We start from the raw sequence: 65744 nt of genomic DNA, 5'->3' as shown, positions 1-65744 counted from the left end.
AAAACGGCCTTGCTCACCAAACATCTCCTTCAGACGTAGCATAATGTCTTAAGCTAGTTCTACATCCTGCATTTGATGCTGTAGAACATTTGAGATAGATGCTAGGATGTAGCACTTGGCCATCTCATTAGATTTTTGCCAACGATCATATCGCTGTTTTTCCTCAGGAGGGGCATCTAATGAAGGAAAGCTAGGACAAGGTTTAGTAAGAACATACTTATGCTCTTCAACAGTAAGAACAATGTCCAAATTTCTTTTTCAGTCTACATAGTTGGATCCAGTCAGTTTGTTTTGATTAAGAATAGTAACAAGTGGGCTAAAAGATGCCATGTTCAAATCTGAGAACAATAAACATGAATATAATAAGTAAACTGGACATTATCAATTTAGCATATAAACATATAGTATGGAACCTTAATAAAACCATAATATAATATATGCAACGACAACCCAATCCCATATTCAATATCCCTCGGCATAGAGTGAATATAAAATACTATGATTGATTGAGAACTATTCTCATTATTAGTACTATCATGATAACTCTTATCAAATACTAACAATATGATGTTATACATTTGGCCTCTAAATAATGATAGTAAGAACTCAGCATAGAGAATACTATAATATTTAGTCTAGTGTATACCATTATCTAGAATCATGTGTAGCCACATTTCATCCCCTTAACATGCTTATTTTGTAGTACCATGATACAAAACACCCTCCGCATGGAATGCAAAGCTCGAGGCTAAGACAAGGTGTTTGATCAAACCACTATAATCCAAGAAATTCAATCTTGTAGGACCATGAAATAAATACTCTCCACCCGGAATGCTAAGCTCGAAGCAAAGACAAAGTATATATCTCACACTACTATGAACTGACAATGGAAGCCGTGAGATCCAACCGTTGTATCTCTCTCCCACTAGAAGTTTTAAAGAAAAGGTTTTTAATTATAAAACATGCATAATCTAATTACACATAGTCTTAGTACTTTTACATGTGAAAACACTTAGAAAAATTTCTGATTTTATTTCTTTCGATCGATCGAATATGCCCCTCGATTGATCGAAAAAATTAAAAAATTCGAACTTGACCTCCTGACTTGTTCGATTGATACTCGATTGCCTCTCAATTGATCGAAAAAATAAATTTGATCAATCGACTAATAATCGAAAATCAATCTATTTAAAAAGTCTGATCACTGTTTCACTCTATCAAACGAAAGTGATTTTCGATCGATCGAAAATCACGAAACTCGAATTTCCAAAAAATTTCTAGGGCAGTTTTCTTCATTTTTCATGAAAAAATATTCAACATATGAATATTACAGATAGAGATTGATGTCAAAACTGAATTCTATTGACGCTATAGCCTTAAGACTCAATTTAACATACTTAAATTTAAATTTAAACAACATCATAACATCAATTTCAGTTTTCATCAAATCATAGTTTCAACAACATGCAGAAAATTAAAACATAATCTTCTAACAATATGAAACTATCATCTCTAATTCTAAAACTCACAAAACATGTTAAACAAATTGGAAATCAAAGACCGCTCTGATACCAATTGAAGGAAATAAGTATGTACACAGCAGAAAATTAACGAATCTACTTCATTCTCAATCCATAACATGCACTATGTAAATTTTAGAATTCAAGTATAAGAGAGTGTACCTTAAAGCGATGAATTTCAAAACAAAGATCGAAGCACTTGAGAATACTTTTAATCTTCACTCTAATTCCACTAACGCCCAAGAAGTGTGGACTCTCAATCAGTTACAAAATGAGAATTAAAGAGTGACTTACACTCACATACACATCATTTCACAATGATGTTTTTCTATATAAAAATTTTGTATGTTTTTCCTTTTGTATCTAACCAATTATCTAATTGGGCTGGCCTTTTGGACCTTTCCAATTGGGCTTAAGTGTGTGGCCTGGAGTGGGACCAAAAAAAACCAATAAGACACTAACTCCAATGGACCTTGGGCTTTTCTGTTAACTCTTGACAAATCCAAAGTTACCATTAACTATATTTAATATCACTATATAAATATAGTTGCACTCTAGGCCTTATCTATAAATTATATCCTAAGACTTTATTGTACATGCAAACCCCTTCATAAAATATTTGTAGTAATACAAAGTCATAAATGTAGACTGCCACTTTGTAGATTACTACATCTTAATCCTTGAGTACCCGGTTTAATCCTTTTAAGTTATTCATCATATATTTATGAAATCCAATTTCATAAATATATACTTTAGTAATTTCTTACCAAAGTGGTTAGGCCTAACTCTCTAAATAATAAACCCATTAAACTTATCTCAAGGGAATATTTTATATCTCCGTTAAGAGACTATGAATTCTATCTTGAGAATATATGTTCTATCAACACTAAATGTAACTGCCCAACATACTAAGGTTTTGACCGTTACTTTAGATCTCACTCCTGATATATCAAAGCAACCTACACTTCATGATCAAGTCTATTATTCTCTCAAGATTAAGAGTTCATGCAAATATAAGTCGTGAGATTTATTATTCATTTGACAGTCCTTAGGAGAATAATAAATCTCACAGCGGTCCAGTTCAATATGTCTTAACTCTTAAAACATATCAACACATCAACTAGAAGTCTCTACTTCAATGATCAAGACAAATCATCTTAGTTGATATGTTATAGTCTTTGCAGATAAAATGCCAAATTTCATCACCGACTACGAACTATAATTCTGAGTTTACAAAGAACTTGTGACTTATATCTTCTATGACCAAATCACATAAATCACATACTATGCATTTCATGGACTATGTGATAATGTCCGAATATTCATGTTACCACTATTTCAAATAATAATAAAACAACTTTATTAAACACAATATTAAGTCATACATAATGTCATACACAATGTCACACTTAATATCATACATAGCATCATACAATAGGATTTAAGGGCACTAATCCTAACAATATGTTTATATGAGAGAGAGAGAGAGAGAGAGAGAGAGAGAGAGAATACCTGAAAGAAGCCATAATTTAGGCAGGCAAGGCCTATCTCTTTGGTTATATCTGAGCGCTTAGGACCACTGAGGTCTTGAAGATCAATGAGAGGAATTGCACCATCAAATGACACAACCTCATGAAAATTTGGACAATCATTGGCAGATCAGATGTAGTTAGAGGGAACAGAGCTCATGCCAGAGACAATGTCAGATAATAGTGGTTTTGGCTGTGGCTGTTTCAGTTTGGAAGCCATATTGCAACAGGCAACAGCTAGCACGATTCTTGCGGCTTGATTTCTAAGTATTCCTTACTAGTTTTGCTATGCCCCTATGATAGGGCCATAGGGGTAAACTTACGAGTCGCATTTGTTGGGAATTCTAGCCTTTTGCCCTTAATTTTTTTTTTTTTTACCAATTTGCCCATATTTTGAAACTATATAGGGATATGCCCCTATTTTGATACTCAATTACCTTAAAATCGAGTTTCAATGAAATACTTAATTTGTAGAAAATTGAGTTATGCCTGATCAAACTTAAAAAAAATAATAAATAAATATTAATAAATAAATAAATAAATAAATTTGCATGGAACTCGAGTTCACAAAAATCGAGTTCCAAAACGCCACTATAGGATTTAAAAACATCACCATAGGGCTTAAACACGCCACTATAGGGCTCCCTAAACCTAGTATGGGGCAATGACACTTATAAAAAATAATTTTGCAGGAAAACACCGCTATAGGGCTTAAAAACGTCACTATAGGGCTCTCTAAACCTGATATGGGACAATGACACTTATGAAAAAAAAAATTACAGGAAAACGCCGTTATAGGGCTTAAAAACGTCACTATAAGGCTTAAAAAACCACTATAGGACTCCCTGAACTTGGTTTCGGCAATCACACTTATGAAAAAATTTTACATGGAACTCGATTTCCTAAAGCTCAAGTTCCATGCAATTTTATTTTTTTTTAAGGTTTAATCTAGCATAACTCATTTTTCTACGAATCGAGTATTTACTTAAAACTCGATTTTAAGGTAATCGAGTATCAAAACAGGGGCACGCCCCTATGTAGTCTGCTAACAGAGGCATATTGCCAAAAATTTTAAAAATTAAGGGTAAAATGCCAGAATTTCCCGCATTTGTTGTCAAAAATATCAATTTATTTTTTATTTTTCCATTAAACATTTTTAAAAATAATTTTTAAACTAATGTTAACTTCAACCATAAATAAAAATGCGTTGGCCCTATGTTTTTGTACTTTGTAGGTCCAGTCCAACTAAGTTACAATAAGATTCCCATAAAAAAAATAAAAAATAAATAAATAAAGTTCCAATAGGATTCTTAGAGAGGAAAAATAAAAAATAAATAAATGAAAGATAAGAGTAATTTTTTTTTTTTGGGGTAAAATAAGATAAGAGTAATTATTACCTTAAAAACATGGGCATTAATAATTTAAGATACATAAATAACTTGCTAGTTATGTGGAATATTTTGTTCCCCCAATTAAATAAATCCCGCTTTTGCGAGGCACAGGAAATTTAATGTTTTATTAAAAGAAAAAATTTTAAAAACAGTCAATCTGTTTTTATTTTTACAAGAAGGAAATTCTATCTTAATTTCTCTTATTTTTATTTAGTTGGAAGGATGGAAAAATAGAGGAATGGAAAACTTTTTTGTCTGGTTAAAAAGAAAAATGAGAGGATAGAAAATATGGTTTGTACAAATTTACTCTTATGCCCTTATATAAAACATTATAATTTTTTTATATAATATTACTCAAACACTATAAGTTATAATATAAACATGTTAATGAGTAATATTAGGGGTTAGGGGTGTTGAAGCCAATCAAGAAAATGGTTTGTGGAAGGGCATTTGGTCACTGAAAGTTTTGAATAAGGTTAAGAATATGGTATGGAAGGCTTGCCGGAATTCTTTGCCTACAGAGATGAATTTGGTTCGGTATATGATCATAGATTCTCCCATTTGTGATCGCTACCAAGATAGCCCTGAATCTGTGCTTCACGGTTTGTGGTCATGTCGAGAGGTTGATATAGTTGGTCAAATGCAGAGCTATGGAGTTTTCGATCAAGTATGCACTTCGATGATTTTAAAAATCTTGTAGCTTGGATATTGTAGAAAAACAAGAGCAAAGAAATTTTCACAATGACCATATGGTCAATTTGGAACCAGTAAAATCAGGTCCGACTCACCTTCTAGCTCCAGGGGTGGCTCTACGTTGTAGTCAGGGGGTTCAAATGAACCCCCTGACCCAAATTTTATATATATATATATATATAAAATATTTTTATTAAAATTTTTTGAAACCCTGACAATACAAATTTGCACACCCTGGAAATAAAAAATAAAAAAAAAATAAAAACCTTCAAACCTAACCTTTTATTAAAGCCCAGCTTAAACTCTAGAAAAAAAAAATCAGTCTTTAGTTTCAGAAATACAAAGCCCATGAATAAAATTTTGAAAAATCATAAAAATAAGGCCAAATAAAATCTAGTAGTTGCCGCTGCGTAGCCTCAAAAACTCTCACTATCCTTTTTCACTCTCCAAACCTAAAGGAAAAAGGCTGCCTATGCTTCACACACAAAATCTACCACTACTTAGCCCCACGATTTGCCACTGCTACCACTTAATTGCCACTTGATATGCCACCTGGATCTGGTTTTGACAATCTATGTTCTTAGGCTGCGTTTGAATTGGGAGTAAATCATTTCCGGAAATGATTTTCGACATTTTCGCGTGTTTGGGTGTTTCGAAAAATTCTATTTTCCAGAAAATCACTTCCAAATTTTCCGTTACCCAACGGAAATCAATTTCAGTTCCTATTTTCACTTCAAAGTGTTTCCAGAAAAAATTGAGAGAGAGAGAGAGAGAGAGAGAGAGGAAGGAAGAAAGGAGCGACCCACGTCGACCCACGAAGACCCACGACCCACCGCCACTCGCCGTCGACCCACGAAGACCCACGACCCACCGATCTTCGACCCAGACCCAGACCAGACCGACAACCCATCGCCTTCGACCTTCGACCGACGAACCATCGCGTTCGACCTTCGACTTCGAACCACGCCTTCGACCTCGACTTCGAACCATCGCCCTCGATCTCATCAACCTTCGGCGCTCTTCGCACCGGCAAGTCGCACCGCGCCACGCCGCGCCGCGCCGTCAATCGTCATCTTCCTCGATCTCTCCGTTTTTTTTTTTTTAAGTTTGATTGTTGTTTTTGTTTTTTTTTTTTGAAGAACTGATTGTTGTTGTTGTGGTTGTTGTGCTGTGGTTGTTGTGTTGTTGTTGCCGGAATTTGGTGTTGTTGTTGTTGTTGTTGTGTTGTTGCCGGAATTTATTGTTGTCGTTGTTGTTGTTGTTATGTTGTGTTTTTATTGCCGGAATTTGTTGTTGAATTGGTTGTGATGTTGAAATTTTTGTAATAAAATTTGTTTGGATGCTGAGAAAATGTGAAAAATTTTCCGGAAAATAGCATTTTTAGAATACATCCAAACACATGAAAATATTTTCCACAACAATTTTCATAATTCAACCAAACACTTAAAAATATTTTCCTTTTCCAGAAAATAACATTTCCGGAAAATATGTATTTTCCGGAAAACGTTTTACACGAAACAAATACAGCCTTAATCGCCGCCTCCATATCTCTCTCTCATTGTGAGTGTGTTTTTGCTTTGTCTTTATCTCTGTTCATGTGTCTTCTATGAAGCTCCACCTCTTACTCACATGTTTGATGTCTTGCCATATGGTGTATATGGGTTATAGTGATTTGTATTTTTTTAATTGATTTTTGAGCCATATACGTGTTTGATTGTGTAGTCATAATTGAGTTTGTCTTTTGCACTTTGACTATTTGACTAACTTGTGAGTAGTTGTTGGCAATGTGGGTGGGTTAATACTTTAACACTTTCAATAAAATTATAAAATATTTAAAGAATTGTAAACTTTTAAATTAAAAAATTGCAAAAAAATCAATTAACAACAATAATTAATATGTTTATTACATTAGGAAAAAAAAATGCCAAATGATCTTATAGTTTTTTTTTTATTCTTTTGCTAGAACTATGGACAAATTTGTAATAAATAAACTCCATAGGCCACAAGATTCATCTCTTATTCAAGATTTATCTTCTACTCAAGTTTCTTATTGACCCCCCGAACATAAATCCTAGAGTTGCCCTTGTCTAGCTCAAGCTTCAAATAACCGCCTTGCTAGCTTATTGCAATGCAACCTCCCCGAAGATCACACTGATTCTTCCTCAAGTGTGTTGGCGACCTCCTCCACATGGTTTTGTCAAAGTAAATGTTGATGGTGCTGTGCTTTCCAAGGAGAATAGGTCCAGTGTTGGTGTTGTTATTCAAAACAGAGAAGGATTAGTGCTGGCATCCCAATCTCAACAACTACATCATGCATACAACCCGGGTGAGATCGAAGCCTTAGCTACCCATAGAGGTCACTAGTTTGCAACAGAGTTAGGATTTGAGAATGTCGTGCTCGAAGGAGACTCTCAGGTCCTTATGTCTACTTTGCAACAAGAGAAGGCAATTCTGACTTTGGATGGTTTGTTAATCAAAGATGTTCATCTCTATTCTAGGTTTTTAAATCAATTTACATTACTCTTATGTTAAGAGAGAAGGTAATAAGGTTGCTCATGGTCTTGCGCAATATGCTTTGCATATTTCAGACTTTGTTGTATGGATAGAGGATGTTCCAGCACCTTTTTTTTTTTTTTTTTTGTATTTCAGGCTAATTTAGCCAACTTCTTTTAATTAATAGTTTATGTGGTATCTTCCTAAAAATAAAAAAAAAAAACTTATTTTTTTTTACTTATTCAAAATTTATTAAAATCCCACATAGCAATACCTGGCGTTGGTGCTTATATTTAGGTGGGTCTAATACTAAACCTTTATAAGGGAAAAAAAAGCGTTGATTTTGGCAAGTTTTTTTTCATTAAAATTAATTCTGGTAAGTTGGTAGTTGTAAGACTTAAGACAAAAAAAGAAAAAGAAAAAAGATGTTAAAAGAGTCAAGCATTACTTTTACTATGAGAGTGAACTAAAGGGAAAAAAATACTTTTTGAAGTGTGAACAAGAAAGCACAATTTTCTTCTTTGTTTTCTCCTTGATTTAGGGAGATTTATTTTTGGTGGCCTGGGTGGAAAACACTTGGGCCCTACCATTTTTCTCTACTTCCTCCACTTCCAACCAAATACTAAGTGTATATATGTGTGAAACTTCCTTCTGAAAGCTTGAATCCTAGCCCTTGTCTCCCTCACCCCTCAAGAACTCGGTACTTGTAGAGTAATCATCATACCAAGGGTGCACGATTGTAAATTTTTTTTCTTAATGAAATAAAATTTTATCCTATAATGTTCATTTCACAATGATTAGTCTTTTTCTATTTAAAAAATTATTACTATTTATCATTAGACTAACACATCAATTGATTTTATATATAGGTTGTAAATATAAAGAAAATGACAAAGTTTGGCTACAAAATTAGTTGTAGAGTAAGGCTATAACCTTACTCAATAAAATAAATATTACAACATATTTTGAAAATCTAACCGTTAAATTGCATGTTCTTTACACTCTTAATACACATATCAAATTTTGTGTCAATCGGATATTATTTATTATATCATTTATAAGCTTATAATTTATACATAATTTTAAATTAACAAACTTGCAATTTAAACAATTTATTGATGATGTAGCTATAAGAAGAAGATATAATCCAATTGTGTATTTGTCAAAGTTCACCTCTAATAAAAAAAAAAATATCAAGTAAGGTGGTAGCTTAAGATTACAACTAATTTTGTAACTAAACTTTATTCGGATATCACATATTTATATATACTAGTATTTATATATAAGAGGGGAGGGGGGATTCAAATCCTAAATATCTTGAAAATACCAACAGGTGCCAACCAATCGATGTATAAGACTCTTGACATCTTTATATTATTTTGACTTTCAAGCAGCATTCGCTACTATTCATAATTGAACTTTCTATCTTCCTTATTCCACTCCATTAAAGAATCTGTCAAAACCCAACACATATAGGCCTTTGCTAAAGAATACATTAACTATAGTTATTAAAGTGCTTCTTTTTTTTTTTTTTAGAGAGAGAGAGAGAGAGAGAGAGTTTAACTTATGGTGTCTGCTCTTGATAATAACTCTTAAAGTGCATTTGAAACTTTATTATTAAGTAATATTCATACACCATTTTCAAACAATAAAGTCAAATTGCACACACAACTAGAATAAATTTGGAATAATCCAATGAATTATTAACAACTATATTTTATTCTTTAAAATTTGTGTATTATAACTTATAATTAAACATTTACTAATCTTTAATATATGTTTTTTTTAAGAAAACTTTAATATATGTTCTTAAGGTAGTTAACAAGTCCTATAAATATAATTGTTGACAGCCCATTTTGCAACTCGTATTTAACCTCACATGAACGGTAAAAGGGTAATTTTACCTTAAAAATATGCATCTTGATTCTAGCCATTAGATCCTTAATCTCATTTCACATAAATGATCTTGATATTGTAACGATCAAATCGACCGGTCATAAGCCTTAATCGGACCACCAAATTGAAAGTTATCATCAAATCAAGTTTTAATAGTTGAAATGCACTATCATAAATTTAGTCCGACTATATGTGATTATGAACAATTGATTTCAATTGGTTATAAGTGTAATCAATTTAAGATCAATAACGTGTCATAATTTGATTGGGTAGGACTACATTTTATGGTGAAATTGCATATACCTAATTAATTAGATAGTTAAACATTAATTATTCAATGAGTAATTTGTGTAATTAACTTTTAATTAGAGTAAATTTGGAACTAATTAATTCTGAAATAAGGGTGATTAGAGCCATTTAATGTTAATTGGGAGCTAATTTGAGACCTATTAATGTTAATTGTGCTGAAACCATTTTCTAACAAATGACCTCTGCTCACCATTTCATCTATATCTCTCAGAATATTTTGAATTTGTGAATGAAGTTAATTTTTCTAGAAACTAGACATCCAGGGCTTCAATTTGAGCACAAGAACGAGACAATTTCGATCAAAATTGAGTCATATATGATTTTTCAAAGTTAGCTCTACAAGCTGTTACAGCAACTACGGGAAAACCGAATTTTGGCTTGCTCCTCACTCCCACCAATCTTTCCATTTAATGCACCAGATTTTTCCCAAGGTTAAAATGAGGTCTAGGTTCATGATTCTTTGTCAACCCTCATTAAATGGTCTTCCATTCATATTCCCTCCACCACTACTATATAAACCCTCCCTCTCCTTCATTCCAGAGCAGACAAAAACTCCCTCTCTTTCCCTCTCTTGAGTTCTAGTGAAGTTGAGTAGTTTTGTCATATCTTAGTATTCCTAAAACTCAAGGTATTGAGTGAGACTCACTCTTCCTCTCCTAACTCTTCTCTTCCTCCACCTTAGGACCTCCCTCAAGAGTCTCCTCCTCCATCATATGGATCTTGTATAAAGGTATAATTTCTTTCCCTAATTGTTTTTCATGTTGCCATGATGAAGGTTTAAGATTAAAGAATGATAATGATCATTTAGATTCCTTTGAATATATTTGAATGTTCTTAGTTGTTCTTATATGTTCTTCACATGTTCTTAATTGTTCATCACATGTTCATGCATAACATTAGTTTCGATCTTAAATCAACATCAAAAACATGAAAAATATGTTCATTTAATAATTCTTGCAAATTCTTGAACCTAGGATATCACCATCCACACACATTCACTTGAATTTATTTTTCAATCTAAATGAAATGCTTAATAAATTGAATTAGAGTTTCTCACAGCACACACATTAAATTCAACATGTAAATTGATTGACTGATATGAATGTTGGCCACCATAGTCTAGAAGACCAGTTTCACCAGGCAAGATGGGTGCCTAACACCTTTCTACTTTATAACATAGCCTTCGACCTTAGATCAAGAATTAATAGATCAAGTACTTATCTATGTAATTTTCAATTTTTAGATTGTAACTAAGAAACAAAGCCATATACTTTATCTTAGATTGTATCTAGGATCAAAGCCATGTAACTTTCCTATGATCAATGTAAATTCAATTTCAAATTAATAAAATGAGGAATTTTTCAATTTGGGTTTTCTTATTTATCCCAATAATTAAATAAGTGGCGACTCCATTGTAAAACCCTTAATCTAAAAGGGAAAATATAACTAGTCGAACCTCCATTTTGAGAGACAATAACACGATTCCATCCATTTACATGGGTTTGGCCCAACACCATAAAAAATTGGGCCAGGAGCGCAGTCTCTCACAATAATATCACATATACAAAAAAAAAAAAAAAAAATTCTCTATAGTCGTGATTGTATGATATATCTTGTGATTTATTTAATGGTGAGTTGTAGTTAGCTTAACTAGTAAAGTCTCGTGATGGTTGAATAAAATATCTGAAATTCAATTCCTACCTACACCAAAAACTTACTAGTGTATTAATCTAATAATAAAGAGCTATCATCAAAAGTGGACACCATAAGTTGAAACTCTCTAAAAAAATGATTTATTTAATGTTATGAATTAAACGATAGTATATTAAAATTATTAATGTAGTTTTTCTAAGTGAAAATCTATTGCCAATATTTTAAAAGGTTTAAAAAAACTCTTTAATTAAATAGTAAATAACATCCGATCGACATAAAATTTGACATATGTTTTAAAAAACATAAAGAACATACAATTTAACAGTTAGATTTTTCAAGAAAAATTTTATTTAACTAAAATTTTGAAAAAAAAAATATAGCTTGCAGCATTGATAAATGAGATTATTATGCAACAAATTTCAAAATAAAAATATTCGTAGAAGGAAATTGTAAGACTTTTTGTATTTGGGGGTTTTTTTTTTTTTTTTTGCTTTTATTTTTGGTTGTTGTCAAGATATGAATTTATCTTTTCATTAGATTTTTTTTTTTTTTTTTTTTAATTTAAGTTTTTTCAAGACCACCCTAGGAAAAATTCCTAGAGCCGCCATTAAGTATATCATTATTATTTGGCTATCACAATATTAATTAAACCCCAACTTTAGAGCATTAGAATTGGGGGTGTAAAAACCCTCGGTTGTTATTTTAGCAACCAAGACACTAAAAAAGGGTTATACTTTAGTATAGGTACCTAAAAGTTTTTGCTAACTATGAATAGTAAGGTTGTATACCATACTGTTCATGGGTTGTAAAAATAAAAACACATATTTTAATGTAGTGAGAAAGGAAGAAAGGAAAAAAGGGAAGAGAGAGATGGGATAGTAGAGAGAGAATTGATTTGTTTATATTATTTGTTGGTATAGTTTATATTATTTTAATGAGTAGTATGTAAAAATAGAAACAGAGATGTTGTGTGAGTTATAAAATGAAATGGTAAAATAGATAAAGGATAATTACAGATTACCCACATGTGTTTTAGCTCGAATTTAACTTACCCACCTGTGGTTTCATTTTTGACACTTTACCAACCTAAGGTTACTTCCGTTTAGTCTCTGTTACCCACCTCTGTTAAAAAAGAGAGGTAAATAAGTCTTTTTACTCTCATTTTATGTCTTTCTCTTTCCAAAACAAGAAAAACCAAAAAAAAAAAAAAAAGCAAAAGAAAACAAGATCAAAATGGGCTATTTTAAACCTAAGAATATGCATCTCTTAAAACATGGCTCAAATTAAAAAAATTTCAAACCCATAACACAAGAAAACCACCATAATCACCTTCATCGTGAAAGCCAACCCCCTATAAAGACCACCATAACCAGATCCCATCACTATCGATCTCCAGGACCACCATACCGATCCACCACCAATCTCTATGGTAGAAGCTTCCCCAGGTTCCCTCTCTCTCTCTCTCTCTCTCTCTCTCTCCAAAACAGGAGCCAGGTCGAAAGTGTGTTTCTCCTCTGCATGCTCATCGCCACTACCACCAACGACAATTGCTTCCCCTTCCTTCTGATCTCTCCCCTTCCTTCCAATCGCTCCCCTTCCTTCTGATATCCTTTTATTTTTGGGAACTAGTACTTATCCAAGTTGCTGGTGTGAGGAACAATTGCTAGGGCAGTAATTGAAGCAAAGAGTGAAAAGCCTACAAACCCAAACTTTTTGTCTTTAGCCGATTGATTGTATTTGTGTTTTGTTCCCTGGTGATTGTTATTCTCCAAAACTTAGTATAAATAAACCCAGATTTCCTCAAACTAAGAAACCCACCATACAAACAAAACCATTAAATCGACTTGCCCCTTGAGCCAAAAAGCCATTTCAATCAAACCAGCCCCCTGAAATAGAAATATTCAAAGGAAACCCAACCATTCATACCAACAAATAACAAAACCCAATAAAAACCATTCAAAAAACATGAGCACCTAAGAAAAGTCTCAGCAACCCATCCTTTCCTTCATATTCAAGACTCATCAGAACACAACAACAAGCCCACCCAACAAACTCCAAACGGCAAATCTACCCAACAAAATCCCAGCATACCCATTCATTGTCGTGACTCATCAAAACGCTAAACCCAAATCCAAAGACAACCCAACCTCCCTTTCAAGTTGAAGCAAGTGGCAGAGAAGAGTGGATTTGCTTATTTTTCTTTCTCTGATATCTGAAATGGGTTTTTGGTTTCTTCAATGGGGTTTGTCTCAAAATCTGCCATTTCAGAGTGACAAATTCCCATACCCATGGTGGAACTTATTTTTTGTGTTGTGATCTGTGTCTTTCTCACTAAGATCTTTTGTTGTGTTATGTGTTTGTTGTAATATGTGGACTCTCTCACTCCTCATATCATATCAAGTTTGGATATACTTCGTTCAGTTCAGATGTTCTTGACTTTATCATAATTATTGATATGCTAAAATGTTCATATTGTATGTACTCATGATTTTCAAGCAAATTAGTAGATCTACCTCATGTGGATGGGAGTGTGTTTTAGGAGAGAGGAGTGTTTGATTTGTTTTAGGTTTTGTTTTTGATTAAAAAAAAAAAAAATGTGTTAGAGTACTGTCTAAAAGGGAAGAGGGTTACGGAACAATAACGAAGTGAAGCACAGGTGGATAAAGTGTCAAAAATAAAATCACGAGTGGGTAAGTTAAATTCGGGCTAAACCACAGGTGGGTAATCTGTAATTATCCCAATAAATAAAATAGATTTTGAAAATGTAAAACAGCCACTTTTTTATATCTCCAAATACTAATACTCTAAGAAATTACTGCATTTTATAAGTGTAGAATTAAAAGGAAAATATCATTACTATTTGGCTATCACAATATCACTTGAACCCCATGAACCCCAGATGGGAATTACTACATTGTATCTATGCTTATTATAAATTCTATACTGATGGTGGTGGTTGAATTGTGTGCATGGCAGATAGAGAATTTTTCTCATTTCATTTCATCACGGCGGAACCATATAGACTAATTAGAAAGTCATTGACTAACGCATAAATTTGCAATAGCAGCCATAAAAGGTGTGACAAAGGCTGTTTCTAGCATCAAACTTTCGGTGTCATGATTTAAACTTCACAGACCTTAGATTTAGCAATTAGCAGCATGACTTATGCAGATTTTGCATAGGACATACTGACCTCAAGAACCATGACAACGTTATGCAGATTTAGCAATTAGCAGCATGACCGCATTATATGTGATTTATGTGATTTAGACACAGAAGATGTAAATCACAAGTTCCTTGTAAACTCAAAATATAGTTCGTAGTCAGTGATGAAATTAGGCGTTTCATCTACGAAGATACATCAACTAAGATGATTTGTCTTGGTCATGGAAGTGGAGACTTCTAGTTGATGTGTTGATGTGTCTTAAGAGTTAAGACATATTGAACTGGACCGCTGTGAGATTAATTATTCAATCAACAACTGTCACCTAAATAATTAATCTCACTACTTCTAATTTCATATACTCTCAATCCTGAGAGGGTAGTGAAGCCGATCATAAAATGTAGGTTACTTTGATATATCAGGAGTAATATTCACGGTCAAAACCTCAGAATGTTGGATAACCACACGTCGTGTTGAGGGAACACATATTCTCAAGATGGAATCCACAATCTCTTTTTATAAAGACACGAAATATCCGCTTGAGATAAGTTTAATGGAAATTGGTTATTCAAGGTGCCCACTTTAGTAAGGAGTTAATAACGCTTATACTTATTGAAATTGGATTTCAATAAATGTGAATAACTAAAAGATTAAATCAAGTACTCAATGATAAAATAGTTGTTTATAAAGTGACAGTTTATTATGACTTTGTTCACTATGGATATTTCATGGAAGGTTCAAATGATATTATTAGAGTCTTGGTATATAATTTATTAATAAGGCCTAGAGTGCAATTATATTTATATAGTGGTATTAAATATAATTAATGGTAACTTTGGACTTGTCAAGAGTTGACAGTTAAGCCCAAGACCCATTAGAGCTAAAGTCTTATTTGTTCCTTTTGGTCCTATCTCAAGCCACAAACTAAAGCCCAATTGAGTAGGCCCAAAAGGCTAACCCAATTAGATAATTATTTTTTATTTAATAAGATTTATTAAATAAAGTAACTACCAAGGTAGTTAAAATATACAAATGATGAAAAGAAAGAAAACGGTTTTTCTCTACAATGAGAAGAAGAAAAATTTTTCTTTTGAGAATCAACGTACATAAAGACTGATTAAGAGATCACACTTCTTGGGCACCATGTGCAATTGAGATGAAGATTAAAGGTATTCTTAAGTCTTGGTTTTGATTTTCACTGCATCAAAGTATGCTTTCTATTCTTTGTTATAGAATTCAAGATTAAATGTTATCTTTTATGAATGAAGTAGATCCGTGATTGTTGCTTCTGCTGTGTGTTTTGTATGAGATGCAAAACCAGATTTTCCAATAGTGAGGTCATATTGGCAACTTTGGCAATAGCGACGGTAGCTCTGAGGTCATACCAGTGACAATCCCGACGAGTTTTTCGTTGGGTTTGCGCATGATAAAAATAAAATTCTTCTTTTTTTATTTTTGATGAACAAAAATGGATAGGGGGTGGCCTAAGTAGGCATCTTCCACCTGACCATAACCAAAGTGCCACCCTACTTGTTGGGACCGCTATATATGGATATAGGAGGTGTTAATATTTGTGAAGCTTCTACCTTATAGCAGGTGGCTGAGTTTGTTGTATCTTGAGACAATTTGCCAAATAACTTCTTTGCACCAGTAATACTACCAAGAGGGTACGAATTGTCTCAAAAAAGTGACATGGTCCACGCCTCAATCCTTGTCACCTACCTTTTGTAATTTTCACCATGAAAATGAAAGGGAAGGTTGAGGTCACCACTTTAAGTGCTAGATGAGGATGTCTAGAACAAGTATCAATATTCTCCACAATTGATTCTTCTCAAATTGTTGGAGAATAGGATAAGCTATACCACAAAAATGGTATATAATAAGTTGCAAAAAGATTTGGGTGATAGAGATTGAGGTGCAAACTAAGTCGCTCCCTTAAGACAATTCGTGTCCTATTAGTAGTATTATTAGTGCATAAAGGTTATTTGGCATGTCGTCCCCAAGATATAATAAGCTCAGCCAACCATTGTACACCTTACAAATTTGCACAAATTTATAAGGTAGAAGCTCCACAAATGTTAACGGCCTCCTATTACCCATAAATAAAAAGGATTTTATTTTTATTGATTTGATGAATGGAAGGAAGTAGGAGAGTGGGTGGCTATGGAAGGAGCTTAGGAAGAAGCTTATTTTTTTGAGTGGTGAAAAGAGATCATGTAATTGTGCTATTTATAAGCTTAGTTTATAAAGAAATCTAAAGTTGTACATAAATGAACATAAGCTTGATAGGGTCATACTTTTATGTAATTGGCATATCCTATAACAAGATGCACTTTACTTATAATTGGATAGTTCTAAGTGGTTTCAAGAATATCATGAAGTACTTTGAAGAAGTATAACAAGTGGTATTATTGAAGATGTAAATATTACTCAAGAAAAAGTACAAGAAAATATCCTATAACAAGACACATTTTACTTGTAATTGAATAGTTCTAAGCGGTTTCAAGAATATCTTGAAGTACTTTGAAGAAGTATAACAAGTGGTATTATTGAAGACATAAATATTACTCAAGAACAAATACAAGAAAAGTTGAAATAGGTTGTCTTGATACCTAGCTCAACATCTTCGTTCTATCGAGCTTTAATGAATCATGATACCTACCTCGATAACTCTTGAGTTATCAAGGTATGTATATTTTGATTTTTCAGATCTGTTTTCGGCCCATGATGACAAGGCTTTTCTAGGGTTTCGTGATCTAGGTTTCCAGACTATATAAAAGCAATATTTTATAGTTGTCATCATACACCCACAGAAAAAAAAAATATATTGAGATACACACTTTTATAAAGTTGCTGCGACTTCTTGTGCGGCGTAGGGTTATGTACCAAGCCACTTTCAGATCTACAAGCGTGGATTGAAGAACTTTGCATCAACAATAACAATCAAGTTGATGTGTAATTAGCCACTGATTGGGATTTGTGTGTAAGAAAAAATTGTCTCATTTGATAACATATCAATTTCATAACTTCATATATGTTATGGTTTAATAAGATGTTACATGTCCTTAAAACATTGGTTCATAGAGAAGTAAGTTCCTAAGTAACTCCAACTTTGATGGGTAAGTGGAAGTTATAGGTACAAGGAATTTGGTCCTTTCTCTACCTATAAAAGAGTCATTCAGCCACCTCATCACATACACTAAATAGTTAAAGAGAAAAAAGGGTCAAGAAAGAGAAACCAATTATATAAGAATTAAGTGTCTTTTATACTAAGACTTGATCTTAAGAAAAGTTCAACAATGGATCAAGGCAAGTTTTATAATTAATTTTTATAGTTGTAAAATCATAATAATTCAAGATTCTAGAATTTATATTATGGTTGTTTAGAATCTAACAACATAAAGAAAACATTTACATGGGGTATCAGAGCTTGTATTTTAGAATTATCATGTTTTCCCATTAAAAGATTTATAAACAATTATAGTTTCTGTTAGGGACATATTTATGTAATTGGTTAATCTTTTGACAAAACGCACTTTATTTGTAATTTGGTAGATCTATGATGGGTTTAGTACTTCAAGAAACAAGTGTTCAAGTTAAGTACTGAAGCCATGCAACTCTGATCAAGAAACAAGTGAAGAATGTGCTGCCCATTAAAACTTGACAGAAGTCTCAACAAAATATTTTCTATTGAGAATTACTACTAAAGCTCAACACAAGCTCAACACAAGTTGTATCTATCAAAAATTACAAAATTAGGTTTTCCAGATCTAATTACACGCATATCCTTGAGTATTTGTGTAGGGTTTCTTCTCTCACAACCCTAAACATATATAAGGATTATTTAAGAGCCGTCACAGTGGATGCAAGGTGTTGTAAAAGAATAATCCATGCATATTGTGACCAGAGGTAGAAATTGCTCTAGTCCATCATATTTTATGTAGAAGCTACTGCGTCTTTATGCCAAGGGTTTTGTAACCAAGTAGCTTCCTGATCTTCACTGTTGATGAATTGAATAACTTTGCAGCCAACATCGTCCTCAAGTTAGTGTGTTAGTCACTTATTGGGATCCGTGCATCATTGGTTAATCACGTACTGGGATTTGTAAATTGAACAGAGAGATTACCGCTACAATACAAGTCCAATTGGGTATTGGAGTAAGGGTTCAACTGTAAGTTGGTATTGGGTACTAGGGTTCCTTTTACTTGTAACCGCTTGTGATTGATAATAGTGAATTCTCAAAAATGGTGACCTTAAATTCACCCAGTAAGGTTTTGCCTCGATGGTTTTTCCCATTGGTAAACAGATCACCTGTATTAAATTTAATTTCCATTGCATTTAGTTATTTAGTGATTTGTTTGTGCTACCACGCTATTGCATGTAATTTGACTAATTAATTAACTTGGGTAATTAATTAATTTGCTAAGGGGTCAATTCATTTTAACCCAATAGTTTCCATTATAATTATTGTGATTTTGGATTTGTGAAAGCAATTAACATCTTCTATATGATCATGTTCAAGTTTGGATAATATGAAATTTGTTTTTCCATTAGTTAATAACTTTGGGGCATTACAAATTTCTAAGATATTTGGTTCTAGTCTATTTAATTGTTTGTTTAAAGATTAACAACTTTAATGTTTAATGTTAAAAACTCAAATCTTAAATTGAGAATATAATATCATCTGACATTCATGAATAGTTATGGTATAAACTCTTTTATACTTTGAGATTATCAGTTATTGTTCTTTATTAATTTTTCCGCCTTATGTTCACTCTTTTAAATGCAATGAATGTTAAATTGCTGAATTTAGTCTATTTAATGTTGTAATAAACTACTAATATTATCAAGACTATAACTTACTATTCTATCAAGTATTTCATTGATGTCTTTTATGAAAGAAGTGACTTATTTGTTTCGATGTAAACATGTATAGCACAAACGTTTACATCTATATTGCTATAATGTATACCATTAATTTGATATTTATATATGCAAAGCCATTAATTTTGATTTGGAGTCTATATTTTGATATGTATTGGTAGTCACCAAGGGGGCCCAATCAAAAAGATGCATAGATAACAAGTCAAAATAACTAAAATTTAACACATATTCCCTAGTGTTAAAAATTAGTGACTTCGCAAATCACAATTTTTTAATCACAAGAATATTAGGTTGGCCCAAAGGTGCACCACTTTCAAGTGATTAATAAATTGGAATAGGATAGTTGATGGATATTCATGGTTGATATTGGAACGAATACCCAAAGGTAACGGACCAACTTAATTATGAATATTTGATTAATTAATCCTATTAGGTGAAAGGGAATCGCAATAATTATTTAATAGTTTACCATAAGAATAGCCCAAAGGTGATCACGGAAATACTATTTACCATTGTTTAAATATGTGTTTCATTTTGGTTTATTGTTCCTTAATTGATAACTCTTAGCACTAATGTAGTAAGCATATATTATTACTTTGTTTGCAGTATTAGTCCCTATTTCACTACATTCGCATACTTCATCTATTCCCATGCTAAATGGAATAAACTTCTCTAATTGGAAAGAATAGGTTGAGTTTCACCTCGATGTACTGGATCTTGATATAGCACTTGGATATGAGAAACTGTATACTCTTACTAATACAAGCAGTGGGGAAGAAAAGGCTTTGTACAAAGCATAGACTAAGTATTATATTTATGCGAATGGCCATAGCAAATTATATCAAGACAACACTTTCTAAAACTGACAGTGCAAAAGAATTCCTTTCAAATGTGGAAGACCGTTTCAAAACAGTTGACAAATCCCTTACAGGGACATTAATGGCTAAACTTATCACCATGAAATTTGATGGTAAGCGTGTGATACAGGAGCATGCCATTGAAATGACTAATTTGGCTGCTCAATTACAGACTCTAGGGATGAATGTGGATGAGTTTTTTCTCGTTCAATTTATATTGAATTCCTTACCTCCTCAATATGGGCCATTTCAAATTAATTACAACACTATGAAAGATAAGTGGAATGTAAATCAATTGGCCATTATGCTTAATCAAGAAGAGGCAAGACTCAATCAACTTGAGTAACATTCAATTCATCTCATAAATCAAGAAGCTAAAAGAAAATGGAGGAAGCATAAAAAAGGCTTAAATCATGGATCATGCAAAGCAAGTGATCCTAATCCAGCTGGTCAGCCTCAAAAGAAGGAAAATGGCAATTATAAATGTCACTTCTGTAAAAAGTTTGGACATTTTAAGAAAGATTGCCCAAAAAGTAGGCAATGGTTCAAAAGAAAAGGTAAATCTTTAATTAAAGGTTATATTTATGTATGTTTCGAATCAAACCTAACTAAAGTTCCCTCTCATACTTGGTGGCTTGATTCTGGGGCTACTACTCATATTTCAAAACGATGCAAGGATTTCTTTCAATCCAGACCATAAATCCAAATGAAATTGTTGTTCCAACAATTGTTGAACAGCCAAACAATGTTGAACAACAAATTAATGAACCACTACTCCATAATAAGATGCTCACCAATGAACATGTGGTAGAAGAACCACAAGAACTAGTATTAAGAAGATCTCAAGAAGAAAGAAAGTCTGCTATTTCTGATGATTATATGGTTTATCTACATAAATCTAATTTTGATATAGGAACAAGTAAGGATCCGATTTCATTTTCACAAGCCATAAAAAGTGTTGATTCTATTAAATGGATGGATGCCATGAAAGATGAAATGAAATTAATGAACTAAAATAAAGTCTAGGATCTCGTCAAATTTCCTAAAGGATACAAGAAAGTTGGAAGTAAATGGGTCTTTAAGACCAAGCGTGACTCTAAGGGCAATATCAAACGATTAAAAGCTAGACTTGTGGCCAAATGTTTCACTAAAAAAGAAGGCATTGATTACTAAGAGACCTTTTCCCCTGTATCCAAGAAGGACTCACTTAGAATCATTTTGGCATTGGTAGCTCATTATGATTTGGAGTTGCACCAAATGGATGTAAAAACTGCTTTCCTAAATGGGAGTTTAGAAGAGGATGTATATATAGGTCGACCTGAAGGTTTCTCCATTAAGGGTAAGGAACACTTAGCTTGCAAACTTAAGAAATCAATATATGGACTTAAACAAGCTTCCCGACAATGGTATCTTAAGTTTAATGATACCATTACATCTTTTGGATTTAAGGAAAATACTATTGATTGGTGTATTTATTTGAAGGTTAGTGGGAGTAAGTTTATATTTTTAATTTTGTATGTTGATGATATTTTGCATGCTAGTAATGATCTTGACTTATCGCATGAAACCAAGAAGTTTCACTCTAAGAACTTTGAAATGAAAGATATGGGTAAGGCAACTTATGTGATAGGAATATAAATATTCTGGAATAAATCACGTGGACTGTTAGGGTTGTCTCAGAAAGCATATATTGTAAAAGTTCTAAAAAGATTCAATATGAAGAAATGTTCTACTAGGGTTGTCCCAATTCAAAAGGGGGGACGAATTCAGCCTTATGCACTGCCCACAAAATGAATGGGAATGGAAACAAATGAGAGGAATTCCTTATGCTTCTACAGTAGGAAGTTTAATGTATGCCCAAACATACACAAAGCTCGACATCAGCTTTGTAGCTGGTATGCTAGGAAGATACCAAAGCAATCTAGGATTGGATCATTGGAAAGCTGCAAAGAAAGTGATGAGGTACTTACAAGGCACAAAGGATTACATGCTCACATTTAAGAGATATGATAATCTTGAGGTCATTGGTTACTCAAATTCAGATTTTGCTGGATGTGTTGATAGTAGAAAGTCCACTTTTGGTTATTTGTTCATGTTAGCTGTGTTAGGTCACAATCTGAATGAGCCCTTGTGATTAACCCTAATTAATTAATTAATTAGCCAAGTTATTAATTAATCAATTTAACATGCAAATATGTGGAAGCACAAACAAATCACCAAATACTAAATATGCAGCGGAAAAAAATAAATGACACGGTGATTTGTTTACAAATAGGGAAAACCCTAACGGCAAAAACCCCACCGAGTGATTTTCAGGTCACCACTCCCGAAACTCCACTATTATCAAATCAAGCGGTTACAAGAAAGGAATCCCAAGTACCTTACCAACCTACAGTTGAACCCTTACTTAGCACAGAAGACTCTGAACAAGTGTCTGAGACCCAATCCTCCACAAATACATCATTCTCATCAACTTGGGCTGAAGACACCTCCACAACATCTGGACACTTCAAGGGGACCAAGGCCAATTGGGTTTGCTCTTCCAATACCTCTGTGACTTCACCTGGGGGCAGAGAAATCTGAATCGGAACCGCCACTCTTCTTCCATCTCGAAGTTCAAGCACCCACTGTTCTGAATTCCCCCACTTCTTGCTAACGTTGCCAGTATTCTCCTGAAGTATCAAACGGATGTCTTGGTGCAATTTCTCTTCACCATCGGAGGTTTTTGCTGACTCATCGGACTCATCTGGTTCATCGGAGCTGCGGACCGCTGTATCGGACTCATCGGAGCTGAGAATCTCATTATCGGGCTCATCGGCGCCGAGAAGGTCACTACCGGCACCGTCGGAGACTTTCATCGACTGGGCTAGCCTCAACAAGCTTTGGGAATCAGCTGGATGTAGCTCAGAGTTAGGATCCACATCGCCTCTGCGAGGGTCGCTGACTGAGCTCGTCGAAGCAGAAATCAAGTGATATGGCTGGGTCTTGCCATTTTGAAGTATTTGCTTTGGTTTGGGTCGCCAGACTGTGATGGGCTTGGGGTTAAATTTGGGCTTTGCATTGAAGGGAGCTGTGGGTTTAAACTGGCTTATATCTTCGGGCTTAACGTTTTGGTCCTTTCTCTACCTATAAAAGAGTCATTCAGCCACCTCATCACATACACTAAATAGTTAAAGAGAAAAAAGGGTCAAGAAAGAGAAACCAATTATATAAGAATTAAGTGTCTTTTATACTAAGACTTGATCTTAAGAAAAGTTCAACAATGGATCAAGGCAAGTTTTATAATTAATTTTTATAGTTGTAAAATCATAATAATTCAAGATCCTAGAATTTATATTATGGTTGTTTAGAATCTAACAACATAAAGAAAACATTTACATGGGGTATCAGAGCTTGTATTTTAGAATTATCATGTTTTCCCATTAAAAGATTTATAAACAATTATAGTTTCTGTTAGGGACATATTTATGTAATTGGTTAATCTTTTGACAAAACGCACTTTATTTGTAATTTGGTAGATCTATGATGGGTTTAGTACTTCAAGAAACAAGTGTTCAAGTTAAGTACTGAAGCCATGCAACTCTGATCAAGAAACAAGTGAAGAATGTGCTGCCCATTAAAACTTGACAGAAGTCTCAACAAAATATTTTCTATTGAGAATTACTACTAAAGCTCAACACAAGCTCAACACAAGTTGTATCTATCAAAAATTACAAAATTAGGTTTTCCAGATCTAATTACACGCATATCCTTGAGTATTTGTGTAGGGTTTCTTCTCTCACAACCCTAAACATATATAAGGATTATTTAAGAGCCGTCACAGTGGATGCAAGGTGTTGTAAAAGAATAATCCATGCATATTGTGACCAGAGGTAGAAATTGCTCTAGTCCATCATATTTTATGTAGAAGCTACTGCGTCTTTATGCCAAGGGTTTTGTAACCAAGTAGCTTCCTGATCTTCACTGTTGATGAATTGAATAACTTTGCAGCCAACATCGTCCTCAAGTTAGTGTGTTAGTCACTTATTGGGATCCGTGCATCATTGGTTAATCACGTACTGGGATTTGTAAATTGAACAGAGAGATTACCGCTACAATACAAGTCCAATTGGGTATTGGAGTAAGGGTTCAACTGTAAGTTGGTATTGGGTACTAGGGTTCCTTTTACTTGTAACCGCTTGTGATTGATAATAGTGAATTCTCAAAAATGGTGACCTTAAATTCACCCAGTAAGGTTTTGCCTCGATGGTTTTTCCCATTGGTAAACAGATCACCTGTATTAAATTTAATTTCCATTGCATTTAGTTATTTAGTGATTTGTTTGTGCTACCACGCTATTGCATGTAATTTGACTAATTAATTAACTTGGGTAATTAATTAATTTGCTAAGGGGTCAATTCATTTTAACCCAATAGTTTCCATTATAATTATTGTGATTTTGGATTTGTGAAAGCAATTAACATCTTCTATATGATCATGTTCAAGTTTGGATAATATGAAATTTGTTTTTCCATTAGTTAATAACTTTGGGGCATTACAAATTTCTAAGATATTTGGTTCTAGTCTATTTAATTGTTTGTTTAAAGATTAACAACTTTAATGTTTAATGTTAAAAACTCAAATCTTAAATTGAGAATATAATATCATCTGACATTCATGAATAGTTATGGTATAAACTCTTTTATACTTTGAGATTATCAGTTATTGTTCTTTATTAATTTTTCCGCCTTATGTTCACTCTTTTAAATGCAATGAATGTTAAATTGCTGAATTTAGTCTATTTAGTGTTGTAATAAACTACTAAAATTATCAAGACTATAACTTACTATTCTATCAAGTATTTCATTGATGTCTTTTATGAAAGAAGTGACTTATTTGTTTCGATGTAAACATGTATAGCACAAACGTTTACATCTATATTGCTATAATGTATACCATTAATTTGATATTTATATATGCAAAGCCATTAATTTTGATTTGGAGTCTATATTTTGATATGTATTGGTAGTCACCAAGGGGGCCCAATCAAAAAGATGCATAGATAACAAGTCAAAATAACTAAAATTTAACACATATTCCCTAGTGTTAAAAATTAGTGACTTCGCAAATCACAATTTTTTAATCACAAGAATATTAGGTTGGCCCAAAGGTGCACCACTTTCAAGTGATTAATAAATTGGAATAGGATAGTTGATGGATATTCATGGTTGATATTGGAACGAATACCCAAAGGTAACGGACCAACTTAATTATGAATATTTGATTAATTAATCCTATTAGGTGAAAGGGAATCGCAATAATTATTTAATAGTTTACCATAAGAATAGCCCAAAGGTGATCACGGAAATACTATTTACCATTGTTTAAATATGTGTTTCATTTTGGTTTATTGTTCCTTAATTGATAACTCTTAGCACTAATGTAGTAAGCATATATTATTACTTTGTTTGCAGTATTAGTCCCTATTTCACTACATTCGCATACTTCATCTATTCCCATGCTAAATGGAATAAACTTCTCTAATTGGAAAGAATAGGTTGAGTTTCACCTCGATGTACTGGATCTTGATATAGCACTTGGATATGAGAAACTGTATACTCTTACTAATACAAGCAGTGGGGAAGAAAAGGCTTTGTACAAAGCATAGACTAAGTATTATATTTATGCGAATGGCCATAGCAAATTATATCAAGACAACACTTTCTAAAACTGACAGTGCAAAAGAATTCCTTTCAAATGTGGAAGAACGTTTCAAAACAGTTGACAAATCCCTTACAGGGACATTAATGGCTAAACTTATCACCATGAAATTTGATGGTAAGCGTGTGATACAGGAGCATGCCATTGAAATGACTAATTTGGCTGCTCAATTACAGACTCTAGGGATGAATGTGGATGAGTTTTTTCTCGTTCAATTTATATTGAATTCCTTACCTCCTCAATATGGGCCATTTCAAATTAATTACAACACTATGAAAGATAAGTGGAATGTAAATCAATTGGCCATTATGCTTAATCAAGAAGAGGCAAGACTCAATCAACTTGAGTAACATTCAATTCATCTCATAAATCAAGAAGCTAAAAGAAAATGGAGGAAGCATAAAAAAGGCTTAAATCATGGATCATGCAAAGCAAGTGATCCTAATCCAGCTGGTCAGCCTCAAAAGAAGGAAAATGGCAATTATAAATGTCACTTTTGTAAAAAGTTTGGACATTTTAAGAAAGATTGCCCAAAAAGTAGGCAATGGTTCAAAAGAAAAGGTAAATCTTTAATTAAAGGTTATATTTATGTATGTTTCGAATCAAACCTAACTAAAGTTCCCTCTCATACTTGGTGGCTTGATTCTGGGGCTACTACTCATATTTCAAAACGATGCAAGGATTTCTTTCAATCCAGACCATAAATCCAAATGAAATTGTTGTTCCAACAATTGTTGAACAGCCAAACAATGTTGAACAACAAATTAATGAACCACTACTCCATAATAAGATGCTCACCAATGAACATGTGGTAGAAGAACCACAAGAACTAGTATTAAGAAGATCTCAAGAAGAAAGAAAGTCTGCTATTTCTGATGATTATATGGTTTATCTACATAAATCTAATTTTGATATAGGAACAAGTAAGGATCCGATTTCATTTTCACAAGCCATAAAAAGTGTTGATTCTATTAAATGGATGGATGCCATGAAAGATGAAATGAAATCAATGAACTAAAATAAAGTCTAGGATCTCGTCAAATTTCCTAAAGGATACAAGAAAGTTGGAAGTAAATGGGTCTTTAAGACCAAGCGTGACTCTAAGGGCAATATCAAACGATTAAAAGCTAGACTTGTGGCCAAATGTTTCACTAAAAAAGAAGGCATTGATTACTAAGAGACCTTTTCCCCTGTATCCAAGAAGGACTCACTTAGAATCATTTTGGCATTGGTAGCTCATTATGATTTGGAGTTGCACCAAATGGATGTAAAAACTGCTTTCCTAAATGGGAGTTTAGAAGAGGATGTATATATAGGTCGACCTGAAGGTTTCTCCATTAAGGGTAAGGAACACTTAGCTTGCAAACTTAAGAAATCAATATATGGACTTAAACAAGCTTCCCGACAATGGTATCTTAAGTTTAATGATACCATTACATCTTTTGGATTTAAGGAAAATACTATTGATTGGTGTATTTATTTGAAGGTTAGTGGGAGTAAGTTTATATTTTTAATTTTGTATGTTGATGATATTTTGCATGCTAGTAATGATCTTGACTTATCGCATGAAACCAAGAAGTTTCACTCTAAGAACTTTGAAATGAAAGATATGGGTAAGGCAACTTATGTGATAGGAATATAAATATTCTGGAATAAATCACGTGGACTGTTAGGGTTGTCTCAGAAAGCATATATTGTAAAAGTTCTAAAAAGATTCAATATGAAGAAATGTTCTACTAGGGTTGTCCCAATTCAAAAGGGGGGACGAATTCAGCCTTATGCACTGCCCACAAAATGAATGGGAATGGAAACAAATGAGAGGAATTCCTTATGCTTCTACAGTAGGAAGTTTAATGTATGCCCAAACATACACAAAGCTCGACATCAGCTTTGTAGCTGGTATGCTAGGAAGATACCAAAGCAATCTAGGATTGGATCATTGGAAAGCTGCAAAGAAAGTGATGAGGTACTTACAAGGCACAAAGGATTACATGCTCACATTTAAGAGATATGATAATCTTGAGGTCATTGGTTACTCAAATTCAGATTTTGCTGGATGTGTTGATAGTAGAAAGTCCACTTTTGGTTATTTGTTCATGTTAGCTGTGTTAGGTCACAATCTGAATGAGCCCTTGTGATTAACCCTAATTAATTAATTAATTAGCCAAGTTATTAATTAATCAATTTAACATGCAAATATGTGGAAGCACAAACAAATCACCAAATACTAAATATGCAGCGGAAAAAAATAAATGACACGGTGATTTGTTTACAAATAGGGAAAACCCTAACGGCAAAAACCCCACCGAGTGATTTTCAGGTCACCACTCCCGAAACTCCACTATTATCAAATCAAGCGGTTACAAGAAAGGAATCCCAAGTACCTTACCAACCTACAGTTGAACCCTTACTCCAATACCCAATTGGACTTGATCTGTAGTGACAGTCTCCACCTTTGATGCACGGCTCCCAAATACGTGACTAACCAATGCGCGGATCCAAGTACGCGAGTTCAGAACACCAACTTGAGGAAGAATGGTTGGCTGCAAAGTTCTTCAGTTCATCCACATGATGAATAGCAGGAAGATGCTTGGTTACAAAACCCTATGGTGCAAATACACAGCAACTTCTTGATGGAAGATGAACTAGGTCAAGAACCTTGTCTGTTGAGCACAATTTGCATAAACAGAGATTGCTCAATGATAATACAACTTGTGTCGCCCAAAACGGCTCTTAAAATAATCATTTTATATGTTTAGGGTTAGAAGAAAAGAAAGCCTAAAAACATATTCACGAATCCCAAGAAAATCAAAATTGGAATTCTGACTTTTTAATTCTCGACAGATAGCAGGTGTCGAGGTAGCTATCGAGAGGTGTCGAGCTTTAAAAATTCTGCACTTCAACTTGCTTTCTCTTGGACAGACTTGATGACTTCAACACTTGACCTTGAAACATTGTTTCTTGAAGTATTAAAAACACCTAGAACTACCCAATTACAAGCAGAGTGCGTTTTGTCAAAGGATTAGCCAATTTACATAACTAAGTGACATATGTTCTTAATCAAGTTAAAACATATATGTCCTAACAAGCTGGAGGAGCAATATCATGGAAAAGTTCAAAAAAAACTATCACTGCTACATTCAATATAGAAGCTAAATTTGTGGCATGCTTTAAGGCAACAGTTCATGAATTGTGGTTGTGGAATTTTATCTCAGGACTTGGAATTTTTAACTCTATTTCCAAGCCACTGAGAATTTATTGTGATAATTCTGTAACTTTGTTTTTTTTTTTTTTAAACAATAAGTATTTTAATGGTGCAAAACACATGGAATTGAAATAACTTACTGTTAAGGAAGAAGTTCATAAACAACAAGTGTCAATAGAGCACATAAGCACATAGATAATGATTGCAAATCCATTGACAAAAGGGTTACCTCTTAAGACATTTAAGGAACATGTTGATCGAATGGGTCTTGAACGTTAAACATGATGGTTGTTATTTTAATGTTACTTTATGCTTTTGACACTTAGAGATCTCATTAAATGTGTTTCTAATTATTCCTATTTTATTTTATGTACGTACATATATGATGATGAATGAATAATAATATGAATAGTCTCTAACAAAAGAGACATTATTGTTGGACCTTTTAAGTCACTTCTCATTGATAGGCTATATTAAGCAAGTTGCTAGTGTTGTAGTGCATGGAAGGAACTATGTCGTATAATTGATATGGAACTGCCATGGCTCGCATTAGTAGGTTGTTTAATTATAGTGTTATGATAACCAATTTAAAGTAAGAGGATGTGTACCATTGTGCACCTAATAGTTAATCTTATTAAGCCTTGACGTAAGTTATCATATGGGCCAAGTGAGAGAATGTAAGAATAAATTGCCCCATTTGATAATGTATCCATTTGATAACTTCATATATGTTATGGTTTAATAAGATGTTACATGTCCTTGAAACATTGGTTAATGGAGAAGTAAGTTTCCTAAGTAACTCTAACTTTGATGGGCAAGTGGAGGTTATGGGTACAAGGAATTTGGTCCTCTCTCTACCTATAAAAGAGATATTCTGCTACCTCATCACATACATTGAATAGTTAAAGAGAAAAAATGGGTCAAGAGACAGAAAAAGAAAAGTTCAGCAATGGATCAAGGTAAGCTTTATAATTAATTTGTGTAGTTGTGAAATTATGATAATTCAAGATCCTAGAATTTATATTATGATTATTTATAACCTAACAACATAAAGAAAACATTTACATTGTGCAAAAAAGAAGCCTCAGCAAGATCAAATCTAATTGGAGATTAGCATAAAAGTTCAACTTTAGGTTGTTATTTTGGGAAAAGACGGGTATGAGTAAGATTCCTTATACTTGTAACCACTTGTTCTTGATTAGCAAATTATTTGAAAGTGATGACCTAAAATTTACCCAATGAGGTTTTCGCCTATGAAAGTTTTCCTCATTTGTCAAGAAATCATTGTGTCAATTTAGTTTCCGTTGCACACTAGTTTAGATTAGTGATTTGTTTGTAGCTTCATGATATTGTATGTAATTTGAAATTTTAATTAATTTGAGAAATTGAATTAATTAATCAAGGTAAATCTATAACCCAACAAAGCTTAACTCACACCCCATAACTTCATATTAAACAAAAACAAATAATGATGCAAAGTGAGTTATCATTCTTATATTTTTTCTTTTAAGACGAAAGGTAAAAGAGAAGAGAGTTGCTACTCTCTTGGTTTATGGCATCAAGTTCAAAGGCTTTTTTTATATATAAATTAAAATACTAACAATGTTCAATACTTGGAGTTCAAAATTTACCAACATAGCTATTCAAGTGCACAACAAGCTTGTTTTTCATGTTAATATTTAAAAAACATGCGTGACATCATAAATACAAAATGTACTAATAGAGAGTTTAGATCCTTAAAAAAGATAGAGAAGAAGGGAAGAGAGTGAGGTGTTAACGCATTAGACTAGCAAATGTATCTCATGAGACATTTTTCATAATATGAAAAATTCGCACATATAAACTCATACATATTGTGAGAAAAATGTCTTATAAAACTATCTCATAAGATTATTTTTTATTAAACTGAAGGTAGAATTCAATGAGAGGGAATATATCATTTTTTTTTTTTTTTTTGTGAGTATGCGTAAAACATGCATTGAGAGTAGTATCCTATTAAATCTAAGCGGATCTAAATTTCACCAATACATGCATCTCTCACACTACACCGAAAGTTACGAAATGCCAAGTTGCCAACATCTAAAGCTGTTACCGAGGCAAGTCTTCAATTTTGAAAGGTCAAAGTCAAACAACATACAAATTATTTGTTTATTCCTCTTGAATTTTTACTTTATTTTTAATAAAACCTTAGACTTTCTCTCGATGTTACTTTGTTTGTCTTGATTTGCTAAGAAACTTTATAAATTAAAATTTTCTTGTATTTGCTGCATATGTTTATAAGTTCGAATTTTGTAAAGATATTGTGTAAAACATGAGTTTTACACTATTTAATAAGAAATTGTCATATCGACTTTTTGCTTAAAACTCAATATATTCTACCACACCTAATAACACTGCATTTGACCTTTATTTAAAACCTAAAATATAAAATTTATTGAGATGTTATTATGTGAGATGTATTTATGTTTTAGTAATTTAATGATGTGAAATGTCTTTATTAGAGGGTGTAAACTAAAGGTTTTACACCAATTCTTTATAGAATTTATTCCTTGTGTATATATGGATTTACATCGTTTTTGGACATGGAATTCTCTCTCTCAAAGGCTGGATAAAAAGAACTAGAATTTTCAAAGAGATTAAATTGTAGGAAGATCTTATTTGAGAATTACCAATAAGATATGGATATTTTGACAATTATTCTTCTTGCTAATCAATCAATTTATATGTATGGGCATTTTTCTTTGGGTCAAGCTGCTTTTACGGATCTCTTTCAATTTGGAGCCTCTTTTTGTTTATTTTTCCTGTGGATCAGAGACTCAGGGTGGTCTATTGTTAAAGTAATTGACCCGAAATATTTTTTTCTGGCCTATCAAGTTGGATTTGGCCCATTCAAGTGGCTTATTTCTCTTGCCCAAGCCCACTTAACTTAAAGTTGGCAGTCAGCACTATCTAGCATGGCAATTTCCTGGCCTCTCATTAGTTAGGCGGCCGAAACAAAAAGCTCTAATCAAATTGTAACGAATCATGTGCACCGTTCCCATGTATGTACTGGGCTTAACAAACAAATAGGACGTAATGAAAGCACAAGACCTTCTCCACTAATCTTTTTTAATTTGAAAAAAAAAAAAAAAAAACCTATCTTTTATAGATAGGGGCAGGGAAGGAATGAAGTGGGTTTTTGTTTTAGGGGTGTCTTAAATTGAAAGTTTAAGAAGCTTTTTGTGAGTTTATAAAGTAACCAAACACTACGTAACCAAATAATTCAAAGAAGTTATGAACATATGGCTCTAGAACATTCACACAAATACATATGGTGGGTGGTACTCTAGCACACTTAACACTTGTGTGTGCAAAACGTGAGAAGATCAAACAATTCATTCTTATTTTATTAAAATAAGATGAGATGAATTAGATCATAACTCGTGGAAGTTATTTTTGGATACAGAAATAGCGGAACTTAAAAAGATAATTGGTTTTTTTGAAAGGTTACGAATTATTCTAAAAAGCTATATTATTCAGAAAATGTGTCATTAAATGAAGAGTCATAACTTTTCATTGTTTTATGAATTAAGAACTTGAATCATAATCAAATATCAAAGATGAAAGATGAAATTTTAGTAAGCAATTCTCTTGGAAGAAAATTTACATTTGTTGTCTACAATTGGTTACTTTTTTATATCCTAGAAGTAAATTACTCTTAATCCGATCACTAACTTTTTATAATGAGGGTAATTATAATTTTGAAGAAAGCGTTTACAATACGTCTCAAAGTCACATTATATTTTGATCATTTTCAATATTTTCAACACTAAAATTGTCCATTGAGCATGCACACAAGCTATCAACCCAAAACAAAGGCATTAGCCATGGAGAGAGAGAGAGAGAGAGAGAGAGAGAGAGAGAGAGTTCTTCTTTATGCAAAATGATGAGAAGATAGAATCCCAAGGGTCAATTGGAAGAATCTTATGTCCTTGAAACCCCCACATAGACAAATCCAAATCAAGCCTATATGTCTAATTATTCATGCCTAAACTCACAGTTCCATGGTTTAAAGATGAGCTAGACAGAGAAACTAAGGAGAAGATGAGGGGAGGCCAATCATAACTAAGCTCAAATAGCTTTGACCATGTTTAAGTTAGACAGAAAAACATGAAATGGGAGGGGCTTTAATTGTAACTCAATGGAGAGAAAAAAGAGATGTTTCAATTGTGAGAGAGAAAGAAAGAGAGAGGGGGGGGGGGGGGGGGAGTTTAGGCTTTAGTGCTATGGTAAGTGTCTTCCACCAAAAATAATAGTTCAAAAGTTCAAGCATGCAAAGTAACTTCTCCAAAATAAATTGAATGTAAGATTAATTACCAATCACCTCACTTAAATCCTGCAAAAGTGAGAGATTTGCACATGTGGTACAAAATTTTTATGAAGATGAGGGTGAGAGTTAAGAGACAGACAAGATGAGAAAGAGAGTAAACTGAGGGGAGAGAGATGAAAAAGAAATCATTTTACTAAACAATAGTGCTAATCAAATTTAGGATCAAGTAATAGTCTAATGATAGTGAAATATATATATATATATATATATTTCATATATACTACTATTAGAATTTTTTTTTTTTTAAATGCTTTACCCTCTTTGATGTAGAAAATAAACACAAATTAGGAAAAAAAGCTTCCTAATCCTGCTAAAATAAAGGAAAAATGGCAAGCTTACCTAATGCCCAATAAATTAATAATAATAATAATAATAATCACACACTTTAATGTCTTCCTCATGACATTTAAATTGATAGTCTTTATATTTTACACAAATTTTAATAACTTTCAAAAATGAATAGAAAGTTGAATTTTACCTATAGTTTCAAAAACAATCAAGAAAAGACAATGAATCGTGCATATAACTTTGTACGTAAATTGCCACATTTTTAATATTTTCAAATTAATTTATTTTAACTTGTATGACACTTATAATAATTATTGTTTATTTTTTTTGTTAATATAGATTTTTTTTTTTCAGTTTTTTTTTAAATTTTTTATATTAGCTTATAATCTTGTCCTATTTGAATTGAAATCCGCCACTTCTTCTACTGCCTCCACTATCTTCCTATTCAAAAGATAAAAATAAATTTTAACTACAAACTTATTTAAAACTTAAAACTTTAGATCTCAACTTATGCAAGTTAACGTCTGCAGCCAAAATTTTGAAAAATAAAAATAAATTTGTTACTCGAAGTTTACTAAACACTCGCTGAATACTAAACACTATAGTTAGTAAAGTTTCAAAAAAAAAAAACACTATAGTTAGTAATAAATTTGACCATCCGCAAAATATAGCTCAATACCGAGTACCGACGCTACTTTTGGTTGAATTTTTTTTTTTTAAAGAATATTTTGGGTTGATCTTTTTCTTTTTTTTTCTTTTTTTTTGAGAAGTGAATTTTTACTGCTATTAATCAAGGAGGGGGAAAATCCTCTAATACAAAAGACAAAACATCCGTTGGAACACACTCCAACCAAATTTGAGACGAAAAAGATTGTCTCGCTCGCTGGGCTAAGGCATGAGCCACTGCATTGCCTTGCCGACCTACGTGAGCGAAAGAAATACTCGTAAATGAGTTTGAATGGGACTTAATGTCCATAATTATATGCCCTCCCCGGGAGTTTTCCATGCCAGGACACCTTAGCGAGTTAACCACCGATTCAGAGTCGCCCTCACAAACCATCCGAGTAAAGCCCGATTCTGCAGCAAAGGAGACAGCACGCCGAGCAGTAAGAAGTTCCAAGATCTCCACAGTTGGGGGTTTTGCAATCTGCTCGGATAGAGCAGCCAACACTTGGCCCACGTCGTTTCGGATAACCACCCCACATCCCGCCATGTCTGACTCTCTGTACCAAGCACCATCATAATTTACCTTTACCACACCAGCAGCAGGAGGAACCCATCTACGAGAAACAGCATGACGTTTGTGTGGATGGGGGCAAACCAAACTCCTGAATTCATGGAGATAGTTTTTTGCAAAACCCGCAATATTCTGAAGGGGCAGAGGATTGTCAAGGTGTCGAGATTTATTTCTTTGATACCAGACAGACCAGGCCGTAGTAGCAAACAGAGGTAACAAGGCATGTTTTGTAAGGATCCTTTGCAAAACATCCGAAAAAGACTCAATAGACGATGAACTCCGATCCACCCAGTCAAAATCCGTCTGCCACACTACTTCAATACAGGTACAGCTCCATAAAGCATGCACAACAGATTCTGAAACACCAGAGCATCGAGGACAGCTAAACTCAAGGAGGATTTTCCGCTTCAGTAGATTTTCTTTAGAGGGCAGCGAATTTGTGCAGGCCTTCTAGAGGAAATGCTTTATCTTACTCGGAACATTCAATTGCCATATGCTTTTCCAGAGACCCCTTTTAGAATCCACGACAGGTGGACGGTTTGTGTCAGGAAGTAACGGCTCACACAGGAGCTTATAACCTAACTTCACAGAGTAGCAACCCGAGCGTTCGGACCTCCAAACCAAAGTGTCGGGTTGCGGACTAGAACACAGAGGCAAAGACTTAATCAGCAAAGCATCAGGTGGGTAAAAGCACAAATCAATGAGATTAGTGTCCCATTCTACGATCGATCCTACAATCCTTTTGCCAAATAGCCACAAAGCGGTTCCCATAGTCGTTCGTTTTATTTCACTTTTAGGCAAGTAAGTTCCAGAACGCCACGTATGTGAAAAAAACACGGAATTGTGAAGCATGAACATGACCGGCAACCGTACAAAGCAGTTTCCTTCAAATGACACGTAGACAGGGGGTCCCACGCGCACAGCTGGAGGCGCTTTTACGGACTTAACCTCCAGCCCAGACAAACAAGTTTGTGGACGAGATTTGAAGATCCACTCGTCACCAATAATAAAATATATTAAAATTTTTTTGTAACAAAAAGTGCAAGGAAGGTGGGCGTTAACTGAATCGCCCACTACATTTTCGCCACGTGTCGTCATCTTGTGACTCGCTTGTCTCTGTTTGCCCCTTTCGCTCCTTCGCAGCCTCAAATAAAAATTGAAATCCGAAAAATATTTTCTAGTAAAAATTAAAATACACAAGAAATTGTAGTGGCTGAGATTGCTCGCCTCTCTCCAACTGTGAAAGCAGCTTCTGGTTGTGTTTATAGTCCTCACCTCAAGCTCTCACTTCTTCTTCCTTCTTCTTCTTTATTCGCTCTTAACTCACTCTTGTCTTTTCTTTTTANATTGTAGTGGCTGAGATTGCTCGCCTCTCTCCAACTGTGAAAGCAGCTTCTGGTTGTGTTTATAGTCTCCTCACCTCAAGCTCTCACTTCTTCTTCCTTCTTCTTCTGATATTCGCTCTTAACTCACTCTTTCTTTCTTTCTTTTTTCTCTCTCTCTGGAAATTTTTTATTGTTGTTGTTTGTTGTGATTTCTGAGATTCCGATCCACCATTGCCGGAAACCATGGGTTCTTCGGTGAGTCCCTCGTGACTCCACTCTCTCCATGCATGATCCGAGTCACCGTCGTTGCCTCCAGATTTCCCTCCTCTACCATGGCTTTCTCGGAAGGTACTTCTCATTTCCAATCTTTAGGTCTTTTTAACTCTTGATTTCCGTTTGGTTACCGAGAAAATATTACAGCAAAGCAAGTGAAAAAGCAGAAACGATTTTTTTTTTTTTTTTGAAAATATTTTAAGTGGTTTTGGATCGGAATAGCTCGCCTCAGCTGAGTTAAGCAGAATCTGAGATTAGGAGCTGTATTTTCTTCGCTTTTTTTTTTCTTACACTTTCTCGGTAGCCAAACAGAGGAAATAGTATAATTGTTACTGTAGTGTATGCGTATTGAAGTTGAAGCATGTGTAGAGATTGATGCGTACTGATTAAAGTTTCTCTCTTCTGTTTTCTCTACATTTTTTCTTGTTTCCTAAAGGATTTGGCGTCTTCAAGTTCGTTTTGGTGAGGATTCTGAATAAGGAAATTTATTTTAGTTCATTCGGAGAAGCGTCTCTCTCTGTTGGGTGGATTCTCTAAAAAAAAAAACTTTATTTTGAATGGATTTGAATTTCAATATTTTTGTAGTATAATAGTACAAAAGAAAAGAAAGAAAAACTTGCGTGTGAATTTGGAATGTGCTAAAAAAACGTGCCGTTAAATACAGAGACGGATCTCTACCGATTTGTTGTCCCCTTTGGTTTTTTTTTTTTTTTTTTTTTTTGCAGTAGTATCGGCATTTCAGCTTTTGTTATTGACAACGGTGGCTTTAGTATTTATAGTGTTTGATTTGCTCGCAAGAAAAGAAGGCGTGTTTTCACATCAATTTTTGCGCGGTAGAGAGGATTTGAAGCAGCCCTGCTGGCTGCTCCGCGTCCGGTAATGGACACATACTCCTCTGGGGAAGAACTGGTTATTAAGGTGATAATAGTAGATGAATAGAGAGGGGCGATTACGGTTTAAATTTTGTTATTTTGAGCTTTGATTGCTTGCTTGTTGAAAGTTAAATGTCATACTGAAGAAGCTAAATATGTGAATTATGAATTTCTGTTAATGGTAGGCAAGAAAACCATATACAATAACTAAGCAACGGGAGAGATGGACGGAGGACGAGCATAATAGGTTTCTAGAAGCCTTGAAGCTTTATGGACGAGCATGGCAGCGGATAGAAGGTTACTCTCTTGTACCTTTAATATATATTTGTTTTCCCTGTTAATTTCTTTACATGTAGTTAATTGGTTAGTCAGGTAGGGGCGCAAATTGAACTTTGTGCAATCTATTATACAAATATAGGATGATTGGATTTTAAGAGATATCTTAAGCTGAATCCCTTGGATATATATATATATGCTATGTCCTGTTAGGAAATGATATGAAATTCTATTTTTATGTACTTTTCTCTTAATTGGAGATTCTTTGCTTTTTTCTCCTTTTTGTGTTTTACTTGGTGATGCGCAGAACATATAGGAACAAAGACTGCTGTGCAGATCAGAAGTCATGCACAGAAATTCTTTTCAAAGGTCAATTGCTACCCTCTCACCTTATGCTTGTATGAGATGTATTTTTTCAATTGCAAACAATATCTTTACTCTTGTTTGCAGTTATGGTTCATTAGTTCTCTCTTGAAACACTGTTGATAATTTTTATTCTCTTATTATATTCCATTTAATAATGATTCATTGTGTATAGATAAGGCCCAAGTTCACACTAGGCCCCATATGTTAAGATATCCAAGGAGATTCACAATGAAGGTCAAATTGTTTGGAAGTTGGAACACACCCATACCAACAAGAATTTCACCAAATTAAGCAGACATTTTGATCATTTGCAGTTTAGTTCACATGCTTCTGAAATATCTTACAGCTTGATCAATTGCAACATATAATAGTTAAAATCTCTCTCTCTCTCTCTCATAATAGAGTATTTCCCCATTTTAGTAAAGAAGGTATGATATAATATTTTCCCATTGTAGTGTAAGGGGGGCTGGTTTGGCCAAGACTGCTTGGCCAAACCAGCCCCCCTTTTTTTTATTTAACAGTATAGTTACTCCACTAGAGTAGGAGTAATTTGATTTTTCTAAAGGTCCTATCCAATGCACAAATCTCCCTATAGAGTCAGAGTAATTTGAATTTTCTAACAAACTTAATTTACATATGTAAATCATGAATGTTGAATAAAGAGCCCATGAATATGATACATAGATAAACAGAATAAAAATTGAAGGAAATAAAATTAGATCATTAGAGAACTCAACCATGACTGGTTTATAATCTAAAATATGATAATAAATCTGCACAAATAAAGAAGGTATCTTAACAAGTATTTGTAAGTTTACGAGTCCACTTTGTTTTGCCAAAAAATGGGGAAATGAGTCAAATGACTATCCGTTAAATAGATGACTCAATAGTAGCTAATCTAACCACGTGTCAGCTTTCTCAGTGATTTTTCTTTGGGTTTTAATTTCATGAAAACTTACTTAAAGGATAGTCATTTAAAGGATAGTCACTGAGTTATCCATTTAAATCTTCTGGGATGTGAAGGTGCCCCACCATGGCATACTAAGACATAGCTTGCCTTACATGCTCTAAACTATGGAAAATTTGAAGAATCATAAGCACTGCTGTCAGTGCTGGACAATCTAGTTCTATGCTATTACTGTATGCTCTCTAGTATACCTTGCATAATAGCCAATCTTTACATATGTAGAAGTGTTTATGGTTAGTATGGCTTCTATGTAGAGTAAGTTTGCTTGAAAATTTGAGTGGAATAGATTAAGTGAACTATCAACAGAAAGACTATGTTACTTTTCTAATAAGAAATTTGGAATGTACTTCTAGTACTAATAAAAATGGCTTTTTTCATTTTTTTTTATACAGCAGCAACAACACAACAAAGCCTTAATCCCAAAATTTTGGGTTCAGCTATGGATCCTCAACAAATTAGTTAGGATTGGCACACATATTCTTTTCCCCCATTCCATTCTATCTAAATTCATACTCTCTTTTACTTCCTTATTTGACATGTCATTTTTTATTACTTCTACTAATGCTTTTTTTGATCTTCTTCTACATTTTTTTGTTCCCTTAAGTTGGATCAACTCGCTTCTTTCTTCTTCTTTTTTTTTTTTTTTTTTTTTTAATAAAAATTGTATGGAAAAAGGCTACTTCATGCAAAAAGGACACAAAGCAGCCAAAAAAAGTACAGATAAAACTAAAAACCAAGTACAAGAAAGAAGAGAGTTCATAAAAGTCAGAAGGGAATCACTAGATGTGAGTCCCCAAGCCCAATACCAATCAAATAAAGTGCCTACGAACGAGTCTAGGAGCTAAAAAGTTGGGTTGTGGTTATAGATCCACCTGGAGAGGTGCGGAGCCTTAACCAGATGTGTAGGTAATAGGTAAGGCTAAAGGCTGTCTTGTCCCTGTCAGGGGAGATGCCAACCATCTCTCCTTTCTATGAACACTCTTTCTCACAGGTGCATCACTCTCCTCTAAACATGACCAAACTATCTCATGCGACTCTCCCTCGTCTTTTCATCATTAGGGGTTACCCCTGTCTTCAAGTTGATTTCCTCATTTCAAATCTTATCTTTTCGTGTATTTCTACTTATTCATCTTAACATTCTCATTTGAGCTACCCTGAATTTTACATTTTTTTCATAAAGTGCAAAATTCTAAGTGTTAATAATTTTGTCAACAAACAAATAGAGCGTTTATTTCATAATTGTTTTACCATCTTATGCACACGCATGCGCGCCGCGCACACATGTTTAGTATTATAATCCTAGAAACAGATCTTGTTGTGCTGTCTGCAACCACAAATCATAGATTGAATGAAATGGTCAATGCAAGGTCTCTCTGGTTAGCCATGTCTGGTTGCTCAGAATGCATGGTGGAAGCAATGGAGTAAAAAGATAGTGACAGAGTATGAGAAATGTATTGATAGGAGAATGGAGAGACTTAGAGCATTCACAATGGGCTTGGGATATGGCAAATGTAAGGAAAATTTAGCATGTGAGGCCCAAATAGCTCAACAGCTGGACATGGAAGCATGTAAAAATGCAAATTTTTTTGCCATAGTGCTATAATACCGTCCTAAAGGTAGGACAGCATTGTAGCACAATGTTATAAACAAAATATTGTTTTTTAATCGGTTTGGTTCTTCTCTCTCCTCTCTCATTATCTTTCTCTCTCTTTCTTTCTGCTCTCTCTTCTTCCTGCCCCTTCTCTCTCTCTCTCTCTCTCTCTCAACAGAAACTCTTCACTTCTCTCTTTGGTAGATAATGGTGGATCGGTGGCCAGAACTATCTTGGTAGAAACTCTTTCTTCTCTCTCTCATTCTATTGGATTTTTTAATGGGGTTTTGGGGTTTGTTATGGGTTGTGTGGGTCATGTGTGGGTCAGATGGTGGGTTTGGATGCCGTGGGTCAGGTGGTGGCTACGTGGTGGGTCAGGGGGTGGAGGTTATGGGCTACGTGGGTCGTGTGGCGGCGGGTTGTGGAGGTTATAGGCTGTGTGGGTTGTGTGGTGGAGGTTATGGGTTGTGTTGCGGTGTGGGTTGATTTCAACAGGTATGATTTTGGTGGGCAGCAGCATGGTCAGTGGGTGTAGTGGTGTGAGTCTGGTGGTGCAGTGGTGGGGTCTGGGGGTGCAACGGCTTGGGCAGGTAGTTGCACGGCTTGGGTCTCATGGGTTGGTGGATCTCATTTTCTGTCTCTCTCACCTTTTTTTCTATCTTTCTTTCTCCCCTTGAATCAAGACTTCATGAGTCTCATGGGTTGCTAGAGCTCATGGGTTTGATGTGGTAGATCAGGGTGGTGGTTGTGTTGTTGATGGTGGATTGGGGTGGTGCCGTGGTGGTGGATTAGTGGGTAGTGATGGGAAAGTTTTGGGTGTGTTGTAAAATTAGAGAGAAAAAAAAAAATTTATTGTGAAGATATATTATTTTAATGTATTTTATAAGAAAATAAAAGTTGGGATGTTGGGTGTATTGTAAAATGGTATTGTATAATTGATAAAATAGGTTTTTGAGATTGTAAAATAGAATAAAATAGGATTTGCGGTTGTGAATGCTCTTATACCATGAGATTTTTCAACTCACCTTTTTTTTAAATGGTTCCACTAGTGAAATGAAATTGCTAAATGGTGTATGGAAGAAGAAGCATAAGCATAAATTTATACACTATAAAAGGTGTAAAACTGGTCAATGAGTTATACCTCAAATCATGCTTCCTCTTTTTGCAAAAATAAGGAGGAATAAGGTGGAGGATGAGATTGTGAATTCAAAATTTACTAGTTGCATGTATGACTTACCAATAAAAAAAAGTTAGAAAACTGATTTTAGAAATTTAAAAAGTCACATACACCCATTTTATGGGATATAAGTAATAGTTTTAATAATCTCTTTAACCTTCTTCTTTTTTTCTTTTCTTTTTTTCTTTTTTTGAATACTTTTAATGTTTTTTTTTTTTTAATAGATACTTTTAATTTTAAGATGTTGTAGTTGTGTATTGAAAGAACTATTTGACCATGATTGCAGTTAAGGCTGTGTTTGTTTCAGGTGAAATGGAAATTAGGAAAATATTTTACACCCTTGAGTGTATTTGGGTGCGCATGAAAATACAGTCAAACTGAAAATCCATTTCAGTTTACTGTAAATTAAACCCTTTAGACTTGGAAATTGGTTTACATAGTGATTTTACCTTCAATCAATTTCCACTCTCCTCACTGATACACACCAAGCCGAAGGAACGAGAGAGAGACCCAGCTCCTGCCACCGCTGATCTTCCTCCGCCGCTGCCTTCACTCACCAACCCATCACTGCCTCCTCTTGCCAAACAGCCTCTGCCGCTGCCTCCTCTCACCGATCCACCTCTGCCACTGCCTCCACTCGCCGATCCGCCGCTTCCTCCTCTCTTCTCTCTTCCATCTCTTCCTCTTCTCGTCTTCTCTTTTTCTCTCTTTCCCTACGACCCACCAAGGCCAAATTTTGAACTGCATGTCATCGATCTACAACCCACCGCCCACCCATGCCATTGATACCTCAACAATCTCGCTGCCCTCTTTGGATTTTTTTTTAGCCTTTTTTTTTTATTGCAAATAATATTTGTTCTTGGGGGTGGTGGATTGGTGGTTGGGATGGGTTTTTTCAGGTTATGTGATAAGTTTGTTGTGGTTTCAAAGATGGCTGAGGCGGGTTTTTTCAGGTTGTATGATGGGTTTGTTGTGGGTTTCAAAGGTGGATTGGTGGTGGCTGGCTTTGAACCCCACAACCTCACCCTCCACCTAGAACTTATAAGGGAAGGAAGTGTCAGTTGAGCTAGAGTAGATTGGTGCATGAGCTATAAGATAATCTAAAATAAAAGGTGTGCATTAGTAACACTTCTTTGCTGTTTAATCTTGTATTTTTAGCATTATTGCTACAAATAATTTCTTAGCTAGTTCTGCATTAGGACCAGCACTGGGCCTCTTGCGCGTATGTCCTTATGCACACGTTTGACATCTGTGCATGCTCTTGTGCATTCACATATAATGGATGTGGACCCTTGTTTCCACATGAAAATGCAAATTAGCAAGGGTAGGAGGCTTATTGAAGAATTGCATCTATCATTCTTTTTTCTATGTAAATGGAAGCGTACTTTCTTTAACTCGGTCTTTTGTCCGATGATAATTGAATGAAAGAGTTTAAAACTTGAATGCCCCATTTACTCTCTATTATCTTTCTCTTATTCTGTTCAGTTTCTAGTTCTAGGGTCTTGATGATTATTAAATGAAAAAGATAGTCTCAAATCAACTTTAATCAAAATACATCTAGGGAACGTAACTCTATAGTTTTTGAATATAATCATAGACATTGCATGTTAAGGAAAACGAGACCAAATTTAATCTTCTACAAGTTAGTGGTTGAATATTGGTGTCCTTTTCTTATTCCAGTAGGGCTGGAGCATTTGGGATGCTCAACCAAATGGTTCTACTGCTTATTGTAACGGAACATACTTTGACTTATATTTTCTCTTTTCTTTTTTTTTCTTTTTTTTCTTTTTTTTTTTTCAAGTAAATTTATTGAGAAAGAAAAGGGAGAGTCATGTTAACTCGAAGTAAACGTGATACCTTTGTGCATTCACATATAATAGAAGTTGGTCCTTGTTCCCCCATGAAAATGCAAATTAGCGAGGGCAGGAAGCGTAGTTAGGGAGACTGCTGTTTGTTTTGAAATCATATAATAGACAAAAGTATATGTTTCTTGAGGAGACCATCCATTTAGATGATCTAGGATAATTTTATTCACTCTGGATGCTTCATGTTAACTATACCACCTGAGCACAAGTAATTAATTGAATATTTGATTGGGTTTAAGATTGAATGAAATAGAAAGTGTAATGCAAGGAAATTTAACAAAATATACATAAGTTGTTTCACATAAAAGTTTTTTAATGGGTTTTCAATTCAAAGCTCAATTCTAAGGAATCCATGATTCAGTTCATAAACTTCAATTTCATCTTATTCAGCCCAAAAAAAAAAAAAAAAAACTTTATTTCATCTTGAGAGCAGTCAAAAAATCAGAGGGCAGAACTGATATGGTAATATGTCTTATTGAATTAAGGGGAGATATGTGTTACCTTCCTTAAAATCATTGAAGCTGTCACATGTTATAATTTCTATCTCATTCATGAGTGAAGTTTATACATTATGATTATTCTGTGATAGGATCTAGAATAGAGTAGTTCAAATTATAAGTTCTTGCAACCAAGCATATATAAGAATATCTGATCTGAACATCTCTCACAATAAATAATGTGGGCCACCATACTTCCCCCATCCCCACCCCCCTCTACCCTTCTCTCTCTCTTTTCTAGAGTTCTACCGTTAGGCACCCTTCCTCTCCATTTCAACAGTTCTAGACCATGCCACAAGGTGAATGTTTTATTGTATTCCCTTGATTACAAAAGGTCTCTTAACACTGTTATTCTTGCATTGCTGTTAGGTAGTTCTTTCCAAAGCTAAAGAATGTGCATTTTCATTGTTTGGGTACTTTGGCTTTCAGGCAATGTATATTTTTTTAATACACAGTATTTGAGCTATTCAAAAAGCAATTGAGTTATTCCATAAATTACCTTTAAAGTTACACTGCTGCTTTTAGTGTATTTGAATGCTATTTATACTGAAATGTTGTCTCTTGCAGAGAATACAAGTATACAACTCTTGGTTTTGCTAACAGAATTTTCACTTTCAGTTGGAGAAGGAGGCTCTTGTTAAAGGTGTTCCAATAGGCCAAGCTCTAGACATAGATATTCCACCTCCACGCCCTAAAAGGAAACCAAGCAATCCTTATCCTCGAAAGACAAGCATTGGCGCTCCCACATCACAGGTGGGAACGAAGGATGGAAAACTTTTCACATCAGTTTCTTCTTTGGATTGCAAACAAGCACTGGACTTGGAGAAAGAACCACTTCCTGAGGTTGATATCTCATTTTTGTGAACTAAAATTCATTTGCTGTTCTTGTTTCCTCGCCTTTTTTTTTTTTCCAAGTAAGAATGTCACTCATGCCTTCTAATTCTTTATCAGAAACCTAATGGAGATGAGAAACCAGAAAATGCAAAAGATAATCAGGATGACAATTGCTCAGAAGTCTTTACCCTTCACCAAGAAGTTCATTGTTCTTCTGTTTCTTCAGCAAACAGGAGTTCTGTACCGACTCCCGTTGCACTCAGAAATTCAAGCACATTAAGGGAGTTTGTCCCTTCAATGAAAAGGTCAATAACCCAAGATGAAACAAATGAATCTTATGTCACTATTGAACTTAAAGGAAATCAGAAGTTGGAGAAAGCTGATGCCAAACAGACAATTCAAGATACTGGCACAAGTAATGGCTCAAAGTTGGGGAATCATAATGTTCCACATGAGAAGCCAATTCAAGGTGACAAGACACAGGATTTAAATTGTGCTTTGCCAATGGATGAGATGCAAGCCACTCAGAACTACCCAAGGCATGTACCTGTGCAAGTTGTAGATGGAAGCTTAGGAACATGTGCTCAAACTCCTTCCTCAGATATGTCATTCCAGGACTCCATATTTCACCCAATGGGAGAGGTTCACGGACACCATAATCCCTTTACAAATCCAGCAGCATCTGCTACCACTGAACATCAAAATAATGTTCCCAGATCTTCTGTTAATCAATCATTTCCGGCTTTCCATCCTCCCTTTACCCCGATTCACCATAACCAGGACAACTACCAATCATTTCTCCACATGTCCTCCACATTTTCAAGCCTTATTGTCTCTACTTTGATGCAAAATCCTGCAGCCCATGCTGCAGCGAGTTTTGCAGCTACAGTTTGGCCCTATGCAAAAGTGGAGGCTTCTGCAGATTCTCCTGCAAGCACGCAAGGGGTTTTTCCACTGAGGCAAATGGGCTCTACTCCAAGTATGGCAGCTATTGCTGCTGCTACTGTAGCTGCTGCAACTGCATGGTGGGCAGCCCACGGACTGGTTCCCTTATGTGCTCCTCTTCCTACTGCTTTTACCTGCAATCCTGCATCTACAGCTGCAGTTCCACCAACAGATTCTGGCCAAGCCCCTGCAGCCAAGACAGAGGGAGAAGTGAATACTCTTCAAAATCCTCCCTTGCAACAACTCGACCCAGAATATTCAGAAGCTGTTCAAGCTCAGCATTCAGCCTCAAAATTGCTAATTCCGTCATCATCAGACTCTGAGGAGAGTGGAGGTGCAAAGCTAAACTCTGGGCCAAAAGCTACTGATCATGAGAATGCTGTAGCGGCTACTGAGCTCCATGATTCAAACAAAACAAAAGGCAGAAAACTGGTTGACCGTTCCTCATGTGGTTCCAACTCAACTTCTAGCAGTGACAGAGAGACAGATGCATTAGAGAAGCAGGAGAAAGGGAAGGAAGAGCCGAAAGAACCTGATGCAAACCAGTCAGCTGCTGATACTAGTAATCGGTGTTGTTGTAGTAGTAGTAGTAGAAGTGTAAGCTACATGAATGATTCCTGGAAGTCAGTCTCTGAAGAGGTAATAGGACAATCTTGTCAATCAATGGATTTTTTACTGCATTAATACCTAAAAGATTTTGAATTCTCTTTTTTGTATACCTTCTGCATTCATTGCTGCTCTGCGTGATGTTTCTTTTTCAGGGCCGGCTGGCATTTCAAGCACTGTTCTCTAGAGAGGTACTGCCTCAAAGTTTTTCACCTCCACATGATCTGAAGAACAAGGGGAATCAAAAGGACAATACCACAGACGATAAGCAAAACGCAAATGAGAATGATGGAAATGCATCACAGTTAGACCTCAACAGTCAAACATCTGGGTCTTGTTCTGGCCAACCAGGAATCTTAAACTTTGAATGCAACAACAATGGGGAGGGGCTGCTGTCAATAGGGCTTGGATATGGAAAGCTTAAGGCTCGTCGAACGGGATTTAAGCCATACAAAAGGTGTTCAGTAGAGGCCAAGGAAAATAGGGTGGCAAATGCTAGTAGCCAAGGTGAAGAGAAAGGTCCAAAGAGGATACGCTTGGAAGGGGAGGCTTCAATTTGAGATTTGATATTGCATTCAATCAAAGGAAACCTTTGTTGTTGCATATCTTATTTTCCTCTTTAACTATGTTCTAATCTCTTTCATTTCAAGTCCATCTCACGAAACTTGTCGTGCATGTGTGTGTACTATATTATGTCTACATTTGCTCGTATATTATGTTGAACCCCATGCAACTGCACTAGAAGACTTTCCTAAATAGACTTAGATAAGAATCGTTCAATTATCGAATAAGCCTTGATCTGGCTACCTTCCTCTAAAGGTATGTCTTAAACAATTATTTTTTCCATTGTCTCATCAAGTGAACCAAAGACTGTTGGTTCTGGTAAATGTTTTGAATGAGTGGTGCTTGTGTCTCATGGCCTCAAGAATTTCGCTGATGTGAAGAGTATCACGAGAAGCTTTGGCATCAATTGGCCTAACTTCATCTTTCCTTTGTATGATGTCTTGAGATGCACGTGCACCATTGGTGTAAGCAATACACCACTTATGGTAAGATGAGGATGGCGAATGGTGATGACAAACAACAAGCTTTTTCTTGCTGCCAAGTCAAAATTAGATAAAAACTATTACTTGAATGATTGCAAGTACTGCGGAGAATTTGAGAGACGGAGAGATCAGCTCAACGTATCTGGGCTTCACATAAATGTGCGAGAATAATTGCAAGCATTTAATATTGTTTCCACAAGGCACCTGAATGGAAGATTGATAAATTCAATAGATGTAGTCCTAGAATAAAAACACAGCAGCAGATATTTAAAGGTTGAGAGGCATGTTTATAACAATGTCAACCGCTATCTACAACCAAACATTTGCATTCTTATGCTACGCAAGCTTGCGTAAATTTGCAATCAGACTGGGAAAATATTGTTAATGTAGCGTAAGTGAAATAAGATCATTGACCTTCTCGTAGCCAAAACCAACCAGCAGCCCATTTGTGACCTCTGATGTCTTAAAAAATCCAAACTGTACAGGTTTCTTTTACCATTAATATTTACAAAGTTGTCTGGACAAAGAATAAACAATTTATTTACACAAGTTCAGGAAATGAAGGCCATTTTCTCATTCTAGATGGCCAGCAATCAGTTATATACTTCCATGTATATTAGACACCTGTCAGATATTTTCATAATCAAGTCATCACTAGAGAATAGTTAACGTATATCCGTGTCATCACCAAAGTTTAAAAATTTGTTCATTGCATCTGATAACGATTTCAGACACATACTTCAGTAATCAGCAACCCATTAAAGCTGGTGTTCTAATGAGTGCTGTTCACTACAGTGGTATATACTTGGCTAGAGAGTCCAGTAGGTTTGCTTAGGAGGAAGGCCGTGACATCAGGAAGTGAGTCTGACGGGACTGCAAGTTGACAATGTATTGCTGGATCCGCTTCTCATCATCAGCAGTTAATGAAAAAGGTGGGTTCAATGGCAGGGATGTTGCTTCTTTCACAATAAACGAAAGCAGAAGCATTGCTTTGGAGTACGATGCAGCTGCACTACCCTCGTTCTGTAAATATTCATCTACCTGGAACCAGGGCAAAGACTTAGAAGGTTTAAGATGACAGGATACAGAAACAGAAGGAAGTATACTTACAGCACCACTTTTCCCAACAGTAAGTGCTTTTTGGAATATGATTTCCATCGCATCTGGCATCTCAGCAGCACCTGCAATATGTATTTGATGCACTTGAATAAATTGCAAAGCCAGTCTTGTAATTGTCAAACAGAAGGCATTAGCATTAAAAGGCAGCCTAACCATCCATATCTCTGATATGATAGGACAACTTTTCTGCACGATCACAGGCAACAATAAACCCTTGTTCTGCCCACATGGAAACAGATGAAGGCCTGCTAAAATCTATATGTTCCTCCGCACCTATTCTAGAAGTTATGGATTCATTGGTGGAACTACTTTCAGGTAATTCACCTTCTGAAGCGGAAGCCAGCCAAGAGCTGCAGATTTGAATAGCTTTCTTCCATATAGCCAAAACAATTAGCTCGACTGAAAATGATTCTAGAAAATGTCCTGCATTATACTGCACACAGTAGCAATTACCAGTCAGTAATAAAAGATCAGAAAGCATTTAAAAGCTCAAAAAGAAAGACAAACCCTATGCAATCACACTCTCAAAGCTTAACAAAGCTGCTGGAATTTTATCAAACTTAATCTATCTATAAATTTGATTCACTTACATAAGGCCTATAAATAGGGCTATTTGGCAATCCTTGTGTTAGAAAGACTAGCACCTTTAAGAAACAAAAGAAAAGTAATTAACACTATGTTTGGCTCAGAGGAGAGGAGAGTAGCATTATCCTTAATGTTTCTCTGAAGGGGCGAGTAAAGGATTTGAGGGGGTTTGAAGGGTTACCTTACAAATCCAAACCCCTTATTTTTAATTCCACCAAATTGGGGAATTTGGAGGCAAAGGGATTCTAGTTTAGTGATTTTTTTTTATGTACTTCCAATTTTGCCCGTAATAAATATGAAGCATAGAGTACAATAAAAGAAGGGTATACTTGTCCATTTTTTTATATATTATCTTTTCTTCTCCTTTCCACCATACAACCAAACAAGGGAAGGGGTTTCTACTCCTCTCCTCCCTTTTAATTTTTAAAACAACCAAAGTATAGGTTGTTACCAAAGTATCTACTCTACTATCCACTCCTTTCCACCTCTTATCCTCTCCTCTCCAAAGTATAGGTTGTTACTAAATAACATCCCATTGACATGAAATTTAGTGTACATATTATGCATATATATAACACATAATCCTACTTATCAAAAGTATATATATATATATATAATGCATTATCCAATTGTGGGATTGTCAAAATATGAATTTAATAAAAGATACTATTAGTTTAACCCTTTATAGTGTTACACCACTATAAATTGTCACTGAATTGATATTTTGCCAACCCCAATGCTGAATCAGCCACACACTTGTCTTGGATATCAAATTTCACATCAATCAAATGTCATTTGCTATCAAATCTATATCTCATATATCTAGTATATTTTCCGAATAGAAGAAAACTATACTCTATAAATATCCGAGATGAGATATCAATATTGATCAAATGAAAGATTATTGAATGGTGTATATTGTAAAGAATTTACACCATGACTACATATATGTGTGTAAGTATGTATGTATCAGATTCAATTATGAGCACAATTTCCAATCATCCACTAAAGCCAAGAGCATTAAATAACCTTTTCTTGTGATAGTTCTGTAAGAGCCTGACCATACTGACGTAACAAGAGAAGTCTAGTCAAAGGATGCAATATGGTTAGTCCTTGAACTCCCCTTAACATAGATGATGCACTTGATGTCACTAAGAGATCTGATCCATGGCTGTGTGCTGCACCAACAGAACTACCAGTCAGTTCCATTGTTTGCATTGCATCAGCTATATCCTTGTCACTCTTCCTTGAAGGGCAAAGAGAATCTCTGGTCGTGGATTTATCTTGCAGGGAAGACTCAAGATAATAAGAGAAATCCTCCACTGAAGTAGAATGAGCATTGACAATGACATAATCTTTCTCAATAGGCTCCATTGAATCAGAAACTGGATAGACAAGACCAAAAAAGAAAAAAGCAATTTCAAATATAGCATGATCATATATGGAAACATACTAAACAGAGAAACAGCTGATCAGACAAACATGCATCACCATCAACACTCTTAGTTACAGATGTAGTTAATGCTTGATTTCTGCTAGATGAATTCAAAGGATGCCCAGAATGTAATTGCAATCTCTCATCAGAAGCAATATAACTGCACTGCCCAACCACTGGTTTCATCATTGGAAGTACAGAAGAGTGCTCAGCCTCCACTATTGGCCTACATATTACAAGATAAGATTATAACTACCTTAACCCCAAAAGAATCAAAATATAATGGATATCCAGCCAATATGAAAAAGAAATTGCCCCACGTAATGCATTATAATTTATAAATATTGGAAACTTGGATGCAAACCTGGGCTCCCCTAGGAAATTATGATTGAAGAACTCTGTGAAGGTTAATCGCTGAACTGCAAATTGAAGTTCAAATAAACATGGAGGTTTTTAGACAAGCTAAACTAACAAACTCTAGAGATTTATAAATAACTAGTAGTGGAATTTTTTTTTTTAAATGGTGGAACATATGATTAATTTCTTATTGTTGAGCACTAATTGTAAATTGAAATAAAAGTGCAAACCAACACCCCCTCCCCCCCCCCCCCCAAAAAAAAAAGAAAAAAAAAAAGAACGAAGAAGATAAGATATACTGAAGTGAATACCACAGCACAGTACCTGGGTCTTGACGTAGAAGGCTTCTGCAAAGATCCACACAATCTGGATGCAGTTCCTCTAAAGCACCTTGCGGAAACTGCAGCTCAGTAGATGTTAAGATGTTCTGAAAAAGCTGTATACAGCGACTAATCAGGAAAGATACAAAACAGTTCTGAAAGAAAAAATAATAAATAATAATAATAATAATGATAATAATAATATATATATATATATATTGGTAGCCCTCTTAGAAAATCTTACATTCTTCAATATTAATTAATATTTTATAATCTTTAATATATAGATTATCAATTATTTCTCAAAAAACCTGCAATTGACTATTGCCATCAAATGGTGGCTTCCCAGTCACCAGCTGGAACAATATCGCCCCAACACTCCATAAGTCAGCCTGCAGGCAGATAACAATAAGAAAAGATAACATTAGAATGGCACACATATTTACAAGAACAATCAACATGACTTCAGTTTTATGTTGGATCACTCACCTTTGCATCATACTTCTGGTTTCGAATAATCTCTGGAGCCATGTACAATGGTGAACCACATAGGGTGTCAGCCAAGCCTTGGGGTGTCAGGGACCTGGCAAACAAGTCAAGGAAAAAAATCAAGTGTAAACGATAATTTGAAATGTTTGACACTTTTTTTTGTTCTAATTTTAGTTCGATAAAATTGACAAAGTTTTCAATGTTTTCCTGTCTAGTTCCAACTCAATCTGCTTGAGTAATGTCTCTATCAACTGGAGTTGTCTACAGACTGGGGGTGTCTAAAATTGAAAAGCTTAGTTCATGCAAAATAGATTGTTTGTTACTCAGTAGTATTTAACAATTCACAATTTACAAAAACTCCATGTTACAGAGGAAAAAGTTTATGAAAATTTTGCGAATGCAAATTCTGATTACAAACAGAATAATCTTTCATACAGTATGATCATGTTTAATGCTCAAAAATGACCCAAGGGTGTTGCCAAAAACTTAAGATTTTAACAAAATATATGACCTTAGATAGGGGTAAGTGTTTGTTGAGCATGTTCATGTAATGATGTCCTTTCCATTCCAAGAAATTGCAAAGACATAAGGACTTCCTAAATTGCAGCCGTAAATGTCACAACGAAGCCAAAATTCTTGGAGTTAATAGACTCAGAACAGTTTACCTTGCAAAACCAAAATCTCCAATCTTCAAAAGTGGAGTCACTTCCCCCCTTGTTAAGAGCAAATTCTACAAATTTAAGAAGGAAGAATCAGGAAGACTTGAGCCAAACACAAAATATGTCCAATCTTTTATCAAAATCTAGTTATAGAAGTTATACCTAAAACATCTGATTACGGGCGCCACATTGATTTACGAATTTGTCCCTCATGAGATATTAAATACCAATTGATTATTAAGTTCAATTCATTCAAAGGTTCCCCCTTCACTTTCAAATAACTAAATGCACAAATACCCAAAAAGAGAGAGGACAATATAGAGTGGTAAGGAGCACAGGCACTCCTCTAGTAGTAGTTAACCATAAAACAGAAGCCATATACATGTACAAAAACTTCGTCCTAAATGAAAGCGCATAAGAGTCACATAAATAATTAGGATATGAATCATCAGCACAGCATTCTAATTTTTGACAAACATACATGTCCAGAACAAAGGCACTCATGGTTACATGATCTACATTTGACTTTAAAGTATAACATCATATCAATCAACTGAACTGATCTTCAAAGTTCCAGTTTGAGGAGAAGCATAAATACCTGAGGTTTCAAATCTCTGTGAATGAGGTGTTTTTCTTGAAGCACTTGCAATCCTGCCGCTGCAGAAGAAGACAAACCAAATTGAACAATTAAAAGTCCCAACTTCTTCTATTTTGTAAACACATGCAACAAAAGTAAACATGGGAAGTAACAACTAACATGCAGTAGGCTATTAAAAATTGACACTTTTAAAAATACCCACGAGCCTAATCATTAAAGACGTTAATTTGATTACGTTTTTACACAGACTAAAATCGTTAACTTTATGTATCTCTAAGGTCATGCACATTCCCACTAGCCTAAACATTAAAAAAAAAAAAAAAAAAAAACCAACATTGACATACAACTATAAACATCATGAGAAAAAAAACAAAAAAATCATGTATAAAACGCAAAAGAGAAGCTTGAAAAGAACACAATGGGTCGTATCATATTGAAACCTCGATGGCTTCAAAAAGTCGAATGATGTTAGGGTGATCGATGGTGCTGAGAATGGAAATCTCTTTGAGCAAATTCTCACTGACTTTTGGGCTAAGCTGTTTCTTGTCAATTTCTTTGACAGCGACTTCTACGCCTGAGTGGCGATGCTTGGACTTCCACACCACGGCGAATGAACCCGACCCGACTCTCGGACCCAGTATGTAGTCCCCTACCAAGCGGGGCTGGTGGTTCGGGTCACGAAGATCCATAGCAAAATCCAGTCTTGACCAACTGGCTCTCTCTCAATTTTTCTTAGATTGTATCATCATGGTGTGTGTGTTTTTTGTTAATTGGGATATCATTGAATTTTGAGAGGCTTTGGATACCATGTTGGATTTTTAATAATAATAATAATGTCTTTGCGTGTGGAAACGACGCCGATGTTGTTTTGAAGTCGAGGCGAGTCAGGAACAGTAGTCACTGATTCACTCTCTTTTTCTTTGGAGAAAAAGTGCTTCGGTATTTCTTAGTGGGTGTTTTGCCTTATCTATCATCAGCAAACTGCTTTTTTTTGGGGAGTTTTTCAAGGATAAAAAAAAGGTTCTCTTGTTCCTTACGTTAATGACCTATGTTGAGTGGATAATTAGAGATATTTATTATTCCTTGATGGTCTCTTTTTTCGTAGATGTTTTTTTCCCCCCCTTTTTTAGATAAAAAGTTCATAAAATTCTATTAATTAAAGTAATTAATTTAGAATACATATATGTTTGTTGAGAAAAATGGCTAAATATCCTTTATTTTTAAAGTAAGTAACAAAACATTCGCCTTTTCAAAGTATTTAACAAGATACTCATGTTTTTGGAACTCGATATTGTCGATATTGAGTTCTAAGTGAAACTTGATATTGTGCATATTTTGTCACTCAAAATTTTTTTTTTTTTGAAAGTTGAACAAAGATTATTTGCTAGATACTTTGAAAAAAATGGTTATTTGACTAAATGGTCTAAAAATAAAGAGTAAGTAACCATTTTTTTCGTATTTGTTTTGTTTGTGTCCAACTTATTTGGTTACTTTTTATTTTTTATATACATCTTCTTAAAATCTAATTTTTTTTTCTCAGTATATTGTATAACATAACAAAATAAGTTAAATAAACTAATATCAAACGCACAAATATACAATTTCTCTAACCAAACATCATTCATAACTTAACATCAGCATTAGTAGCCACTTCGTAGTATATATTCTTTAATTTCGCCTTCCTTTAAAGGGTAATGGTCTTGAAGAAAGAATATCTAGCTAGGAATGATCCAATTGAGAGGTCAATGTTCGTCTTTTCAATGAAATTGTCTTTGGCCAATAAAAGAGCTAGAGAATATAAACTTCTGTTGTTACAGTTGATCTTCTAAACATAGAAACAATAGCTTGACAAATTCTTTAATAATTATTGAATTTTCCAAATGACACGAAAATGCAGAAAATATATACATGTCTCATTTCTTCGGGACAAAATTGGGAAATGCCCCATTTGGGTAAAAATAGCAGCATAATGCCCTTTTCTCCAAACTATATAGGAAAATGCCCCTCTTTTGTAACTCGATTTTCTCAAAATCGAGTTATAAAAAAAAAAAATTCTGGAGCCCTATAGCGGCGTTTTTAAGGGCCTATAGTGACATTTTCAGGATCTATAGTGACGTTTTGTAACTCGATTTCCATAAAATCGAGTTATAGGCAATTTTTTTAATTTTTTTTACCTATAACTCGATTTCTTATAAATCGAGTTAAAAAACGCCACTATAGGTCCTAAAAACGTCACTATAGACTCCTAAAAAACGTCGCTATAGGGCCTAACTCGATTTTGAGAAAATCGAGTTACAAAAGAGGTGCATTTCCCTATATAGTTTAGAGAAAATGGCATTATGCTGCTATTTTTACCCAAACGGGGCATTTCCTAATTTTGTCCCATTTCTTCGTAATTTCAATTTTGTGTTCATCATCGAAATAACTGCTTTCATACATGGTAGAGCAACAAATGAACAAAATGAACTACATGAGCATTTAATCCCACATACTGCTCTCTTTTTAAGTTTGGGATATCTATGATTATATGATTTACATTTTAATCAATAATTATATTTATATTTAAAAAAATTAACAATATAATTAAAATTGAATATAAAATAAGTAGTAAAATAAAGACTAAATGCAAATCATGTGAGATCAAGCATTTATATATTAAAAAAAAATTATAATTGATTATAAATAATTTAAAAGATAAGTAACGAACATCATTTTAAAACTCTTAATCTTTTAATAATTGAATTTTAATTGAATTATAGTACATTTTTTAAAAATAGCAATAAAGAGAATTATGTTAATAATTTAAAGAAACCATGATTATAATTTTAGTGTGCTTTTAAGAGACACATGGTAAAATTATGTTGTACAACTTGGTGGATTAAACACAACCTACAGGTTTCTCCAAAAAAAAAAACCTACAGGACGCGACATTTATAATTAAAGCAAAAGGCATGGTAGATTAAGAAAATAATATTAAAAAAATAAACTTAGCTTTAATTTTTGAAATTATTGGTAGTAGGATTTTAATTAGAGTTATATTTTAAAACTTTTTAAAATTTTAGCAATAGAATTTAAGTTAGAGCAACTATAATAATTATTTTAATTTACTTATAGTGCGCCACATTACATAAGGAAAAAAAAAACGAATAAAAATAATAAATTAATTAATTTTATTATTGAAAGTGCATCACATTACATAAGGAGAAAAAATAAATTAATAATAATAATAATAATTAGCGAGCGTTCACTTGAGCAACCATAGCATGCGGCACACAATTTTTTTATTACATAGAATGGTAGGGTATAATTTAAACCTGAGTTTATATAATATTAATTTTATTGTGAATGGTTTTTTTACAACAACTCAATGATCGATTATTATATATTTTAACAATTCTCAAATAGTGTACCAAAAGTCTTATAATTTCACATCAAATAACTTTTTTTTTTTTTTAAATCTTAGATAGTTTTTAGCCACAAATAAATATGAATTTTTAGTTTTAATAACAAAAATTTTAAATTCAAGGTTTAATTTGAAATTTCCCTAAATTTTAAGGAAGTTATAACTAATGTCTTTAATAAATTATAACCACATGGTGGAAGGAAAATTAGGTTCTAAGTTATAAATTTATAAATTTGTCATGCAAACATGTAATTAGAAATACTAGTTTCTATCACTGCACATAATAGTCACTCCACAAATATAAGTTTTTATGAGATGGGGAGGGAGGGCAAGGAACAAGGTTCAAATTAGGGTTTTACTTTCGAATTAGGAAATTTTGTGTCTGGACATTAACCTATGAAATTGAACACTTAAAAATGAAATTAACGATTTTTTTTTAGAAAAAAAAAAATAAGGATCCTAATTAAAGATTATAAATCCTAATTAGGTCATATTATGGTCATATGAATGTGATCTAACAAAAGTGAGTATTAGGGATTATATTTTATTATGTTAAATTAATCTAGTAATGGTTAAACCGAATTGTCTAAAATAATATGTAATTGGGATATCTAATTAAGGTTTTGTAATTTTGATTGATTTAAATCATTATATATTTGAAAGTAATCAAATAATTAAAATAATTAAGTTGAAGTTATAGTGCCAAATTTCGGGTTGTTGATGATCTAAGCGCTTTTATCTCAAGTTGAAGGCTCGTACATGAAATTAAGGTACGCAATTGCAGGTTTGAATGTTTAATTTGGTGAGATGATCAAAAGATTATGATTAATAAAATTTATTTTTCTAATTAAAAGAGGATTTTCCTTAAATCAAGGTTTATATATATATATATATATGACTTTTCCTATTTTTTGGCTTTTGAAATCATTTAAAAAAAAATGTTTTGATGGTGAATCAAATATTGGGTCATCTCTAGTTCGTCCATAGTGTCGTCCAAGTCCAGAAAGATTGTCCCAATACAAGAAGGTCGTCCAAGTGTAAAAAGGTCGTCCAGCATGGAAGCACTTGGACGACCTCCCAACACGTAGAAATTCTCAGGGTAAATTTATGTTCAAAAGTTTAGACTTCAGACCAAGATCTACTATTTTGAAGTATGAGTAAAACCCTTATTCATCGCTCTAACTTCCCACTTAGTTTCTAACTTCCATAGCAGTTGTAGAAGTTAAGTCTAAACCTTCTAACTTTCATAGCAGTTGCTTCCAACTTTCATAGCAGTTGTGGGAGTTAACTCTAAACCTTCTAACTTCCATCCACGTTAAGGAAGTTACTAAACAAGTAACCACTCCAAAGCTCACTATAAAAGAACTCATCCATATCAAATGAAGGTAAGTTTTCACCACTATTACTCTATCCATCGTGGTAGGGGCGTATCCACAACAAATAGCTAAAGAAGTTAATTTTCTCGTTGTAGATTGTTCGTCTTTTTACAGTGCCATCATTGGACAACCAAATCTAAATAATTGGAAGGCAGTGACATCCACCTACCACCTATCTGTCAAGTTTCCAACAGATTATGGAATAGGACAACTGTAAGGAGATTAGTTAGTAGTTAGAGAATGCTACTTAGCCATGTTGGCTATGGACGAACATGTACAGACGATGAATATAGAAGAAAGAAGGGTTGTTGCAGAGCCTACTAAAGTATTGGAAGACGTTCCTCTGGACGGAAGTAACCCTGAGAGGTTTACCAGAATTGGAACAAGCTTGGAAAAGAAGACGAAATAAGACCTCGTCCAGTTCTTAAGGAAGAGCATCGATGTTTTCACGTGGAGTCATGCAGACATGTCAGGGATTGACCCAAGTGTCATTACCTATCGTCTGAATATGTATCCTTCCTCCAAGCCTATCCGTCAGAAGAAGAGGGTCTTTGCTCCTGAACGAGATAATGTTATCAAGGAAAATGTCCAAAAGTTAACCACAACAAAGTTTATTCGGGAAGTTTATTACCTGGATTGGTTAGTTAATGTGATGATGGTCAAGAAAGCTAATGGTAAATGGAGGATGTGTGTAGACTTCATCGATTTAAACAAGGCTTGCCCTAAGGATAGCTGTCCATTGCCACGTATTGACCAGCTAGTAAACTCAACAACAGGTCATCAATTCCTAAGCTTTATGGACACCTTTTTAGGTTATAACCAGAGAAGAATGGACGAGACAAGTCAAGAAAAAACATCCTTCATTACCAATCAATGCTTGTTTTGCTACAAAGTGATGCTATTTGGTTTGAAGAACACGGGGGCAACTTATCAGAGGTTGGTCAATCATATGTTTCGTCCATAGATAGAACAAAATGTAGAAGTGTACGTGGATGACATGTTGATGAAAAGCTTGGACGAGAAGAAGCACCTAAATGACCCTCAGGAGACTTTTGACACGCTTAGATGATATAACATGAAGTTGAATCCAAGCAAGTGTGCCTTTAGGGTTTCGTCAGGGAAGTTCCTAGGATTTATGGTTTCTCATAAGGGAATCGAAGCAAATCCTGATAAGATCTAAGCAATACTGGATATAGAGCCACCAAGAAACATCAAGGAAGTCCAGTCTCTCACTGAACAAGTTGCAGGCCTTAACAGGTTTGTTTTGAAAGCTACTAACAAATGTTTGTCATTTTTCAAGGTTCTCAAGAAGGTGTTTGAATGGACGGACGAGTGTCAAAAGGCCTTCCAAGATCTTAAGGTTTATCTAACAATGGCTCATCTGCTAAGCCCGTCTATTTCAAGTGAAGAATTGTATTTATACTTTGCAGTATCCTTGCATGCAGTGAGTTCGACATTAATCAGAGAAGAAGGGAAGGTATAAAAGCTTGTTTATTATACAAGTTGAGCACTAAGGGGAGCAAAGGGACGATATCCTATGATGGAGAAGCTGGCCTTTGCACTAATAACAGCTTCTAGGAAGCTAAGGCACTACTTTCAGGCTTATGTCATCAATATCTTAACAGATCATCCACTCAAGAAGCCAATGAACAAGCTGGAAGCTACAGGACGACCAATCCAATGGGTTATAGAACTTAGTGAGTTTAATATCAGGTATCAACCAAGAAGTGCAATAAAAGCTCAAGTTTTGGCAAATTTCATCACAGAGTTCACTCCCAACCATGGTGACTTAGACGAGGTGGATGAAGCCAAAAAATGGTCGTCTATGTAGATGGTTCGTCCACACAATATGCAGGAGGTATAAGAGTTATAGTGAAATCTCCAAAAGGGGATAAGTTAAAATATGCAGTTCGTCTACAGTACCAGACAACCAACAACGAAGTTGAATATGAAACCCTCCTTAAAGAGCTAGAATTGGTCCAGTCCTTAGCGGCAGAGTCAATAGTTGTCCAAGGAGACTCTCAATTGATCATTAGTCAGGTGAATGGAACATGTGAAGCTAAGGAAGAATGGATGAAGAAGTAACTCAGTAAGGTGAAACGGCTTGTTAAGAAATTTAAGGAGACTAATTTTCTTCAGGTTTCAAATGAGGAAAACATGGAAGTAGATACCTTAGCAAAGGCAGCGTCAGTAGAAGGATAAATGGACAAGTATGACAAAGTCCTGTACATGTCAAGCATAGATCTTCTAGAGGTGCAGCAGATTGAAGGAGAAGAAAACTGGATAACCCTAATAGTGGTTTACCTCAAGGATGGAAGGCTTCCAAAGGAAAAGGATGAATCTAGAAAGTTAAGAATTAGAGCGGTTACGTATATTCTCATAGACGATGCATTGTATAAAAGAGGCTTCTCTCAGCATTACCTAAGGTGTTTAGCTTCAGACAAATCAAATTATGTATTGAAGGAAATTCATGAAGGAGCATGCGAAAACCATTCAGGAGCAAAAGCTCTCGTCCATAAGGTCATCCGTACATGTTATTATTGGCCAACCATTCAGGCAAATGATAAGGCTTATGTTAAGGTGTGTGATCAGTGTCAATGCTTCAACAATATCTCCAGGGAACCATTGGAGTACCTCACCCCAATGATGGCCCCATGGACCTTTGCACAATAAGGATTGAATATTTTAGGCCATTTTCCAATAGGAATCAGGCAGATGAAGTTTTTAGTAGTGAAAATTGATTACTTCACTAAATGGGTGGAAGTTGAACCATTAGCAAAGATTACACAGTAGAATGTCAAGAACTTCATCTGGAAGAGCATCTTCTGCCAATTTGGGGTTCCTAGGGTACTAGTGTCAGATAATGGAAGGAAATTTTATAACACACCCTTTAGAGATTTCTGTGAACAACTTGGAATAAAGAATCATTATTCCTTACCCTCCCACTCGCAAACAAATGGGCAAGCTGAAGTCACAAACCAATCTTTATTGAAGATCATCAAAACTCGGCTTAAGAGAGTAAAGGTAGTATGACCAGATGAGCTACCAGGTGTTCTATGGGCCTACAAGATGACTATAAGGACCCCCACAAGGGAAACTCTTTTTAAACTAACCTATGAAAGTGAAGCAGTCATACCTATAGAAATACACATGGCTAACCACAGGGTGATGAAGTATAAGGACAAGGAAAATGAAGAACAACTTCGTCTCAATCTTGATTTGATAAATGAGGTGAGGATAGATGCAGAACAAAGAACAGTGAGGTATAAAAAGCTCATAGCTAGACAATATGATGCAATGGTGAAACCTAAGCGCTTCAATATTGGGAACCTCGTCCTAAAAAGGGTTTCCTTAGCAACCAAAAACTCGGCCCATGGAAAACTGAAGCCTCACTAGGAAGGACCCTATAGGGTTATCAATTGCAAAAGGCAGGGATCGTACTACTTGGAAGCCCTAGGTGGACAAAAATTAGAGCACCCTTGGAATGTTGAGCATTTAAGAAGATATTATCAGTGAAGTATCATTATGGACAAGTATCATTATGGATAAGCATCATCCTAGACGAGCATCATCCTGGACGAAGTTTAAGTTATGTGTTACTTTCCTTGTGTTTATTTGTGTTTGTTGTTAGTACTACATGTTTTTAGTATTTTAATTCCCTAAAGTGCACTAGCTTCCAGCTTATGCACTATCTATGGACGTAGTTACGATGGACAAAGTCATGAACTTAGTCCATTTGTACATAAGTGTTTTCAATTCCCTTAAGACACTAGCTTCTAAGCATGTGTCATGCTTGTGGATGATGTTTATGTTGTGTAAATACAGTTTGGATTTTCAATGTATATAATGTTGTGTGAATTTCAGTTTTCATGTTGTTCTCATTAAAACTAATCCATAAGAAGGCTAAAGGCCTAAGACGAGTAAAATCTCTAGACGCAGGGATGTAACGTCTATAAGCTTTTCTTAAATAAGGTAAAAACAAAATAAACCTAAGGTATATTTGTCTAACTAATGGACAAGATAAAGCATGCGTGCAAAAATATTTAAAATCCATGGATAAATGTGACCAACTAAACAATCCAATCTTTGAACGAGTGAATGCTGGAAACGTCTTACCCAAAGATCAATAAAGAGCCATCCAGCCTATGGACGAAGATTAATGTAAGCTATAAGTCGAATTTATGGACAAAGAAAGCTGGCAAAGAAAATTCCATTCATGGACGAGTTACACTTATAAAATATAATGAATGGTAGAATGTTGAACATGAGAAAATTATCCTAACATGGACAAGCTAAATGCATTCATAGGTGGACGGACCACACTTAAAACCATAGGATATAATATGGACGATGTAAACAAAGGAAATTCATTCATACAATGTGTTCAGCAATAAATAAAGAATGATGATAGAAATAGACATTCATTCATAAAAATTTAAAAAGGGTAGACGACTATCGTCCAAAAACCCTTATACTGTTTAAGCCAATGAAAGCTATTGTATCTGTTATACGTCCATAAACTTGGATAGGGAGATTGTACTTAGATAAATTTTAAACAAAGCCCAAAACAACGGGCATTCCCAACGAATTAAAGTAAATAAGTTTTTCTAAAAAGAAATAAATATTACTGGGATAAACCACTAGGGGCATTGTCCCTAGACTTTGGTTCATCTTTGGCTAGCTTGGCAGCGTCCTTAGTAGGCTCTGTTGAGGCATTGTCCACGATATTGACGTCCTCGGAACTCATCTGAAATAAGGAACTTTCTGCTACAGTAGGAACTTGGAAGGAGTCAAAGTCCATATCAAGGTAGGCCGCCTTGGCATTAGAGCAAAAGTCTTCATAGCCAGCAGCATAATGTTAGTCTAGACAATTGGTGAAATTGTTTGACTTTATGAATGTTGCAATGGCTTCCTTCTTAGCCTTCTCCAAGGACGAAGTGAACTCTTGACATTTCACCTCAAGGTGATTGATACGAGTCTCCTTCACAATGGAGGCTGCCTTGAGCTTTTCCACCTGGTTCCTTAGTTCCTTCTCTGTTCCCTGAAGATGAGAGAGATCCTTGGTCAGCCTGATCACTTCCCCCTTCTTTAAAAGGAACTCGTCCTTCAGTTCTTTGTTTTTCGTCTTAGCGGCCTTAGCCTCATCACAAAGCTCCTTGGCTTGGCGGGACGCCGTGTAGAACTTTGCAATGGCCTGAAAAACAAATGGACGAAGGAGAGTTAGAAATTTTCCTTAAATTTCTAGAAAAATAAAATAATAATAATAATAAGAAAACTACATATCTTGAAAAGATCATGGATGGCAGAGTGTTCAAAGTCTTTCATAGACATGTCGTAACATGCACTCACCTCTTTGTCAGAGATGATCCCTTTGAACATCTTCCATGCATAATCTTTGTCCAACACCAAGTTGGGAGGACATTTGGCTGTAACTGAAGGATAAACTCTATAAGGGACTTTGGCCGCAAGGAGAGTAAGATTTTCAGGCTGGACGATTGAAAGAGAAGCTTGAACGGGTACTAAGTTCACTGTTGGGTCATCCAGGTCTACTGTCATGTCCTGAGGCTTTGAAATTTTGGGAGAAATGGTCTTGCTAAACTTTTGCTTCTTAAGACCTCGGCGTCTTGGAAGGTTGCCAAGGTCTATACTACTTGAAATGCTTTTCCTCTTCCCAGCAGCAACCTGGACAACAGACTCTTGGACAGCTTAGGGAGTTGGCTCATCTCGAATCTTGGCGTCTTCCTCCTCTTTAGTCCCACTAGCCACATTCTTCCCTTTATTCTCCTTCATGGTGGCTAACCCTATAATGAGGAAAGATAAAGGTTTAAAAAAAATGAAATATAATGGATGACACTTACTTTGACAAATAGTCTCCTCGTGTGCAAGATTCTCCTCAGTAGGCTCAGGACCAAGTCCCCAGACAGCAAGATGACGAAACGTCACCAAGCTATGGAAGGACCTCTCAGGATGAGCACGAGCTTTGTCAATACACTCTAAGTAAAACTTGTCCAAATGTGGACGAGTAATAGCTGCATGAATAAAAAACATGGTTAGATGAAGAAAGAAATAAATAGAAAAGACGAAGTAAAGGATGAAAGACGTACCCTCAGGATGAAGACGACCTAGGGCACTAATAAAAGAAGGAAATAGGGCATTATTTACATCACTTGGGTCCCCAGCCCAATTTCTAGAAATAAAGAAAAACTCTTTCTTCCATGACCTATTAGAAGAACTACGACCCCTAATCAAACTAAATTAGGGGGCCCTAGACGAGAATTGGTAAAAACTAGTATATTGTTTAATTTCAAAGGGTTTATAACAAAAAAGGAACTCGTCCACTGTGATTAGACGATTCCCTTCAAACACCTCACGCTATAGCACTTGCATGGCTACTATCGTCCTCTATTCATTAGGGTTAAGCTAGTTTGGTCCAATACCCAACCTATGGAAGAGACCTCTACAAAAAGAATTAAGGGGAAACCTAAGACCTGCTAACAAATAGGAAGCATACACACCAAAGCCAGAGAAAGGAGAATAACACCACTCTCCACTCTCAGGCAGACAAGGTCTAAACTCCAAGGGTATTTGATATCTACTTACAAGGGTATTTAACTTATTCACATCTAGGATGGACGTAACCTCTGGGGCACAGCTATAGATAACATTTTCATCTTCCTCCTCGTCTTGAGGAGGACTAGTAGGTGACTTACTTCTTTTAGACGAGCTAGCCTCAGTTCCAGAAGTTGTCCTACTTTGCATCTTCTCCTGGAATTCCTTTAAAGGAAATCTAGGAACCCCAGACGAATAATACTCATCTTGGGAACTACTATCACTACTTTCACTACTACTTTCATAACTGCCACTACTACCAGAGGACTCGTCCTGATACTTGTCTATCTCTCTCTCAGTACTACCACTAGATGCAGACATATTTATAAAAATATACAGAATTTTCTAAAGACGGAAACCTAAGAATGAATAGAAGGAAGTACCTGATGAGAGACTAAGGATGAGGATGACTAGATGATGCTCTTGGATGAGATGGCAGAAAGGAAAATATCAAAAAAGTGAAATGGTAAGAGAAAGAATGTACATATTTATAGGCCCTAGGGGTGGGTCAATGAATCGACGTGGACCAACCAAAATTTGACATGTGGCATATTCCTCGAAAAATAAATCAATGCGACGAGTCAATCAATATGATTTTGACACGTGGCGTAATCTAAAATGACAAAATTCAGCCAATGTAAGGATGACACGTGGCACATTAATTGACCATTAAAATATTGACACATGTTAAAAGCAAACAGTAAATCAAAATTCTGCCACAATGTCTAAGACAGCCCTTGGACAAAGGGGGCAACTAATGGTGAATCAAAAATTAGGTCATCTCTAGTTCATCCATAGTCTCATCCAAGTCCAGAAAGGTTGTCCCAATACGAGAAGGTAATCCAAGTGTAAAAAGGTCGTCCAGCATGGAAGCACCTGGACAACCTCCTAACACTTAGAAATTCTTAGGGTAAATTTATGTTTAAAAGCTTATAATTCGGACCACGTTTTACTATTTTGAAGTATG

At 34.8% G+C, this 65744-nt stretch overlaps 4 protein-coding genes, 1 non-coding gene and 1 pseudogene across 8 annotated transcripts; 3 read left to right on the top strand and 3 right to left on the bottom strand.

The window, feature by feature from the left end:
- Positions 1–3269, bottom strand: part of LOC112036681 (protein DMR6-LIKE OXYGENASE 1-like) — a 32439-nt pseudogene extending 29170 nt beyond the window's left edge.
- A 17084-nt stretch (positions 3270–20353) lies between these two features.
- On the top strand, positions 20354–20734 carry LOC112036682 (uncharacterized). The gene has a single exon (XM_024069513.1). The coding sequence runs from the start codon at positions 20354–20356 to the stop codon at positions 20732–20734; it is 381 nt and encodes a 126-aa protein (XP_023925281.1).
- A 5323-nt stretch (positions 20735–26057) lies between these two features.
- On the top strand, positions 26058–26438 carry LOC136061771 (uncharacterized). Its single transcript, XM_065760034.1, has one exon. It carries the CDS (start codon positions 26058–26060, stop codon positions 26436–26438), a length of 381 nt encoding a protein of 126 aa, XP_065616106.1.
- Positions 26439–36537: 10099 nt separating this feature from the next.
- On the top strand, positions 36538–47564 carry LOC112036661 (protein LATE ELONGATED HYPOCOTYL). 4 transcript variants are annotated; one of them, XM_024069491.2, is made up of 8 exons: positions 36538–36860; positions 37222–37247; positions 37589–37703; positions 37843–37954; positions 38241–38302; positions 45015–45239; positions 45348–46814; positions 46937–47564. In XM_024069491.2, the coding sequence occupies exons 3-8, from the start codon at positions 37665–37667 to the stop codon at positions 47339–47341; spliced, it is 2310 nt and encodes a 769-aa protein (XP_023925259.1). In that variant the 5' UTR covers positions 36538–36860; positions 37222–37247; positions 37589–37664; the 3' UTR covers positions 47342–47564. The 4 variants fall into 4 exon arrangements, with proteins under 4 accessions (XP_023925259.1, XP_023925262.1, XP_023925261.1 ...); XM_024069494.2 differs by having other exon boundaries at positions 37584–37703; XM_024069493.2 differs by having other exon boundaries at positions 37565–37703.
- Positions 40109–40245, bottom strand: LOC112036703 (U6atac minor spliceosomal RNA). Its single transcript, XR_002885707.1, has one exon. It is a non-coding gene; the product is annotated as a U6atac minor spliceosomal RNA (small nuclear RNA).
- A 726-nt stretch (positions 47565–48290) lies between the features above and the next one.
- On the bottom strand, positions 48291–54078 carry LOC112036662 (serine/threonine-protein kinase ATG1a). Its single transcript, XM_065760033.1, has 12 exons — positions 53830–54078; positions 53390–53497; positions 52798–52862; positions 52133–52226; positions 51955–52035; positions 51648–51759; positions 51331–51385; positions 51014–51192; positions 50561–50916; positions 49100–49379; positions 48938–49008; positions 48291–48868 (listed from the first exon to the last, which is right to left on the bottom strand). Exons 1-12 carry the CDS (start codon positions 54076–54078, stop codon positions 48659–48661), a joined length of 1860 nt encoding a protein of 619 aa, XP_065616105.1. The 3' UTR covers positions 48291–48658.
- Between the last annotated feature and the right edge of the window lie 11666 nt (positions 54079–65744).

The sequence above is a fragment of the Quercus suber genome, unplaced genomic scaffold, assembly GCF_002906115.3.
Source record: "Quercus suber isolate HL8 unplaced genomic scaffold, Cork oak 2.0 scaffold_351, whole genome shotgun sequence".
Taxonomy (NCBI): Eukaryota; Viridiplantae; Streptophyta; class Magnoliopsida; order Fagales; family Fagaceae; genus Quercus; species Quercus suber.
The sequence above is the reverse complement of the archived record's forward strand: the minus strand, read 5'-3'. Positions and strand labels throughout refer to the sequence as shown.

Bases quoted from the DNA above. Each gene is read 5' to 3' on its own strand.
- LOC112036682 (XM_024069513.1), top strand. From the start codon at position 20,354: ATGGCCATAGCAAATTATATCAAGACAACACTTTCTAAAACTGACAGT.
- LOC136061771 (XM_065760034.1), top strand. From the start codon at position 26,058: ATGGCCATAGCAAATTATATCAAGACAACACTTTCTAAAACTGACAGT.
- LOC112036661 (XM_024069491.2), top strand. From the start codon at position 37,665: ATGGACACATACTCCTCTGGGGAAGAACTGGTTATTAAG. The intron at 37,704-37,842 runs GTGATAATAGTA...TGTTAATGGTAG, and splicing joins GGGAAGAACTGGTTATTAAG to GCAAGAAAACCATATACAAT. The intron at 45,240-45,347 runs GTTGATATCTCA...ATTCTTTATCAG, and splicing joins AGAAAGAACCACTTCCTGAG to AAACCTAATGGAGATGAGAA.
- LOC112036662 (XM_065760033.1), bottom strand. From the start codon at position 54,078: ATGGATCTTCGTGACCCGAACCACCAGCCCCGCTTGGTAGGGGACTAC. The intron at 52,227-52,797 runs GTAAACTGTTCT...CTTGTTTGCCAG, and splicing joins GGAGATTTTGGTTTTGCAAG to GTCCCTGACACCCCAAGGCT. The intron at 51,193-51,330 runs GTTTGCATCCAA...TGTAATATGTAG, and splicing joins AATTTCCTAGGGGAGCCCAG to GCCAATAGTGGAGGCTGAGC.